This window comes from Geotrypetes seraphini, chromosome 4, assembly GCF_902459505.1.
Source record: "Geotrypetes seraphini chromosome 4, aGeoSer1.1, whole genome shotgun sequence".
Lineage (NCBI taxonomy): Eukaryota > Metazoa > Chordata > Amphibia > Gymnophiona > Dermophiidae > Geotrypetes > Geotrypetes seraphini.
The window spans coordinates 148,267,889-148,339,977 of NC_047087.1; positions in this window are offsets into that span (position 1 = coordinate 148,267,889).

Consider the following 72,089-nt stretch of genomic DNA (forward strand, 5'->3'; position numbering starts at 1 on the left):
GGTAGTACTTCTAAATTTCAGTAGCACTGGGCCCTTTCTGCTACTGGTCATATTCATACTGGACAGCTGTGGAATACTCCAGGATAGGCTTTGCAGGAGCTCTTGTGCCAGATGACTGCTACTTCCTCCACTCAACAGGAATGACAGTATAAAAGCGACTTCTGGTTGGCTATGTGCTGCAGGGCAGGCAGGAAATAGAAGACATCAGGGGAGGTAGGAAATAGAAGACAAGCCTCGCAGCTCGAGCTACTTCTCGGAGAAAGTTGCTGAAAGGAAATTTACTGGAAGATGAGGGTTGGACACGAACGTGGGAGGCAAACACAGGACAAAAGGGGGTCGAACGTGGGAGGCAAACGCAGGACACAAAAGGGGAGAGGGAGTGTGTTTTTAGACACAAGGTATGAACTTGGGAAAGATGATGGAGGAAGGAAGGGAAAGAGATGCTGAGGTGGGGGAGGGAGTGCGTTTTTGGACACAAGGCATGAACTTGGGAGAGAGGATGAAGGAAGGGAGGGAAAGAGATGCTGAGGTGGGGGAGGGGATGCATTTTTGGACACAGAAGGCATGAATTTGGGAGAAAGGAAGGTAGAGTAAGATATGGTTGTGTACACGGGGAATGGAAGATAGGAAAATTTTTGGTCATAGGGAGGGAGTGAGGTACAGATGAGAGTGAAGAGAAAGTTGAGAGGGAGAAATATTGTGATGGAAAGGGAACAGTGGGACAGATTGAAATGGATGCAAGAGGGAGGAATGTTGGACATAGTGGTGAAGGGAATGGAGGGAGAGATGTGGCATGGTGCTGGAGAGGGGTGATAAAAGGAGAAATGTTGGGCATGGGGCTGGTGGGCAGAGTCAAAAGATGAGAAAGGGATAAATGCTGGACCATGGTAGGAGGAATCAATGGACAGCAACAGAAGCATTTACAGAATATGGGAAAGCGGAAAAAAGAAACTGGGACCAACTTTATGGAAAAATAAGTCTCCAGCCAACAAAGGTAAAAAACGGAATTTATTGACTAAAATATGTTAGCTGGGGGAAATGTATATATGCATTTCTGGTTTTATTTCTACAGTGTTGAAGTATTTTCTGGCCCTTGCTGTGACTGGTGGGGATCCCTAAGCACCGCCAGCAGAGGACCTCCTCTAGAGATGGCTAGAACTCCCCTCCACCAAGCACAGCAGTTGCTGGCAGCATCCATGAGCCACTGAGGTGCCAGCATCTGTGACTCAAGGACACTATTGCTGTCTGCCAAACTTGGCAAAAGGGAACCCCAGCCAACTGCAAAGGAAGTCCTCAGCTGACAGCTTGGGGTTCTCATCAGCTGAATATTTATATTTTATATTTACAAAGTATGTATTCTTCTCAATTACAAAGTATGTATTCTTCTCAATTAATATTTCCAAATCAATAAAGTGTCTTTGCTTATTTGTAAATGGGTCTCTACCAGAGCCTTTAATTCAGTAGCATAATTAAATGAAATAACTATTTCTAAAGTTTATAGGGACAGGCGGGGACGGAGGGGATTCCTCACGGGAATGGGCGGGGACGGAGGGGATTCCTTGCGGGGACGGGTGGGGACGGAGGGGATTTGAGCGGGGAAGGGTGGGATTTCTGTCCCCTCGCAACTCTCTACTCAAGAGCGACAAATCTCCGAGACCGGATGGCATCCATCCGAGGGTAATCAAGGAACTGAAATGGTTTATAGCTGAACTGCTTCAACTAATAGCCAATCTGTCGATCAAATAGGGCAGGATTCCGGAAGACTGGAAAGTGACGAATGTTTAGCCGATCTTCAAGAAAGGTTCTAGGGGAGATCCAGGAAACTACAGGTCAGTGAGTCTGACTTCGGTACCGGGAAAGATGATAGAGGCGCTGATAAAGGATTGCATCATTGACCTCCTTGATGGACACAATCTGATGAGAAGCAGCCAACACGGCTTCAGCAAAGGAAGATCTTGCTTGACAAACTTGCTGCACTTTTTCAAGGAAGTTAACAGGCAGATAGACAAAGGTGACCTGATTAACATTGTATATCTGGATTTTCAGAAGGCGTTTGACAAAGGAATGACTACTTCAAAAAATTGCGAGCCATGGGATTAAGGGTGAAGTACACACGTGGATCAAAAACTGGTTGGCAGATAGAAAGCAAAGAATGGGGGTAAATGAACAATACTCGGACTGGAAAAGCATCACCAGTATAGTGCTGCAGGGTTCAGTGCTTGGGCCTGTGCTCTTCAACATATTTATGAACGACGAGCAAGGTGATTAAATTTGCAGATGATATGAAGTTATTCAGAGTAGTAAAGACGCAGGATTGCGAAGACCTGCAACAGGACATAAACACGCTAGAGAAATGGGCTGCGACATGGCAAATGAAATTTAATGTGGACAAGTGTAAGATGATACATGTTGGTAACAAAAATCTTGTACACGAATACAGGATGTCTGGTGCAGTACTCGGAGAGACACCCCAGGAAAGAGACTTGGGAGTACTGGTCGACAAGTCGATGAAGCAGTCCGCGCAATGCGCGGCAGCGGCGAAATGCTTGGAATGCTTAAGAAGGGGATCACGAACAGATCAGAGAAGGTTATCATGCCGCTGTACTGGGCCATGGTACGCCCTCACCTGGAATACTGCATCCAGCACTGGTCATCATACTTGAAGAAGAACATAGTACTACTCGAAAGGGTCCAGAGAAGAGTGACTAAAATGGTTAAGGGGCTGGAGGAGTTGTCATACAGTGAGAGATTAGAGGATCTGGGCCTCTTCTCCCTTGAAAAGAGGAGACTGAGAGACTTTGCGAAGGGCCTTTGAGAAGGGACAAGGCAACGGAGTAAGACAGAAGGGTAAAGAAGCGACAAGTACAGAAGGAAAGCACAGAAGGTAAGAAAGAGACAGACACAAAGGGCCAAGCCGTTCACACAAGTATAACAAGCAGGCAGAGGGAGAGAGAGGACACCAGCGGCTGGTAGAGAGAGAGAGGACCCCAGCAGCAGGTAAAGAGAGAGAGAGAGACACCAGCACAGAGCACCAACACAGAGAGAGAAGAGACAGAGAGGATACCACCAACAGGCAGTGAGCGAGAGGACACCAGAGACAGTTAGTGAAAGAAAGAGAGGGCACCAGCACAAAGAGAGAGTCAGGGAGGGCACCAACAGCAGATAGGGAGAGAGAAAGGACACAAAGCGGGCACAAGTCACAAGTAATCTCAACTGATATCTTAAAGAAGGAACAACAATGGAAGCAGAAGGAAGCCAGAAGATGAGCTTTCCAGTGTTCTGCACAGACTGTCATATGTACGACTATCTCCCCTCAGGGAGACAGTCGTATGTATGCAGTCGGTGTCAGGAACTGAAAAGCTTGAAGAAGGAGGTCAAGCGACTAGAGGACAAGATTCAGGAGCTAGAAGGATTTCACGCCACGGAGAGACACATTGAGGAGGAAGTCAGGGAACTCGAGAGATTCATTGAAGAGGCATACAGGACGAAGGTGGAAGAGAACGAACTTCAGATGAAAGAAGAAGCTACACGGATACCAACACGCAAGGGAGAGCAAGAAGAAGATTACCTCAAGGATGACACCCACAGAGGACTATCGCAAGAGGGGGAGATTTTGGCTAGTCGAGGCCCAAAAGAAGAAAGAGTGAAGTACATTGAGGACATTGACCTGAGACCGAAGCGAAAATTGAAGAGAGGAAAGTCAGCGATCCTAGTGGGAGACTCGATCCTTAGGCATGTGGACAGCCACATAGCAGGAGGGAGAGAGGACCGACTGGTGACCTGCCTTCCGGGAGCAAGAACCAAGGACATCGTGGACAAAATTGGAATGATCCTGGAAGGGGCGGAGACAGAAGAGACTGCTGTAGTGATCCACATCGGGACGAACGATGTCAGCAGGAGAGACTACAAAAGAAGCACGCTGTTAGAACAATTCAAGATTCTGGGAAGGAAGCTGAAGATGAGGGCCCAGAAGATAATGTTCTCAGAGATCCTACCAGTACCGAGGGCAGATGTGAAAAGGCAGGAGGAACTACAATCAATAAATACGTGGATGAGGAGATGGTGTGAGGAAGAAGGATTCCACTTCGTGAGGAACTGGACGGCGTTCTGGGGCAAGAGCAAGTTCTACAGGAAAGATGGACTGCACCTGAGCGCAGCAGGAACTAGACTCCTAGCAAACAACGTCAAGAGGAATAGAACAGGCTTTAAACTAAGAAGAAGGGGAAAGCCGACAGTTGACAAAGGGTCGACGATTCGGAAGACGGTATCCTGTGAAGATACCGAGGGGAAAAATGGCTGGGAAGGAACAAGGAACAAACTGCAGGAGTCGACTAACCCAGAAGAAGTGGTTACAATGTCTGCAGCAAAAGAGAAGAAAATATGGACCGAAGCACAGGGAAAAGAAAGGAGGACAGCAAAATACCAGGATCTAAAGTGCATATATGCTAATGCAAGGAGCTTAAGAAACAAAATGGGGGAACTAGAAGCCTTGGCCAACGCAGAAGACATCGACATCATTGGAATCTCTGAAACATGGTGGAATGAGGAAAGCAAATGGGATACAGCACTACCGGGATACAAGCTCTATCGCCAGGACAGAACAGGACAAAAAGGAGGTGGAATAGCCCTATACATAAAAGAAGGCATACAATCCACACAAATGGACACAGCAGAGACGGCCAGCAAGCCGGAATCTCTATGGGTTAAAATACCGGGAAGGAAAGGGCCTGAAATAAAGATGGGCCTATTTTATCGCCCACCGGGACAAACCAGAGATATCGATGAGGAAATGGAAGCCGAGATGAAGCGTGAATGCAAAAGCGGCAACACGGTTATTATGGGAGACTTCAACTACCCTGGGATAGACTGGAGGCTTGGAAGCTCGAAATGCACTAGGGAGACAAAATTCCTGGAAGCTACACAGGATTGTTTCATGGAACAGCTTGTTAGAGAACCGACGAGAGGAAATGCCACTCTGGATCTAATCCTAAATGGGTTAAGGGGACCTGCAAAGGAAGTAGAAGTAGTGGGACCGTTGGGAAACAGCGATCATAATATGATCAAGTTCAAGGTTGAGGTAGGAGTGTCAAAAGGCAAGAGATCCATTGCGACAACTTTTAACTTCAGGAAAGGAAACTACGAAGCAATGAGGGAATTGGTAAGGAAGAAACTTAGGAACACTTCCAAAACATGGCTAACGGTAAATCATGCCTGGTCCTTCTTCAGGGACATGGTGAGCGAGGCGCAAAATCTGTATATCCCCAGATTCAGGAAGGGGTGTAAAAAGAATCGAACAAAAGACCCGACGTGGATAACCAAAACAGTGAAGGAAGCGATAGGCAATAAGAAAAAATCATTCAAGAAATGGAAAAAGGACAAAACTGAGGGGAACTGGAAAGAGCACAAGAAGCATCAAAAAGAATGTCACCGTGAGGTTCGGAAAGCCAAAAGAGAGTATGAAGAGAGGCTAGCCAGGGAAGCAAGAAATTTCAAACCATTCTTCAGATATGTTAAAGGGAAGCAGCCGGCTAGAGAGGAAGTGGGACCGCTGGACGACGGAGACAGGAAGGGAGTGGTGAAGGAGGAGAAGGTAGTGGCAGAAAGGCTTAACATGTTCTTCTCGTCTGTATTTACAAACGAAAACACGTCCAACATACCGGAACCTGAGAAATTCTTCAACGGAAGTCAGGCAGAAAAATTAACATCCATAGAAGTGAGCCTTGAGGACGTTCGTAGGCAGATAGAAAAACTAAAAACTGACAAATCCCCGGGTCCGGATGGCATACATCCAAGGGTTCTGAAGGAATTAAAGGAGGAGATAGCGGAACTACTGCAGCAAATTTGCAACTTATCCCTGAAAACAGGCGAGATCCCGGAAGATTGGAAGATAGCCAACGTTACGCCCATCTTTAAAAAGGGATCAAGAGGTGACCCGGGAAACTACAGGCCGGTGAGCTTGACTTCGGTTCCGGGGAAAATGGCAGAAGCACTGATAAAAGAAAACATCGATCAACATTTTGAAAAAAATGAACTTCTGATAACCAGCCAGCATGGTTTCTGCAAGGGAAGATCGTGCCTAACGAACTTATTGCACTTCTTCGAAGGGATCAACAAACGGATGGACAAAGGAGACCCCATAGACATCATATATCTAGATTTCCAAAAAGCCTTTGACAAGGTGCCCCATGAACGTCTACTCCGGAAACTGAAGAACCATGGGGTGGAAGGAGACGTACATAGATGGATCAGAAACTGGTTGGAGGGTAGAAAACAAAGGGTAGGAGTGAAGGGTCACTACTCCGACTGGAGGAGGGTCACGAGTGGTGTCCCGCAGGGCTCGGTGCTCGGGCCGCTGCTATTTAATATCTTCATAAATGATCTAGAAACAGGAACGAAGTGCGAGATAATAAAATTTGCGGACGACACCAAACTATTTAATGGAGCTCGGACTACAGAGGACTGCGAAAAGTTGCAAAGGGACTTGAACAAATTAGAAGAATGGTCGGCGAAATGGCAGATGAAGTTCAACATTGAAAAATGTAAAGTATTACATGTGGGGAGCAGAAACTCGAGATACAACTATACAATGGGAGGGATGTTATTGAATAAGAGTACCCAGGAAAGGGACTTGGGGGTAATGGTGGACATGACAATGAAGCCGTCGGCACAGTGTGCAGCGGCCGCTAAGAGAGCGAATAGAATGCTTGGTATAATCAAAAAGGGTATTACAGCCAGAACGAAAGAAGTTATCCTGCCGTTGTATCGGGCGATGGTGCGCCCGCATTTGGAGTACTGTGTCCAATATTGGTCGCCGTATCTTAAGAAGGATATGGCATTAGTCGAGAGGGTTCAAAGGAGAGCAACACGTCTGATAATAGGTATGGAAAACCTGTCATATTCTGAGAGATTGGAGAAGCTGGGTCTCTTTTCCCTGGAGAAGAGGAGACTTAGAGGGGATATGATAGAGACTTACAAGATCATGAAGGGCATAGAGAGAGTAGAGAGGGACAGATTCTTCGAACTTTCGAAAAATAAGAGAACAAGAGGGCATTCGGAAAAGTTGAAAGGGGACAGATTCAAAACAAATGCTAGGAAGTTCTTCTTTACCCAACGTGTGGTGGACACCTGGAATGCGCTTCCAGAGGACGTTATAAGGCAGAGTACGGTACTGGGGTTCAAGAAAGGATTGGACAAATTCCTACTGGAAATGGGGATAGAGGGGTATAGATAGAAGATTACTGCACAGGTCCTGGACCTGTTGGGCCGCCGCGGGAGCGGACTGCTGGGCACGATGGACCTCGGGTCTGACCCAGCAGAGGCATTTCTTATGTTCTTATGACATGATTGAAATCTTCAAGATAATGAAGGGAATAGACTTAGTAGATAAAGACAGGTTGTTCCCTCTCTCCAAGGTAGGGAGAACGAGAGGGCACTCTCTAAACTTAAAAGGGGATAGATTCCTTACAAATGTAAGGAAGTTCTTTTTCACCCAGAGAGTGGTGGAAAACTGGAACGCTCTTCTGGAGGCTGTCGTAGGGGAAAACACCCTCCAGGGATTCAAGACAAAGTTAGATAAGTTCCTGCTGAACCAGAACATACGCAGGTAGGGCTGGTCTTGATTAAGGTGCTGATCTTGACCTCAGGTTGAAGATTAGTCTGACAGCGGTGTTTTGGATGAGTTGCATTTTGTGAATCAAGAGTGGTGTAGATTCCCATGTAGATGGGAGTTGCAGTAATCAAGTTGTAGAAGTATCATCAGCTGTACAATTAAGGCAAAGTGTTGTTGGTGAAAGTATGATCTGATTAGTCTTAGTTGTCTCAAGGTATAGAGGGATTTCTTTCGGAGACTGGAGGTTTGTGGTTCCATGGTAAGTGGATTCCAGGATGTAACCTAGGATTTTGGAGGATTCTTCTACAAGGAGGGTCTTGCCCGATCGAAGAGTAATGCTTGTTGGTGCCGTCTGTTGGGGTGTGTGGAAGTATAGAACTTTGGTTTTAATTGTGTTTAATTTTAGTTTGTTGGTAGTCGCCGATTTGGATTCTTTCAATATTATGTGAGACTTTGTTGGTGATGTCCGAGTGGTTGTTGGTTATGGGAATAACGAGAAAGATGTCATCTGCGTAGGATAATATGCTCTGGTCTTCAAACTTGATGTAACCGAGAGAGCTCATGAAGAGATTAAATAGGATGGGGGAAAGTGGGGATCCCTGTATCCAGGCTTTCCAGGGGTTGGCGATCTCTCTGTTTAGTTTGACAAAGTATTCCCTATTTTTCAGGAAATCTGAGAACCATCTTAGCACTGTGCCTGTTATGCCAATTTCTGACAGTTTTATTATTAGTAGGTGGTGGTCTACTGAATCAAAAGGCTGATGAGATGTAAAATTGGAGGAGTATTGCTTGACTTCCTGTACTGAGTAGTTGATTGTTTTTTGTGATCAAGGTGAGGAGAAGTTCTGTGCTGTGCTGTTGCTGGAATCTGAATTGGGGTGTGTGGAGACATGAGTATTCAATGTAGGTTGTGAGCTGTTTGCACATGTGGGTCTCAATGTTTTTTGTCAGGATGGGTATACCTGTGATGGGTCTATAGTTTGAGGCTGAGGAGAGATCTGCCTTTGGTGATATCGATATAGGGGTGAGTGCTATTTTACCCATTGTTTCTGGCAAGTGGCCTTGATTTAGGGTGTTATTTAGGAGGTTGGTAATCCAGCTGGTGATCTGTTCAGGAACAGTAGTGAGGAGATAAGAGGGACAGTTATCTAGTGGACTGCAGCGCATGGACAATTTAGATAGTAGTTTGTGTCTGGGATGGACAGGTTGGAGAATGAAGTTCAGATTTGATCTGCTTTGGTAGGCTCAGTGAGGAGTTGAGACGCTTCAAGGGTGTGTATCCCGGTGGTGAGAGCTTTGGTTACCTCAGACTGAACATTTTTTATCTTGTTGAGAAAGAAGTCTGCTAGTTCCTGAGCTGTGATGTTGGTGGGGTATCCAGTGGATTCTTGTTTCGGTGGGGTTGTGAGTTGTCGCACCAGGTGAAATAGCTTTTTACTGTCCAATGTTTTGGTACCTAATTTGCTGGCATAGTAGTTTTTCTTGGTCTCTGCTATGTTGGATTTGTATTTGTTTATTGCCTTACGCCATCGTGTTCTGAATTATTGTGAACCACTTTTCCGCCATTTCCTTTCTGCTAGACGTGTTTCTGAGCTGCAGGCTTTCTCTTGTAGGGCTCCCTTCCTGGAATTTTCTAGGGTTGTCTTGCGGCCTGTTCCTTTCTTTCTGCCAAAGGTAGTTTCTCCTTTAATTGCCGGACCCCTCCCAGCCACCAGCAGGAGTTGAAGTGACCCGGACCCGTTCCCGAGAAGAGGTTAGCGTGGGAGCCCTGCTCCGCCCCTCTCCCTGACCAGCGGGGGACCCAATACAAATACAGAAGCGCCAACGGCGCACAGCCATTGCCGGGCCCCCTCCCAGCCACTAGCAAGAGTCGAAGCGACCCGGACCCGTTCCCGAGGAGAGGTTAGCATGGGAGCCCTGCTCCGCCCCTCTCCCTGACCAGCGGGGGACTCAATACAAATACAGAAGCACCAACGGCGCACAGCCATTGCTGGGCCCCCTCCCAGCCACCAGCAGGAGTCAAAGCGACCCGGACCCATTCCCGAGGAGAGGTTAGCGTGGGAGCCCTGCTCCGCCCCTCTCCCTGACCAGCAAGGGACCCAATTCAAATACAGAAGCGCCAACGGCGCACAGCTGTTTGGCGCGCCTTTGTGAAGCGCCTGCAGGGAAGCCGTAGGGCAACCAGTAGCTCACAAAGTCCTGACACCAGAGACCCTTGCCGTATTTCAGCAGCCACACATACAACAAAGTGGTGAGTGAGGTAATCCTGATCCCCCCTACCAAGATAAGGATTCACCTAGAACACTAAGTTCAGTCCAAACTTCCACTCATTCATTCGGCTCAAACAGCTTACTAACACTCTGATTATATGCCGCAAAGGCCCTCCAAAAAGATAGAAAACACTATCAGAGGAAGGTATTTCTAGAACCAGCACCTTCTCAAAAAAAAAAAAAATGGCAACTCACACACTTAAACTCATCCTTGCCCTCCTACTACTCGCCACATTCATAGCAAAATGGAAAACTGCAGGTTACCAAACACACACTATCCCTATCCTAACAACAACACACAGACCTGCTCAACCTACTAGGAAACTCCATACCCATAGAACCCTAACTCCTTGTCCATCGTCCAGCCAAGCTAGCATTCCCACTATCTGGGGAAAAAGACCGCCAACAAAGCTTAACACAAGCACACAAAAACACCAGACATCACCAAGAACCCTCATCAACACAACCATTACTTCCCATTCCCACACAAAATTCACCTCAATAGCTTGCTCATATATGAACATAAGATCCATCAGCCCAAAGTCCAAATTAATCAAGGACTGGCTGATCAAAGACAATCTAGGTTGCTTCTTCCTAGCTGAAACGTGGCTCACCTCTGATTCAGATCCAAGCATTACTGAATTCTGCCCTAACGGTGTAAGGTTTGTTAGTCTGGCCCCCACAATGTATGGTTGGTGGGGTCACTTGAGAGGCGCTCTTACAAATGCCAGGTCCCAGGTTCAGTTCCCTCACAGATGATTCACCAGGAAGTAAAATCAAAGAGGCACAGCCAAAGGTGATTGCATAAAGAATATATTATAGAAATAGGCTTACAGAAAAGTAGTATTCATAGGCATTACAACAATTAAGCATTACAATTAAGTAGAGAGCAAAGCAGTTTCCCTGCCTTACATAGTTCAGAGACAGAGAGTCTGAAGTTCTAGGGAGAGCCAGAGAGAAAGAAAGAAAGAACAAGAGAGCCAAGAGATAGACAGATAGATTTAGATTGTTGTGTGTTGCAGAGAGGAGGCTTTTATAGCTTGGAATCTTATTCTGAATAAAGAAACTATTGTATGTCCCAGTATCTTTCTGTTTAGAATTTGTAAACTGTTTGAAACAATGGTTAATTTAATTGATAAGGAGGGTGTGATACTTGCAGGCATGGTAGATGGGATTAGTCTCTGGCTTCTTTGTCCCATTCAAGCAGCCTATCTTCTTGATAAACAATCCAGTCTGGCTGAATGATTAATGTATGTGAATTCTGTGCAGGAGCACAGAATTCTGCATCCAGAGTCAGATTGATATAATTTTCCATAGGCCTTCGCTGACATTAGTAATGCCAACTAAGAATGCTAGCAATAGCTATGCTGACATCTCCCATACTTTTTTTATTTTTATTTTTATTCTTTGAAATGAAGGGAAGCTTGTGGTACCCTTGCTTACCTCCAACAGCACGTCCCCTGTCCTGCAGAATCTCCAAGCTATGAAGATAGGTTGTATAGTCCGTAAACAGTTCCCATTATGAGTTCAAACCTCTGTCTTAGGTTGTATAGGCCATCATCTGGGCGGGGATCCCAGTATGCCCATATCTTACCCGTCGTTGAGCAAATGAATGGTGCATAAGGGATGCAGGAAGTTTTTTCAAGAGGTTCAGGTATAAAGGTACCAAGATTTCATGAGAGTATGCAAATATGGGATAATATTATGTCTGACCCTGGTTATACAATGCAATATATAGGCCATGTCAAATTAAAACCAAATTGGAACCAAATTAGCAAGTGTCAGAGAAGATACTGGAAATACATGTATAACTGCCTTAAAAGTTAGAAGGAACTTTGTATGATATGCGTTGTAAAGAAATGTACATGTGTCTCACTTTACAGCAAAGGAAAATCATAATAATACATAGCAAAATTTGTACAATAATGAAGATAATGATAGGGTGAATTAAAACATTAAATACGTGGTTTGCAGTGGGCGAATACTCAAAGAAAGTTTCCCAAACTGAGACATGAGCGTCTCGTAGCAAATTTTCTACAGTTTGTGCAATCTGTCCATTTTCAAAAGTGATAGTATGATTCACTTCTTTGGAGGTTTTCTTAAGTTGTTCAATGTAAGTATGGAGTTCAGTAAAGTTCAGCAGCTTTTGAAATGTCTCGTTGCCCATACCAAGAGGTAGTGGATGTACAGCATATGAAATAAAGTCTGGAATGTCCATAGAATCATTAGTTACCAGAGGTGTGGAGTAGGTTGTCCCATTAATGGTGATGGAGGACAGAGGTGAATGACTACACCAGGTATTGTTCAGTAAATAAGTTGAACTGTACAGCAAAGCGTTCTTAGGAAGGTGGCTGTCATGAATCCGGGGATCCAACGAACAGGAAACGTTTTGTGGAAAGAATAGGTGAAAACAAAAATGTCCAGCTCCAAGGTAGTACAACGTGTGTGAAGAAGTAGAGGAGTAGGAGATCTTTGCGGACAGGGAGCAGGAAGATGAATTAGTCCAGCAGGAACTGCCAGTCTCTTTAAACTGATGAGGGTCACACTTGAAATGAAATGGTGTCTGCACACAGAGTGAGGGATCCATTGGCTTAAATGAAGTCCAGGTAACATCCAGCGGTAGTACCCATGTGATGTGATCCAAAGGATATAAAAGCATATTATCAAGCTGCACACCAATATTAACTACAGGATAAATAACTGTGTGGTGTCCTGACCATGGGATCAAAGTACAGATAGAGCATCCTTGTGTACAGATTGGAACACTCACTGTCCACCAATCAAGGTGTGCTATAGCAAAATCAGGTACTTTGGTACTAGCCATCTGGACCAGAGACAGGGGCCAGTGGCCTAACTTAGCTGTGATTAGAATTTCTTTTAGGATAGTAATAAGCTCGATCTGTACTTGATCACAGGCCATAGCCCAGGAAATATTTTTTCCCAACCTATATTCCTCATGTGCTAAGGTCACAATTTTATGTTCTATAATGGGTGAAATAAGCAAATGTGTCAACAATTACATTGGATAATTTAGAGGAAGCTTCATTAATAATATGCTGAGAGGTGAACCCATCAGAAGCATGTTGAGAGGTGGATCCCATCTTATTGCGTAGTACATCTATATCAATTGTATTAAGAGCACCTAGTGCAGTTCCTGTGCCACCTAGAATAGTGTCCAATAGTTCACGTTTATTTCTACGTTGTTTGGTTTGGGCTGTAACTGACTGCATGTCAAACCAAGTATTCAACATAAGTATGTGGTTAGCAACAAATTGCGAGCAATTTGGGTATCTATGATTAACTAAAAACAATTTTGGAAATAAATGCCAAGTAAGAAAATGGTATTCTACATCATATAAAACATCATGTGGTGCATCATATTTAACCTGAACGGGCTTTCCTTCCTGAAACATATTGATATCAGAAAGATAGAGTATAGGAGGGGCTGAGGTGGGAAGAGGTGGGGTAGTAGGAAAGCAAGATACATCAAAAAAGAAAGACTTCTCAGTAATGTGTTGTTGGTTACTCTGGACCCATGTATACGAAATCTTCCAGTTACCGCTATCCTGACAGGAGATAGTATACAGAATCAAGGCAGGGGGCCCTAGAAAGTACTTCTTCCTGAGAGGAGATATTATACAGAATCAAGGCAGGGGGCCCTAGAAAGTACTTCTCTGGGGGTGCTTTTAGTTCCTGTGTTCTTTCTAAAGAAGTGGGGACAGGAGGTGCCCAGTTTACTTGGGTGATGTTTACTGAGTAGAACACTGGCTTGTCCTGTACAGAACAAAATCTTAATATGACACGGTCGGTTCCTTCAAGAAAAGGTGGGGGTATTTCTTGATAGCGATATACCCCATATGTGGATTTTGCCCAACCGATTGTGCATATTCGAATGATAGTTCCTGTAATGATACTTGGGTAAAGGAGAGCATATACAAGAGTAAAAGGGAACCGTGCCATCCTAAAACTAACTCTAAACTTAAACAAATTAACTAGTACTTACGATTGGTAAAATGCAATAAGCAAAATAATTTCTACTACGTATTTACATAACTATTGTACTCCTGTTCTATAGATAGGGCTCATAAGAACATAAGCAGTGCCTCCGCCGGGTCAGACAATAGGTCCATCCTGCCCGGCAGTCCGCTCCCGCGGCGGCCCAAACAGGTCATGACCTGTCTGAATCACCAGAAGGGGCTCCATTGCCACCTTGGTTTCTCATTGAAGTCCTATCTTCCCATCGTAGTCCTAACCCTCCGGTCTTGCACATGCACGACCTGTTGGGTTTCTATACTTATTACCTGGTTAGCTTTCTATACTTGTGTTACATCCCAGCGCCTTCCTCAGTATCCCACGATCCCTTTATCCCTCAGGAATCCGTCCAATCCCTGTTTGAATCCCTGTACCGTACTCTGCCTGATCACTTCCTCCGGTAGCACATTCCAAGTGTCCACGACCCTTTGGGTGAAAAAAAACTTCCTTGCATTTGTTTTGAACCTATCTCCCTTCAGTTTCTCCGAATGCCCCCTCGTACTTGTTGTCCCCTTCAGTCTGAAGAATCTGTCCCTATCCACCCTCTCTATGCCCCTCATGATCTTGAAGGTCTCTATCATATCTCCCCTGAGCCTCCTTTTTTCCAGAGAGAAGAGCCCCAGCCTATCCAACCTATCGGCGTATGGGCAGTGTTCCAGCCCTTTTACCAGTTTCGTTGCTCTCCTTTGGACTCTCTCAAGTACCGCCATGTCCTTCTTGAGGTGTGGCGACCAATACTGAACGCAGTAATCCAGATGTGGACGCACCATCGCTCGATACAATGGCATGATGACTTCCCGCGTCCTGGTTGTTATGCCCCTCTTTATGATGCCCAGCATCCTGTTGGCTTTTTTCGAGGCTGCTGCGCACTGTGCAGATGGCTTCAGTGATGCATCCACCAGCACACCCAAGTCTCTCTCAAGTCTGCTGTCTCCCAACAATACCCCCCCCCCCCCCAATTTGTAGTTGAACAACGGGTTCTTTTTCCCTATATGCATGACCTTGCATTTTTCCACGTTAAAGCGCATTTGCCATTTGTTTGCCCAGTCTTCCAGCTTGTCCAGGTCCCTTTGCAGGTCCTCACACTCCTCCCTGGACCTAACTCTACCGCACAGTTTGGTATCGTCTGCAAATTTTATAACCTCGCACTTTGCCTCCTTTTCCAGGTCATTGATAAATATGTTGAAGAGTAACGGCCCTAGCACCGATCCCTGTGGCACACCGCTCATGACTCCCCGCCTGTCAGAATATTGGCCCTTCACTTCGACCCTCTGCAGTCTACCCGACAACCAGTGCTTGATCCATCTGTGCACATCCCCTCCCACCCCGTGGTTCCACAGCTTCCTAAGCAGCCTTTCATGTGGCACCTTGTCGAAAGCCTTTTGAAAATCGAGGTAAATGATGTCTATGGGTTCCCCATTGTCCACCCGACTGCTTATTCCCTCAAAGAAGTACAGAAGGTTCGTTAGACACGACCTTCCCTTACAGAATCCGTGCTGGCTTGTTCTCAGTAGGCCATTCCTCTCGATGTGCTCGCAAATGCCGTCCTTGATCATAGCTTCCACCATCTTCCCTATAATTGAAGTCAGGCTCACCGGCCTGTAGTTTCCGGGGTCACCCCTCGATCCCTTCTTGAAGATAGGTGTGACATTTGCCAATTTCCAGTCATCTGGTACCTCACCAGTTTTCAAGGATAGGTTGCAAACATGCTGGATTGTGCCCGCTATTTCTTGTCTTAGTTCCTTCAGAACCCTTGGGTGGATCCCGTCCGGGCCTGGTGATTTACTGCATTTTAACCTGTCTATCTGTTTGAGGACATCCTCCTTACTTACCTCTATGTGCTCCAATTTTTCGGCCTGTTCCCCACTCATGAGCTCCTCTGAGTCCGGTATATTAGATGTGTCTTTGCTCGTGAAAACCGACGAGAAGAACGTGTTCAACCTCTCAGCTACCTCTTTATCCTCTTTAATCACTCCCTTCCTATCCCCATCGTCCAACGGCCCCACCTCCTCTCTCGCTGGTCGCTTCCCCTTTACGTAACTGAAGAATGCCTTGAAGTTTTTCGCCTCCCTGGCTAGCCCCTCTTCGTATTCCCCTTTCGCTTTTCTAACCCCTTGGTGGCATTCCTTTTGGCATTTCCTGTGCGCCTGGTGATTTTCCTCCGTTGGGTCCTTTTTCCATCTCCGGAAGGATACTTTTTTGTCATTTATTGCCCTCTTTACTTCAGTTGACATCCAAACCGGGTCCTTTGATCGCTTGTTCTTGCAGCCTTTCCTGAAACTGGGGACGTACATTCTTTGTGCTTCCTGCAGGATGTCCCTGAATAGGGTCCAGGCGCTTCCCACAGTCTCCATCCTAAAGATGTTTCTGAGCTTCCTCCCCACCATTTCCCTCATAGCAACATAGTTCCCTTTCTTGAAGTTGAGCGCAGTTGTTGCGGTCTTCCTTACTATGGGTGTCCCCCTTTCTAATGTGAATCTGATCACGTTGTGATCACTGTTGCCTAGTGGTCCTCCCACTTCTACCCCTCTTGCAGGTCCCCCTAATCCGTTTAGGATGAGGTCAAGAGTAGCACCCCCTTGTGTCGGTTCTTTGACTAGTTGCTCCATGAAGCAGTCCCTCACAGCTTCTACAAATCCTGTTTCCCTAGTGCAGTTGGAGTGACCCGTATTCCAGTCTATTCCCGGGTAGTTGAAGTCCCCCATCACTGTTACACTTCCAGTCCTGCATTCCTCTCTCAATTCCGCTTCCAAGTCGTGTCCGACTCCTTCTGGCGTACCAGGTGGGCGATAGTACAGCCCCAGTTTTATGCCTGCACCCTTGTTTCCCGGCAATTTGACCCATAGCGATTCCAGCCCCTCTGCCTTCGTTGCCATATCCATCCCGACCGAGTGGATAGAGTCCTTTATATATAGTGCTATGCCTCCCCCCTTCTTGTGGGTCCTGTCCCTCCTGTAGAGCTTGTACCCCGGCAGCACCACATCCCATTTTCTGCAATTCCAATTATATCTAGGTCCTCCCCCTTGGCCACGACTTCTAGTTCACCCATATTGGCCATGAGGCTTCTTGCATTTGCGTATAAGCACCGCAGGTCCCGTCGTTTTTCCTCCACCTCTGCATTTACCTGGGCCGCCTGCCCTTGGATTTCGGGCAGTTCTCCCGTTCCCTGTGCTTCTGCTTTGCCCTCAGCCTTTACCCTCTTAGCTTTCAGCTTCCCCACATTCCCGCCACCCCACTTCCCCGCTTTTCCTCTGGGTTTTCTAGCCCTACCGGCCCCCTCCTGGGCTATCATCCCTTGAGCCTCTGTTTGATCCCCCTCACCTTGTGGTACCTCTATATTGCCCTCAGCTTTCGCCCTCGTGCCACCCAGTCCCCCTGTGTCTCCATGCCCCTTAGTCTTCTCCCAGCAAGCTCCCTTTACCTGATGTTTCCCTCGCTGTCTGATCATAAGATCCTCCAGTCACTCTGCTTCCTCCCTGCAGTCAGCCCGTTCAGCATCTGTTCTGGATACTGTTGTCCGAAGCGTCAATATCAGATCAGCTGTCGGCTTTCCCCCTCTCCTCAGTTTAAAGCCCTCTCGATCTCCTTCCTCACATTGGCTGCCAGTAGTCTAGTTCCCGCTGTGCTCAGGTGCAGGCCGTCCCGCCGGTAGAGCTTGCTCTTTCCCCAGAAGGACGTCCAGTTCCTCACAAAGTGGAAGCCCTCCTCCTGGCACCATCTCAACCATGCATTCACAGCCTGGAGGTCTGCCTGCCTCTTTGCATCTGCTCTCGGTACAGGCAGGATCTCCGAGAATGCTATCCTCCGTGTGCTCCGCTTCAGCTTTCGTCCCAGGACCCTGAACTGGTCAGTCAGTGTGGCCATGCTGAAGTTCCTCCGGCTCACATCATTCGTTCCGACGTGGATTATTACCGCGGTCTCCTCTGTCTCTGCTCCGTCCAGGATCCTCTCGATCCTATCAGTGATGTCTCGTGTCTTGGCCCCTGGGAGACAAGTCACTAGCCGGTCCTCCCTTCCTCCAGCTACGTGACTGTCTACCTCTCTCAAGATCGAGTCTCCCACCACAATAGCAGACTTCCCTTTCCTCAGCAACCTCCTCTGCCTCAGGTCCATGTCCTTGGTGTAGTGCGGTGTCTCTCCCTCGGGGTCCCGGTGAGTCGCGGTCTCCTCCTCTTGCGTGGTTCCTCCGCTAGGTCCTTCCCCGGTGTCGCCTTGTGGATCCTGGGTCTCGTCTGCCGACATCCGTCTGTGCAGCTGCTGGTCCCGTTCCTCCACCTTCCTATAGGCCTCCTCGATGAATCTCTCGAGGTCTCTCACCTGGTCCACAATGGGGCCTGCTCCGTCTGTGTTCTGGGTTGACCAGCTCATCTCCTCTGTGGTGCGCAGTCCCTCCAGTCCCTGGACCCTGACCCTCAATCTGCCGACCTCCATCCTCAGGCTTTCCAGTTCCTGACACCGACTGCATATGTACTCCCGCCTTCCCAAGGGGAGGTAGTCATACATATTGCACTCTGTGCAGTATACCGGAAAGTACCTCTGGGATCCTGGGTCCTCCATCGCTCTCGTAAAGTGCTGGTGTGCTCCTGCTGATTGGAGCCTGTTATTTTGTTAGCTTCAGAATCCAACTGTCGTCACTGCAGGCGCTTCACAAAGGCGCGCCGAACGGCTGAGCGCCGTTGGTGCTGTGCTCTTTTAAATTTTCCCTTTCGGTCTGGGAGGGGGGCGGAGCAGGGCTCCCACGCTGCCTCTCTTCGGGAACAATCTGGATACGCTGTCTCCCACTGGAGACATCAACTATGCAGCAGGAGGGAATAATATAGTTACCAATCCCTTGTGACTTTTCCTCATCCAATGCAGCTGTCCGTGCTGCCTTCAAAGCAGCTGTCCGTGCTGTCTTCAGGTGAAATCTGGTTTCAACTGAGTGATGTGTTTCCAGCATTGCTGGTTGTCAGGCATTAGAATTTGGTAAAGGCTTGGGCCTAGGGTATCTGTTATTAAATGCGGACCATCCCATTTTGCTGTCCCAAAGGGAAGGTTAGGTCTGGGGTTCAGGATCATGACTTTGCTCCCGACCTTGAGGGGCCTTAAGTCAGAACCTTTTGCATATATTTCCTGCAAATAATCCCTAGACTTTTCTGTGTTAGCCAGTACAGTAGTCTGTATTTCTTTCAGATGTTCTTGCAGGGATTTCATCCATTCATTAGCCAGAATTACTGTCTGGTCCTCTGGAAGGAAAGGACACAACAGATTTTCCCACCATGGCATTGGCCTTCCCATTAAGGCTTCATAAGGTGCAAAACCTGTGGACTTACAAACATTAGCTCTGATATGCATAAGGACCAAAGGGAGTACCTGATCCCAGTTTTTTCCGGTCAGATTCAGCATAGGGCTGAGATGGGCCTTAATGGTCTGGTTCATTCTTTCTACCTGCCCTGCTGCCTGGTGGTGGTATGGGATGTGTAATTGCTGTTCAATGCCTAGAAACTCAAACAATTCTTTGATAAGCTGGGAAACAAAAGCAGGGCCATTGTCGGAGTCAATGGTTTTTGGGATTCCCCATCTTGCAAAAAATTGCATAGTTAGAATTTCCGCTGTGGTCCTGGCTGTCTGATCTGGTACTGGGAATGCTTCTACCCAATGTGAAAATGAATCAACCACAGTCAGTAAAAATCTGTTTTTCCTAGCAGTTAAGGGAAGAGGACCCACATGATCTATCTGCACTCTCTCAAATGGACCACGTGGCGGTGCTCTCATCAACTGTCCCCTTTTCTTTTTGGGCTGTCTCCCAAAGGAGGCATAGATCTTGTATGTCATGTTTCATTTCTGGCCACCATACCAACATATCCAAGATAGACAGCATTTCATCCTCTTTGGGGTGTCCCATGGGATCTGCACCATGAACCCAATGCATCCAGTCTTTACCTTGAGCTCTGGGGATAGCTATAACTAAGCCTGCCTCTCTTTTCACACATAGAATGTCTTTCTGTATAGTGAGTGTGATAAAGGGTGTGTGCTGGTATATGTTATCAGAGGTATCTTGTATTAACTTCCTCAGATTGGAGAGTTCAGGGTCATTTTTCTGCAGGGCTATGAAATAGTCCGGAGGTAGCACATGATCGTAATCTGTGGAACGGGTAGCAATGGCTACCATACGAGTCTGTTCATTACAGGGCCTACATGACATGCTTCTTTGGCTAGCGATTCAGCTAGTGTGTTGCCCTTTACCAAAGGACCTTTCTGTGAGCTTTCACTTTAATTAAGTGTACTCTCTGAAACTTCTCACTCAATTCCTGTGCCATAGCCCACAATGATGAATGTTTTACAGGTGAACCGTCAGTTGATTTAAAGTTATTAGCTAGCCACCACAGCAACAATGCAACAGCACTTCTAAAAACATAATCAGAGTCTAAAATGATCAGCATTTCTGTGTGGGATTCATGGTATTGCTGCAGACATGCTACAAAAGCAGCCAGTTCACAGTACTATGCCGAAGCAGAACCACATGAATACTGTCTCTGCAGAATCACTTGGTTAGCGGGGTCTAGTTGTAACATTGCAAAACCTGCTAATCGCCTGCCTCCCTCACACTGGCTACTGCCATCAATATATACGGTAGGAAGAAAAGGAGATATTTTGTCCACTACTAGTTCTTTAAAGATCATGTGATTAGGGGCACTGGGGGAGGACTGACACTCATGTGGTTGCCCCTCCAGTAGGATTCCTGCAACCTGAACATTTAGGCTGTTTCAGAAGTTCAAACTTTACATTCTGTGCTTGCAACATCAGTGTCCACTGGACTATTCTCTCTGTCTTAATCTTGCTGCATGCTAGCTTCCCCTCCACAATGAATTTAAGTGTTATGGTGGCTACATTTGTATGTAGTTTGAGCCCCAATGATGTAGGTAAATTTCTGCATGGCAGCATATGCAGCCAGTGTATGCTTTTCACAGAGACCCATTTTGAGTTCTGGAGAAGTGAGAATTCTGGAAAAGAAAGCAATTGGACGATCCATTGCTGTGTTAATGCTGCACCTACACTATTCTCCCCAACAACAGGATAAAGAAAAAATTTTTGTGTGTGATCTGGGTTGGCAAGGACAGGAGCTGAGGTTAAAATGTGCTTAAGCTTGGTGACAGCATCTGTATGCTCCTCTTCCCACACATAATCTTTACTTTTCAGCAGGGAGTAGAGTGGGGCTGCTACCTCAGCATAATTATGCATGAATTCACGGCAGAACCCTGTGAGCCCTAGAAATGACTGGAGTAATTTCTGATCTGTAGGAAGTGGTAAGTTCTGTATCAGTTCTACCCTCTGAGAATCTATAGACTTATCCTGGCCAATGGATACTCCCAGAAAGGAGACTTGTGATTTACATAGCTGAGCCTTGGTAGGATTAACTTTAAGGCCAGCTTCTAAGAGAGCTGTTAGAACCTCCCTTACATGTACCCAGTGTGCAGACTCATTCTCAGACTGAATCAAAATGTCATCAACATATTGTATCACATTTTCTCGGCATGATATGCGTGCCAGGACATTGTACATATATTTATGAAAAATTGCTGGTGAATTTTTATATCCCTGGGGTAGAACTGTCCATGCATATTGTTTATTCAGCCATTAAAATGCTGTTTTGTACTGGCATTCAGTGGCCAAGAGCAGACTCCAAAAAACATTAGAAATGTCCAAGACAGAGAAAAATTTGCATTTGGGGTTCAATTTAGAAATCATTTCAGGGTAAGAGGCAACCACCGGTGCTACGGATTTGGAGACCTGATTTAGGGCCCGGAAGTCTATAGTAAGCCTGAATGAGCCCCCTGTTTTGACCACTGGCCATGCTGGAGAATTGCAGGTGGAAGAGATAGGTCTGATCAGACCCCTCTCCTCTAGTACCTGTACAATCTGAGTTACTTGTTCTATGGCTTGATGAGGTACTGGATATTGCTTTTGTTTGCATTCTCCCACAATCTAGTTTGTCTTGTGCCCAAACTGGAATATCTGCCACCTCTGAGGGAATTCCACTAAGGTCATGTAGCTAAGCTGCCTTAGTGCACTGAGTAGCTAATTGCATGGGAATGACCTCATGAACTAAAGTTTTAGAAGCATTTGGGCTTCCTGAACCTTGCCACAATGTAAGGTTAGCCATATCGACAACCAGGTCTAACTGGTTGAGGACATCAATTCCCAGTATTTCTTTGTCTGTACTCACTATAGTGGGGGCAGTAATTTCTAAAATGTCCTGGCTCTGTTCATTTTGAACCGGGATGCCCCATTTCACAGGGATAGCAACACATTTTGAAGCTGTGTCATTTATACCCTGAATCTCATACATTTCTACATTTTTTTGATCTCCAGTAGGAGGCGCTCTATCTGTAAAACTGATTCTGGCCCCTGTATCAATTAAAGTTAATTTATCCTGACCATCTATGGTAGTATTAACATTGGGGCGGCCGCAAGTGTCCAAAATCAAAGGTGCCACATACCTCAAGCTGAATTCTGAGTCTGACTTCTTTCCCTTATCCTGCGTCTCCAAAAGTGAGTCCACAGGTAAAGGCCTGAGTCACCTTGGCATTCGGACACAGAAAGTCAGGACATCCCTATGGACTAGCACTGTTGTTCCTAGCTGTCAAATCACTTTTTACTCTGTCCAATTCTATCTGCATTGTGTGACGATCCTGTTCCCATTTCCTTTTCTCTTTTTCTAATTTTTCCTTTTGGTCTCTGAGTTCATGGAAGGGAATGTAAGTGGAGGAATTTCTGTAACTACCTTTGACATGCCCTCTATTTCCTGTGTGTGGTGTTTTATTGTATTGGGGTGCTCCCTCAGCACGCCAGCTTCTAGCTTCTGATACTGAAATAATATAAGCTGGCTGGGTCTTCCACACAGACCCAATCCTGAGCAGTAAAGTGTCAAAAGGCGTAGTTTTAGGGTCCTCCGAGAACAACAGAAGGTGTTTAGTAATCTCGGGAGATAATAATTCTAATAGGAATTCTTTATGTTCTCTCTGACCATAATCTGAGGAAATGGGCCAATGTTCATGTTCGTTAAGTACCACGTTGATTACCCACACTCTATATGCAAACTGCTCTGGTGTATCGGTTGGCAGGGGTGAAAGAGTTCTAAGTACTTGCAAAGAGGTGCAGCAAAATAGTTGTTCGATGCCCATCTTTACAAATTGGTATGGATGAACAAGAGATCCAAATTTATAATAATGTGGACCCAGGGCTAGGTGCATAAGCTTATCAAAATCTGCATTGTTCCTTTTGTATTTCCCTAGACACCAGTGAATCAGTATGTCAGTAGCCCATTTGCTCCATTCATTTATGTTAAAAGGCATAGGGCCCACTTTTTTTTACTATTCTTTCAATGTCACTGTCCTTCCTATGTCCCTGCAGCACTACAGTTACTGGAGCTATGTCACTTATAGGGGTACTATTGGTATTGCTCTGGCCTGGTAATGAATTTTCCTCACTTTCGTTTGTCAGTTCTTCTTCCTGTTCTACATCTGTAGCTAGTTTACCTTTTCGCTGGCCTGTTACAAAAACGGTTTTCTGACTATATGGATTATATGGTGCAGACGGCAGAATCTGTGAGGAGACAGCATTAACCTGTCCCTGTGAGGCACATTTTGACTTTAAATACTTTAATTCTGCCTTGGCCTCTTCTAATTGTTCATTTACAGCTAAAAAGGAATTTGTAGCTTGAACAATTTGGGTTCGTAGCATGGATATATTAATTTGTGCCTCATCTAAGTCTTTGGACAGCTGATGGCACTGAGTGTTCAAGTCAATATTTTTTTGTCGTATGCTAATAAGTCCTCTACATAAGCCCTGAACGAAAAGGCATTTTCGTTTATTTCTTTTCTTTCTAAACTCCTGAGAATGAGAAACCATTTGTTTCTGAATATCGTGCCATGTGTGTTCTGGAAAATTACCCTCATATACCCTTTCATGTCAAAATATTTGTGTACAATATCTGTGAGTTCTTGAAAATCAAAAGGGTTCATATTTGAGGCTGCAGAAGTCTGCCTTGGTTTGTGAGCCTTGCTCATATATTTATATGGCCTTCTAAATGTCCTAGCCTTTGAGATTGAAATGCTCCCACTGATGAAGGGGGGAGACTTTAGTTAATAGGTAGAAAATCAAGGTAAAGCGTGTTAGGCAAGAGTCATTGGCATAAATAATACACTTATGCCCACACTTGCCCACACTGGTTACTACCTGAAATTTACAGGCAGAAGTTTAGCAGGAAAAAATATAAGAAGTCTGTTAGAAGAGAAGAGGTGTCAGCTGCCAGTTCCAGTCCAATGTGCACTGGGCCTTTCACCAGGGCAGAGACTGACAAGAAATAGAATTAAAAGCACAAGGTAAAAAAGTAAAAGTTATTAGTACAGACGTGGCATGTCTTAATTGAGTGACTGTTTTAATTTTGGTAACACTACAAAGCCTTTTGATAGTAAAATCTCACCAATATTACTGAAACTTTTCACAAGTGTGTCATCCAGTCTAAAACAATTTAAGGGTTCCAGAAGGTCTTTTGATTTCTATCTCACTCTGTCTATCAATCAAAAATACAAAGTCTATTGATAAATAAAATCTCACCAAGTATAAAACCCCACAATATTACTGGAACTTTTCACCAGTGTGTCATCCAGTCCAAAGTACAATCAATCTAAGGGTTTTCCAAGGTCTTTTGATTTCTATCTTACTCTGTCTATACATTTAAAAAAATTGAATTCTACTTACCCAAATGAAATCATCAGGAAGGACCGAAAGAAGCCCCCAAAATGTAAGGTTTGTTAGTCTGGCCCACACAATGTATGGTTGGTGGGGTCACTTGAGAGGCGCCCTTACAAACGCCAGGTCCCAGGTTCAGTTCCCTCACAGATGATTCACCAGGAAATAAAATCAAAGAGGCACAGCCAGAGGTGATTGCATAAAGAATATATTATAGAAATAGGCTTACAGAAAAGTAGTATTCATAGGCATTACAATTAAGCATTACAATTAAGTAGAGAGCAAAGCAGTTTCCCTGCCTTACATAGTTCAGAGACAGAGAGTCTGAAGTTCTAGGGAGAGCCAGAGAGAGAAAGAGAGAAAGAACAAGAGAGCCAAGAGATAGATAGATAGATTTAGATTGTTGTGTGTTGCAGAGAGGAGGCTTTTATAGCTTGGAATCTTATTCTGAATATATAAACTATTGTATGTCCCAGTATCTTTCTGTTTAGAATTTGTAAACTGTTTGAAACAATGGTTAATTTAATTGATAAGGAGGGTGTGATACTTGCAGGCATGGTAGATGGGATTAGTCTCTGGCTTCTTTGTCCCATTCAAGCAGCCTATCTTCTTGATAAACAATCCAGTCTGGCTGAATGATTAATGTATGTGAATTCTGTGCAGGAGCACAGAATTCTGCATCCAGAGTCAGATTGATATAATTTCCCATAGGCCTTCGCTGACATTAGTAATGCCAACTAAGAATGCTAGCAATAGCTATGCTGACAAACGGATACAAACTAGAGCTAGTATGTCGAGAAAACAGAAGAGGAGGAGGTCTAGCAATCATAGTAAAACTCAACCTCAACATCAAAGTCCTAACCAAGCACTCCACCCCCTCACCTAGACCTACTAGCTTGCCAACTTTCTGACAACACACTCACAGGAAATCTGAACTGCCTTCTCTGCTACATTACACCAGGAAAATGGAATACCTCAAAACAAGAACTCGAAGAATTCATCTTCCAGAACTCTCTCTCCACCACACATAACTTGATCCTTGGAGACATAAATCTCCACTTAGAAGACCACTCCTCCAAACAAGTAGCGGATATACTCTCATACCTCAACTCCCTATCCTACCAGATCCTCAACCCAGAACCCACACACGAAAAAGGGCTTCAACTTGATATAGCAGCATACACGTCTCCAAACCATAACACACAAAATATACACATCTCAAACGGTTCCTGGCATCCTACCCTCTGTTCAGACCATTACAAATATACATTCACTATCAACTGGGCTCAAAACAACAACAAACCCACCCCACATAAAACACACATGAAGACCAGACAGAAAATCGAACCTACCACATTCTGGGACACAGTTGACCCCAAAATAGACTCCAACAACCCTAAAGACTTCATAAATAACTGGCGTACCCTCAGTGAATCTACACTAAACAAACTAGCTCCAATAAAAAATAAAATATGTAGACCATCTAACAAATGGTTTGACGACGAACTCTTACACCTAAAAAGGCAATGCAGACAATTAGAAAGGATATGGAAAAAACAGAAACAAGACCACACCAAAACTGAATGGAAAATCCAAATCAAACAATACAAAACCAAACTGAAGGAAAAACGAAAAAACTACTACTCCAAACTCATCGGCACCGAAAAACCAGACACAAAAAGACTTTTTAACCTTGTAAGAAATCTCACTCATACCAAACCATTCCTCGCCACCCAAGGAAACCAGACTCCAACAGCTACCCAATTAGCGGACTACTTCAAACACAAAATCATCACAATCAGAACCACATTCAACAACTCACGAAACAATATAGAAGAGATACTAATTAAACCCACAATAGATGAAGCCATCTCAGCAGATAGGATCTGGACCAACTTCCCAACGATACAATGGTCAGATCTGGACAGGCTTTACAAAAAATACAGCAAATCCTCATGTGACTTGAACAACTGTCCTCCACTGTCCTACTAGCTACAGCATCCACTAAATTTAAAGCTAGCCTCACGCTATGGCTGCAAACTACACTAAGGGAAGGTCACTTCCCACTGGAACTAGGCGAAATCATAATTACTCCTATTCTGAAAGATCTCAAAGGTCCAATGGACAACCCAACAAACTATAGACCAATCGCCTCTATCCCACTATACGTCAACTAATAGAACTATACGTCAACTAATAGAAGGACTTGTCGCACATCATCTCTCCAACTACCTAGAAGACCACCACATTCTGCATCCATCACAATCTGGATTCAGAACTAATCACAGCACAGAAACTCTACTGGTATCGCTATTAGACATAGCCCGACAATACCTCAGCAAAGGAAACAAGCTGCTTCTCATCCAACTCGACCTTTCAGCAGCATTCGACCTAGTAGACACTACTCCAGATACTAGACGCCATAGGAATCTCAGGTAAAGTTCACAACTGGTTCCAAGGTTTTCTTAAAACACGAACATACAAGGATCACCACTATCACCCATACTATTCAACCTCTTCATAGCTTCCCTAGGCACAACTCTAGACGCCCTAAACATAGTATCATTCAGCTATGCAGACGATATAACCATCCTCCTCCCCTTCGACATTCAAGACCCCATATCCACAGAAAGCCTGAAAATAACTATGGAAACTGTAGAAAAATGGATGTCCAACCATAAGTTGAAGCTGAACTCGGATAAAACTAAATTCCTATTACTAGAGAAAGACAAAAAACCATCCTTAACAGAACTGGAATTAAACACAATCAAGTACCCAATACAGAGCACACTCAAGATTCTGGGAATACAACTAGACAGAAACTGCACAATGCAGACACAAATCCACAAAATCATCCAAAAAGCATTCTTCACCATGCGAAACTTAAGAAAAATAAAAAAATTCTTTAAAAAAGATCAATACAAGATCATAGTACAATCCCTTGTACTAAGTATTGTAGACTACTGCAACAGCCTCTACCTACCATGCCCAAACTACATAATAAAACAACTACAGACCGTTCAGAACACAACCCTCAGACTCATCTACTCCCAGTTAGAGGCAAGGGAAGAGCCAGAGATGAATGTATCCAGAGGACGAATGAGTGGCTACAGGGATGGTGCCGGGATATGAACTTCGGATTCCTAAACCATGGGGAAGCGCTACAAGGACTTCAGGGACCAGACGGACTCCATCTGACCAGTAGGGGTAAGAACGTCTTCGGACACCGACTAGCCCGCCTGCTTCACAGGGCTTTAAACTAGGTAAGTCGGGGGAGGGTACCCATTCACATATTAGTGCAGAAAGGAATTAGATCCACATTCAACAACTCTCAAAACCTCATAGAGGAGATACTAATAAATCCCACAATAGACGAAGCCATCTCAGCAGATAGGATCTGGAACAACTTCCCAACGACACAATGGTCAAACCTTGACCGGCTGTACAAAAAATACAGCAAATCTTCTTGTGATCTGAATAACTGTCCTTATCTACTAGCTACAGCGTCCACTAAATTCAAAGCTTGTCTCACGCTATGGCTGCAAACCACCCTCAGGAAAGGTCAATTCCCCCCGGATCTTGGCGAAATCATAATCACTCCCATACTAAAAGACCCCAAAGGCCCAATAGACAACCCAACAAATTATAGACCAATCGCTTCTATCCCACTTTGTCAAACTCATAGAGGGTATAGTAGCACAATATCTCACCAAATACCTAGAAGACCACCTCATTCTGCATCCAACTCAATCTGGTTTCAGAGCTAATCACAGCACAGAAACACTACTGGTATCTTTACTAGATATAGCCCGACAGCACCTCAGCAAAGGAAACAAGTTACTAATCATCCAACTCGATCTTTCAGCAGCATTCGACCTAGTTGACCATCCAATACTACTCCAGATACTAGATACCATAGGAATATCAGGTAAAGTTCGCAACTGGTTCCAAGGATTCCTTAAAACAAGATCATACAAAGTTAAAAGATCTTCTATCCGACCCATGGACAAACCCATGCGGAGTACACAAGGATCCCCTCTTTCGCCTATACTTTTCAACCTCTTCATAGCTTCCTTAGGCACTGCCCTAGACGCCCTAAATATAACATCCTTCAGCTACGCGGATGACATAACCATCCTCCTCCCCTTCGACATCCAAGACCCCATCTCCAATGGACGCCTGAAAACAACACTGGAAACTGTAAAAAAATGGATGAAGAACCATAAGCTGAAACTGAATGCAGAGAAAACCAAATTCCTAGTACTAGAGAAGGAACAAAAACCATCCCTAACAGAACTGGAAGTAAATCAAATATCCATTACAGAGCAATCTCAAAATTCTGGGAGTACAATTAGACAGATGCTGCACAATGCAGACACAAATCCACAAAATCATACAAAAAGCATTCTTCACCATGCGAAACCTAAGAAAAATAAGAAAATTCTTTACCAAAGAACACTACAAGATCATTATACAATCCCTCACACTTAGTACCTTAGATTACTGCAACAGCCTCTACCTACCATGCCCAAACAACATGATAAAACAACTACAAACCGTTCAAAACACATCCATCAGACTCATCTACTCTCTTAGCAAATTTGACCACATCACTCCCGCCTATGTAGACTCTCACTGGCATCCGATAAAAGCAAGATCTCAATTCAAATTCTATTGTCTACTATTCAAAGTAACCCATGGTACTGCCCCCAGCTACCTAAATAACCGCCTATACCGCTACCGCTCACCCAGATCAAGGAGAACTCAGAACCTATTCACCTTCCCTCCTCATAATGGTACCCGATGGAAGAAACTTTACGACAGCCTACTAGCGACACAGGCAGCGAAAATTGACCCCACCATCACCAAACTGATGAGCAAAACAACAGACATCAAAGTGTTTCGAAAAGAAATCAAAACAGTTCTATTCAAAAAACACGTCCTTACTTACTAATCTCCTCCCACTCATACATGCCTTCTCCCCCGTGAACAACATATAAGTCAATCCCTCGAACCATAACTACCAAAAAATATCCAGATACCTAAATAAGCTTCTACCACATGTATCCAATAAACTTCTTCCTTCAATGTTAGGTAATCTTCTTCTGTTACCCGAAAATACTGCTAATCTTCACTGTACCCTGTAAGTACTCGAATCTTTACTATGTAATTCCATGGGATCAACTGTATCTTGGAATGTACATGAATCACTGTTATATAATTCTCTGGGTAATGTCCAGATATCTTCTTATTTGTAATCTGCTTAGAACCGCAAGGCACAGGCGAAATAGAAATCACTAATGTAATGTAATGTAATTATCCTGATGAGGTGAGTCGAAACTCCGCTTCCATGTCCAAGGTAAGTACCCACATTGCAAACAGTTCTTTAGGAGTCACACCGACTCGGGTAGGATACGCCTCACAGGGACTTAGCAAACACAAGATATGGAGGGCCATGTATGTCAATGCACACAGTTTAGGTAACAAAATTCTAGAATTGGAGGCTGAAATAAGGAATGCCGACCTAGATGTGGTGACAATATTTTAAACTTGGTTCATGGACTCACATGGGTGGGATATGGCTATACCAGGCTACAATCTACTTCGTCAGGACAGAGAGGGCAGGTTAGGAGGGGGGTAGCTCTATACATTAAAGAGGACATCAAAACCACCAGGATCACAGATGTCAAGTACACCGGGGAGTCCCTCTGGGTAAACTTGGCAAGAGGCAGAGAAAAATGCCTGTATCTAGGTGTGGTATACAGACCCCCAAGACAACTGGAAGACATGGACGCAGAATTAATTGAAGACATAGAGAATATCACTCTACGAGGAGAAGCTGTACTGCTAGGGGACTTCAATATGCCTGATGCAGACTGGAACTCATTTTCAGCGACAACCAGCGGTAGCAGGAGGCTCTTAACCTCCATAAAGGGAGCACATCTCAAACAAATGGTAACGGAGCCCACTAGGGCCCAGGCGATCCTCGACCTGGTACTCTGGTACTCACCAACGGGGAAAGCGTCTCAGAGGTCTCAGTAGGAGATACACTAGCCTCCAGCGACCACAACATAGTATGGTTCAACCTTAGGAAAGGCTTCCCTAGATCAAACACGAAAACAAAGGTACTCAATTTCCGGGGCACAGACTTCGCACGCATGGGAGATTTCGTCCATCAGACGCTGCAGGACCAAGCGGAGACCAATGATGTAGAAGCTAAGTGGTTAACACTGAAATCAACCATACATGAAGCAACTAGCCGCTTCATAAAATCAGTAAATAAACGACAAAGAAACAATAAACCCCAATGGTTCACCGCGGAGATCTCGTACCTCATTAAGGAGAAGAAAAAAGCGTTTCTCTCCTACAAGCGTACGGAGAAAAGAGAGGCAAAAGTAGAATATAGGACCAGGTCTACAGCGGTCAAAATGGCAATTAGGGAGGCAAAACTTCGAGTGGAAGAAATTCTGGCAAAAAACATTAAAAAGGGGGACAAATCCTTCTTCAGGTATATTAGTGACAGAAAAAGGAACACAGGCGGGATAGTACGCCTTAGAAGACCGGACGGAAGTTAAGTGGAAGCAGATTCCGATAAAGCCGAACTACTGAATGAATACTTCTGCTCAGTCTTCACCTGTGAGGCACCGGGACATGGTCCGCAGTTGAAGGCAATACAAAGCACAGAAGACCCGTATCAGAATTTTGCGTTCACACCAGGTGAAGTTTACAGTGAACTGGCAAGACTCAAGGTGAACAAAGCCATGGGACCAGACAATTTGCACCCAAGAGTGCTCAGAGAATTGAGCGATGTCCTGGCGAAACCGTTGGCTGAGCTATTCAATCTCTCCCTAAGTAAGGGGAAAGTTCCCCTGGACTGGAAATTAGCTAATGTCGTTCCTCTGCATAAAAAGGGTTGCAGGGCAGAGGCTGCGAATTATAGACCGGTGAGTCTCACATCAATAGTGTGCAAACTCATGGAAACACTAATTAAAAGCAAATTGGACACGATCTTGAATGAAGGGAATCTTCGGGATCCCAGTCAGCATGGATTCACCAAGGGTAGGTCCTGTCAATCCAATCTCATCAGCTTCTTTGACTGGGTAACAAGAAAGTTGGACTTGGGAGAGTCTTTGGACGTCGTGTACCTGGACTTCAGTAAAGCTTTTGACAGTGTCCCACACCGCAGGCTGCTAAGCAAGATGGAATCGATGGGGTTAGGAGAGACACTAACTGCATGGGTCAATGATTGGCTGAGTGGCAGACTTCAGAGGGTGGTGGTTAATGGTACCCTCTCTAAAACATCAGATGTGACCAGTGGAGTGCCGCAGGGCTCGGTCCTGGGTCCACTCCTTTTCAACATATTCATAGGGGATCTGACTCAAGGGCTTCAAGGTAAAATAACACTATTCGCCGATGACGCCAAACTATGTAATATAGTAAGTGAATGCAGTTTACAGAATTATATGGCGCAGGACCTGCTTACATTGGAAAGTTGGTCCTCAACCTGGCAGCTAGGCTTCAATGCTAAGAAATGTAAGGTCATGCACCTCGGAAGCGGAAATCCATGCAGGACATACTTCTTGAACGGAGAAACTTTAACTAGGACTTCAGCAGAACAAGATTTAGGAGTAATCATCAGTGCAGACATGAAAACTGCCAATCAAGTGGAGAAGGCTTCATCTAAGGCAAGGCAGATATTGGGTTGTATCAATAGAAGTTTCGTCAGCCGAAAGCCTGAAGTCATAATGCCGTTGTACAGGGCCATGGTGAGACCTCATCTGGAGTACTGTGTGCAATTCTGGAGGCCACATTACAGTAAAGATGTGCGCAGAATTGAATCGGTTCAGCGGACGGCCACCAGGATGATCTCGGGGCTCAAGTGTCTCTCGTACGAAGAGAGACTGAACAAATTGCAGCTCTACACTCTTGAGGAACGTAGGGAGAGGGGAGACATGATCGAAACATTTAAGTACCTCACGGGACGTGTCGAAGTGGAAGATGATATTTTCTTTCTCAAGGGACCCTCGGCCATAAGAGGGCACCCGCTCAAACTCAGGGGCGGAAAATTTCATGGCGACACCAGAAAGTATTTCTTCACAGAGAGAGTGGTTGATCATTGGAACAAGTTTCCAGTGCAGGTGATCGAGGCAGACAGCGTGCCAGACTTTAAGAATAAATGGGATACCCATGTGGGATCCCTACGAGGGTCAAGATAAGGAAATTGGGTCATTAGAGCATAGACAGGGGGTGGGTAAGCAGAGTGGGCAGACTTGATGGGCTGTAGCCCTTTTCTGCCGTCATCTTCTATGTTTCTATGTTTACTCCCTTGGCAAATATGACCACATCACCAATGCATACCTAGACTCCCACTGGCTACCGATAAAAGCAAGAACCCAATTCAAATTCTACTGTCTACTATATAAAGTAACCCATGGTACTGCACCCAGTTACCTAAACAACTGCCTATACCGTAACCTCTCACCCAGAATAAGGAGAACTCAGAGCCTATTCGTCTACCCTCCTCTCAATGGTATCCGATGCAAGAAACTATACGACAACCTTCTAGCAACACAGGCAGCGAAAATTGACCCTACCATCTCCAAGCTGCTGATCAAAACAACAGACATTAAATTATTCCGAAAAGAAATCAAAACTCATCTTTTCAAAAAACACTTCCCATCATTCTAACCTCACTCCTATAGCACTAGCATATTCTCTCGTGAATACAACCACCACAGTAACACCTAGTCAATTCTTCAAACCATTTCCCCAATACATAGTCAGAAACCTAAACAAGAAATCACTGTCTGTAACCAGAAAACTGCTTCCTTCAACGTTGTGTAACTCTCTACTGTATCCCGAATGTATTGTTATTCATCATCGTAACCTGTTATATACTTGATTCTTTGTTTTGTAATTCTCCTGGAAATGTCCAGACTACTAATTTGTAATCCGCTTAGAACCGCAAGGCACAGGCGGAATAGAAATCACAAATGTAATGTAATGTAATGTCGATTAGGCAGTGGTCCTCCCGGTGTAGGGAGGGTTCTTCCGAGCAGAGACAGTTGCACAAGTTGGATGTCAGTCGGGTCCTTCGCTCTTATGTGCAGAGGACCCAGGTGTTCAGGAAGACAGATCATCTCTTTGTCCTTCTAGTAGGTCCTTGTAAAGGGGATGGCGCTTCCAAGGCCACTATTGCGCACTGGATCAAGGAGACTATTGCTTCCGCTTACCTTCTGAAGAAAAAGCCTGTTCCAGAATTTCTTAAGGCTCATTCCACTCGGGGTCAGGTAGTTTCTTGGGCTGAGTCTTCTCTACTGCCTCCATTGGATATTTGCAAGGCTGCAGTTTGGTCTTCTCTGCATTCCTTTGTCAGACATTATCGTGTGGATGTTCAGGCATGTCGGGACACTGTATTCGGTGAGCGCGTTCTGGTGTCGGCCCTTTGGGGGTCCCACCCTTGATGGGTACTTCTTTGGTACATCCCATTTGTAAGGACTATACTGGTCTAACAGGCGATACAGAAGGAGAAATTAGGTTCTTACCTGCTAATTTTCTTTCTGTTAACCTATAGACTGGTATAGTCACCTACTCTATCTGTTTTTGTGCGGTGATTGCGGGTTTTTGTTTTTCTCAAGTGCAGATTTTGTTTTTTCTGTGGGTTCTAGTATTTTTCTAGGGCCGGGGAGAATTAAGAACAGTGGCTATGGCTCAGCTGGCTTAGCTGGTGAGCTGTCGGGATATTTTCTATGCCAGTGTTTAGTTCTACACATGTTCCAACAGTTGTTTACAAGTGTTTGTTGTTTTTACACTCCTGTTTGGAATATGTTTTACTGTTTTCAGTTGAGGTCTTTCCTAGGTTCTGCTTGGCTATTTGGCAGACTGGATTGCTAGGGGTGAGTCTATCCTAATATACAAGTTAGTCTCAGTCTCTCCCTGCTGGTCGCAGTGAGGTATATTACCCATTCGTAAGGATTATGCCGGTCTACAGGCTAACAGAAAGAAAATTAGCAGGTAAGAACCTAATTTCTCTTAACGAGGGGGTTACCTGCTTGTCAGTAAACCCCCTAGGCAGCCTAAACATCAGATTGGGGCTCAGGAACCATTCCCTTGGGAACTTGCTCACCCCAGGTTCATCTACTAGGGGGTCGATTGCAGCCTGCGTGGTTTCATGGAGGTGTACCCGGGATCAGTGCCAGACTGTGTTACTCCGCCAGGCGCTTGGGTGGCAGAGGTACCCGACCATGGAGGTCCAGCTGGTTGGGGCAGTCAGAGGGCTCAAAGTCCAGCTTTCCAGTTATTTGAGGCAGAGGATCTCCCTGTGAGCTGTTTCAGCTCTGTCTGCAGTTTTTTCCAGTTAGCACATGGCTATCAGCATGAATCTGCGATTTTGGGAGGTCTTAAAAAAGGGGGGTTTGGGGTGGTTTCCCTGCATGTCCTACCTCCTCCCCCTTAAAATTGCCATTTTTAAAGGTTGTCTGTGTTTTGCCTGGGCTATTTTTTATTCAAAATTGACTCCTTCTGTGGCCATCTTGGATTTTCACGATTTGATTTTAAAGCTATTTATATACTTGCCAACTTTTGTTTTTGAAAGAAAACCACATAGATGACCTCACCAGGGCAGGATATCATGGATTCATGCCTCATTTGTTTTCCATGTGCGCTGCAGCCTGCAAATGGTGCGACGGTTGCCCGAATTCGCCGTCTTCGAATTCCAGAGGGTCTTCTAGCGCCTTCAGTCCCAACTCATGCGAAAATTGCATTGGGGAGCCCTAGGGAGCATCCAGGTGATGCTACGGTGAAACACAAGTACGTTTCGAAAGATAAACCTCGTAAATCTTCCAAACAATCCAAAACTGGTACACAGGGATCAGTTCCCTCAGTGGGAGGATGGGTTTTCCCCAGATTTTGTTAATATGCTTTATCAAGCATACTTGGTTAAAAAGTCTTTGCCTGTTTCCCTTCCACCGGTTTCCATGCCAATCGCAGGGACCCCCTGCCCCTGTGGACCAGGGTCTTTTCTCTTGATTCACCTTGGGGGTGCCAGCAGGTAAGCCAGTAGTGACCGCGGTTGCATCAGATACACCTGAGGAGATGCGTGCCCTTTGTCAGGTAGGAAGGCACTCACACATGCGCGGTGTGGCAGTCGAGAACTTTCTAAAAGTTGTTCAAGTCTGCTTGTGCGGCTGTCTGCATCGGGGCTCCATGGATGACGTCACCCATATGTTGAAAATATCTGCCTGCTGTCCCTGGATAACACCTGTTATGGTAAGTAACTGTGCTCTCTACCCAGTACTGTTCTCAGGATCCAACTACTGAAGTCTCCGTCAAAGCTCACTCCAGCCTATCTACACCCTCCCTACCTGTCTTCATCCAAAATGCCATATACAGATACAGATTGTGCAAGTCTGCCCTGTACTGGCATTGGTTCTTCTATATTTACTATTATTTTCTGATTCTAGATCCTCGGTGTTCATCCCACGCTTTTGTGAACTTTGTCACAGTTTTCATCTCCACCACCTCTCTCGGGAGCACATTCCAGGCATCCACCACCCTCTCCGTAAAATAGAATTTCCTTACATTGCTCTTGAGTCTACCATCCCTCAACCTCAAATTATGTCCTTTGGTTTTACCATTTTCCTTTCTTTGGAAAAGATTTTGTTCTACGTCAATACCTTTCATATTTCCCCTGTCCCTCTTTTCCTCTAGGGTAGGAGTGCCCAAAAGGTCAATCGCAAAGGCAATGCCTTTGCGTTCTGTTCTCCCTGCTTCCCCGACATCAGGCCAGGCACGTACAAGCACCGGGCCCACAGCCTCCCCCCCCCCATGTCAATTCTGACGGAGAGGAAGTTCCGGGCCAGCCAATCGCTGCCTGGCTGGCTCGGATCTTCCTTTCCGATGTCAGAATTGATGTTGGGGGGAGGGGGAAAGGCTTGTGGACGCGGCGCTTGTACGCTCCTGGACTAGTGTCTGGGAAGCATGGAGAAGGTAGTGACTTGGGGGTGGGGCATGGAGAGAGAAAGACAGAATGAAAGAAAGTTAGGCAGGGAAAAAAAGAAAGGGAGGGAGGGGTAAATTCAATAAAACTTGTTAAAACAAAAAGAAAAAAAAGGGGAGGGGCAGAGAGTGAAAGAAAGACAGGGGGTATGAAGAGAGAAAGAAATACAGAAAGAAAGGGGTGGGGGCAGGGAGAGAGAAAGAAATACAGAAAGAAAGGGGAGGGGCACAGGGGGAGAGAGAAAGAGGGGAGGGGGAAGGGAGAGAGGAAGAAAAAGTTGGACTCATGGAGGGACAGAGAGAGATATTGGTTGGGGAATTGAATGAGGTCTGGAGGATAGGAAGCATGCAGAAAGAAAGAAATATTGGATTTACACTCAGAAGAAGGAAGTGCAAGCAGAGACTCATGAAATCGCCAGACAGCAAAGGTAGGAAAAATTATTTTATTTTAAATTTAGTGATCAAAATGTGTCCGAATTTATATCTGCTGTCTATATTTTGTACTATGGCCTCCTTTTACTAAACCGCGATAGCAGTTTTTAAGCACAGGGAGTCTGAGCATCGGGAGCACTGCGGGGCATTCAGCGCAGCTCCCTGTGCTAAAAAACGCTATCACAGTTTAGTAAAAGGGAAGGGGGGTATATTTGTCTATTTTTGTATAGTTACTAAGGTGAAACTGCATATTTTAAAGTTATCTGCCTTGACCTCTTTGGCACCCCCCCCCCCCCCGAATATAAATGATGATTAACATTTTCTCTGCATACAGTGTGCTTTGTGTTTTTTAAAATTTTATTGTTGGTAGATCATTTTGATTTGGTCATTGTAAAAGTAGCTCACAAGCCAAGAAAGTGTGGGCATCTCTGCTCTAGGGTATACATATTCAGGGCTTCCAGTCTCTCCTCGTATGTCTCCCCTGTCCCTCCTTTCCTTTAGAGCAGGGGTGTCAAACTCAATCGCTCAAACATGCACCTTAATAAAAAGACGTCTTAGTAGAAGTATAAGGTTACAACCTCTCTAACCCCACGCTTGCTCTGTGATGTAAATAAATAAACACTTTTCCTCTCTCTTTTAGGTCCTACTTCATGCTTGCTGTCTAACACCAGCTCTGGTAGGATACACATTTAAAATCTGACATATTGTAATCACAAAATAGAAAATAAAATTATTTTTCTACCTTTTGTTGTCTGGTCATTATTTAAACCATGTTGGTCCCAGGCTCTGGTTGTCTTCTGATAACTCACTTGCCAGGGTCTCCTGCCCATTTGTCATTTCCTTCTTTCTCTGTGTTAACCATCCATCATCCATCCCTGTCCTCCCGTCCCCTCATCCCCTAAAGGACTGCTATCTTTCCTTTTTTTCGTCTCCATCCCTGCAGCTTCAGCGATGGATCGCACCGTCCCCAGATCTACCATATCTCCTTTTCTCAACTATCCTTTCATCCAACATCTCTCCTTCCATCCCCACCACCCCAGGGTCCACCATCTCTCCCTTTCTCTTCCCAACTACCCTCTTATTCAGTATCTCTATCTCCCCTCCACACTGCAGTCCGCAGGAGAGGGAACATGCTGCAGAGGCTAGGCAGCCTGCTAGGATTGCTATCCTCTGCAGGCTGCTTTGAAAGTGAGACTGGGAAGCCGGGAGAGAGACAATGGACAATGAGATGGAGAGAGGGAAGGAACAGGGTATTTTCTTACAGGCCAAATTTAATTACCCTGTGGGCCAAATTTGGCCCATGGGCCTAAGTTTGACACTCCTGCTCTAGGGTATACATATTCAGGGCTTCCAGTCTCTCCTCATACGTCTTTTGGTACAAACCTCCTACCATCTTCATCTCTTTTGGACCTCTTCAATTCTTATATCCTTTGCCAGATACAGTCTCCAAAACTGAACACAATACTCCAAGTGAGGCCTCACCAATGACCTGTACAGGGACATCAACACATTCGGTTTTTTTGCTGGTTACACCTCTCTCTATACAGCCTGGTATCCTTCAGGCAACAGACAACGCCTGGTTACATTGTTTCTTTGCCTTTAGATCTTCAAACACTATCACCCCAAGGTCCCTCTCCCTATACATGCATATCAGCCTCTCACCTCCCCAGCATATAAGGCTCCTTCCGATTTCTAATCCCCAAATCCATTACTCTGCACTTTGCATTGAATTTTAGTTGGCAGATATTACACCACAAGAACATAAGAATAGCCCTACTGGGTCAGAGCAATGGTCCATCAAGTCCAGTAGCCAGTTCTCACGGTGGCCAATCCAGGTCACTAGTACCTGGCCAAAATCCAGAGAATAGCAATATTATACAAGGACAAGGAGGCAGCATATTTTCTACATGTGGGTGACGTCATCCACGGAGCCCCGTAGCGGACAGCCTTGCAAGCAAACTTGCTTGAAGATATTCAAAGTTTGCGAGTGCTGCACCGCGCATGTGCGAGTACCTTCCCGCCCGAGTCAGGATGCACGTCTCCTCAGCGTGGCCTCAGTTCTTAGTTTTCCGCAGAGCCAGAAAGCCCTGTCTCTCAGTTCTGCGTGTAATCTAAGTCAGTGTTTTTCAACCTTTTTACACCCGTGGACCAGCAGAAATAAAAGAATTATTTTGTGGACCAGCAAACTACTAGGACTAAAATTTAAAAAACCCGTTTACGCCCCATCTCTGTGAGCTCAGTCCCCACAAACCATCTATTCCCATCTGCACAAGCCGCAATTATGATTTTATATTGAATGTATTTTACTAAAGTATAAAAAGAAACAATATTCTGAACAATTGTGATTTTATAAATACAAATATACAGAGCACGGACCAACAAAACCCCTGTCTCCCCTCCCCTTCACATATATCCCCTCTACTATCAAGAAAACTGAACAAGCCAAGTTATTATAGAATGCTACATAGAAATATCATGCTAACAGAATACTGCAGTCCCCAGTTATGTCTCTAGTAGGATATATACCCTTGAGAAGAGAAGACTGAGAGGGGATTTGATAGTGACTTTTAAAATATTAAAAGGATTTGATAAAATAGACCAAAAAGAAGCATTACTGAAATATTCTGATGTGACGAGGACAAGAGGACATAGACTGAAACTGAGTAGCAGCAGGTTTAGGACAAATGTCAGGAAATTCTGTTTCACACAGCGTGTGGTGGGTGCTTGGAATGCACTCCCGGAGGAGGTTGTGGAGGAGACTACTTTTCTGGGATTCAAACGCAAGTTGGATGCACACCTTCTTGCATATCATATTGAGGGATACGGTAAATCCGGGTCTCCAAAAAGGAGTACCTAAATGGGCTGCCGCGTGTGCGGATCGCCGGACTAGATGGACCTCGGTCTGATCCAGTGAGGGCGTTTCTTATGTTCTTATATTTCAAATCTGATATTCTAATGACAAAATAGAAATAAAATTATTTTTTTCTACCTTTTGTTGTCTCTGGTTTCTGCTTTCATCTTCTTTTCACTCTTTTCCTTCCAGCGTCTGCCCTGTCTCTTCAATCCAGCATCTGCACGTTCCATCCAATGTCTGCCCTCTCCCCCTTCCATATGTATCTGACTTCCTTCTGTGCCCCTCTCCCCTGTCCATCCAGCCTGTGCCTCCTCTCTCCTTTTTACCTCATTCATTCCAGCTTCACTGCCTTCTTCATTTTTATATCTCCTACACCAAATCTAGCATCTTTATCCCTCTCTCATTTCTCTGCTGACCCCCTTTCCAACATCAGTCTACTTTCTCATTCCTCTCTCTCCCTTTTCCCTCATCTGATCTCTCCATTCCACCCTGACCCCCTTCCCCTCCTGTAATCAACCTGCCAGCTGTTTCCTTCCTTTTTTCTTTCTCCCTTCCCTCCTCCCTCTATCCAACATTAACTTTCTTCCCATCCCTTTCCCTCCTCCCCTTCCAGCAGCATCTCTCCTTCTCCCTTCCCTCCTCCCTCTATCCAACATTAACTCTCTTCCCATCCCTTTCCCTCCTCCCCTCCCAGCAGCAACTCTACTTCTAACTCCCTCCAAGTCCAGTAACAGCTCTCCCTTTACCAAGCAGTTTCCCAGCCTCCTACAGTGGCTTTCTCCCCTTCCAGCAGCTCTCAGTACTTGCCTGCAGGAAGTTGCCTGTAAATCATTGCCCTGGCAAGTATGAGAGCTGGTGGGACGGGAGACAGCCACTGTGAAGGCTCCCCAGAATCTTGCTCGCACAGGCTGACCATCTCCCTCCCTCCACCTGCACCTGTATCTGCAGCTCTCTCCGTTCCAGTTGCAACTTCCCCGCGGCCCTCTTCAGTAACTCGGCAGGGGCGGCGATCAAGACAGGCTGCCGACATCGGGACCTTCACTCTGAGTCCCGCCTATTTTGTTTCAACTTCCTGTTTCCTAATAGAGAATGACACGGTGACAAAATTCATCACCGTTCCCGTCCCCGCGGATAACCGCGGGAAACGATCTTCATGTCATTCTTTAAGGAGAGAGGGAAGAATCAGAGTATAATTGGGCACAACCACTGACCCGCAAGCTTTGCTTTGAAGAATGCTGGTGTAGAAGGACTGAGGTTGAAATAGACACTAGAAAATGACATGGGATTATTGACATGGGGTTATCCACGGGGACGGGAACGGTGATGAATTTTGTCACCGTGTCATTCTCTATTTCTTAACAGGCGAGACTCACAGAGGGAAGGCCCCAACGTCGGCAGCCTGTCTTGATCGCCTGAGGCTGGGAGAAACCGCAGTCGGGAGGAACCACAGTCGGCAGGAAATTTAACTGCCGACTTGATCTCGCCGGGCCTGTGCGGATCGGCAGAAATTTTCTGCGGACCGCCACCGGTCCACGGACCAGCGGTTGAAGAACAGTGATCTAAGTGCCTTCTTGCACCACGTATTACTTTGTTGTTTTTCTTCGGGTTAGTGCGGCGCATCTTTTTTTTTTTTTTTTAAGTTTTTTCTTCATTCGTTCGGCCCGGGGGACTCCGGGTTTCGACCAGGTCGCCTGGCCTTTTTCCCTATGTCCCGGCCTGTCGCCGTGTTTAAGAAATGCACGCAGTGTGATCGGGTGATTTCTATTACCGACCCTCATCGTTGGTGCATTCAGTGCCTGGGCTCCGACCATCAGACTGAGTCTTGCCCATGCTGTGCCACTCTCCAACCGCAGGCCCTTCGTAGGTGGCGGCATGCCCAGATCCTCAAGTTCTTTGGTGCTATGGAGCAGCCGAAGGACAAGACCTCAACTTCAGTCTCGGCCCCGGTAGCGGCCGAGACTGAAGTTGCCCCCGGCCTCTAAGGCCCCGTTCTAGGGTAAGTCTCCTCTTCCTCTTTCAGGTTCCCTACCGAAGAAGCCTTTCACGGATCTCCAGCAACCCAGGCAGTGAGTGCAATTCTGCCAGCCTCTACGAGACCTCCCTCCAAGTGTGCCTCCAAACGGAATATTCTTCCTCGAGGTCGCCCTCATTGGTCTCCAGTGCCTCAGGTCTTGAGGTCCGTTGAGGCCTCCAGGCATGAGCATGGGTCTTGACCTCGGCAGTTTGCCACACCTCCTGGGTCTCTGAGTTGAGGCAAGTCAAGTTTGAGGACTCCCTCGAGGCCGTTCCAGAGGGTTCCTTCCTCTCCTAGGCTTGGCCCGTGGTTTTCCGTTCCTCAAACTCCGGGGTCTTCGAGGCAGCTGAAGCGTAAGTACTCTTTGACTCCTCCACTGTCTTATAGCAGGGCCTTCTCGGTGTCCCTGTTACTGGACACTGATATGCCTGCTCAATATTCTAGGGAGGCTTCCCCTTCCTTCTCTGCTGCTCCGAGGTCCAGATCCTCGTCACCTCCAGAGGGGCCTTCCTCTTCCATGGCTTCCTCCTTAACCAAGTTTGTCTTTGACATGGGTAAGGCTCTTCACCTGGATCTCTAGTCTGAATCCACAAATACCCCGGAATATTTGGCAGAGATGGAGCTTCCTCATCCACCCAGGGAATTTTTGTATCTCCCGCTGAATCTGGTCTTAAAACAGACTTTCTTCAGGAATCTGGAGACTCCTTATGCCATTCCTGCTATCCCGTCCAAAATGGAGACTTACTAGCGGACGATCCCTTTCAAGGGGTTCGAAAAGGAGCAGCTGTCCCATCAGTCTTTGGTTGTGGAATCTTCTTTAAAGAAGTCTCACCCATCCAAGGTCTACGCTGGTGTCCCCCCAAGCAAGGAGGGACGTACAGTGGACAAGTTTGGCCGTCGTCTGTACCAGAACTCGATGGCAAATAGGGTCCTCAACTATAACTTCAACTTTACATCCTATTTCAAACACTACATTAAGACCATGCCGTCTTTCCATGCTGATTTGGCTGCTCACTGCCTGCCAGAGTTCCGCCAGCTTCAGGAGACTCTTTCTCAGATTTGTCTCTTTATGCTCCAGGCCACGTATGATGCTTTTGAATTACCCCTAGGGTTATGGCCTTTGCAGTGGCTATGCGTCGCTAGGTCTGGCTGCGCATAGTGGACACGGACCTCAACTTGCAAGATTGTCTGGCAAATCCTTGCTTGGGAAATGAGCTGTTCGATGACTCCATCAAGGCGGCTACCAAACACTTCTTGGAGCATGAGAGGTCCTTTGCATCCCTGGTGCGGCCTAAGGCGAAGGCTCTTCCTGCTAAGCCGTACAAGCTACCTTCTCGGCGCTATCCCTAGAAGTCTATGCAAGCGTTTTCCCACCCTCCGCCCAGACGTCAGCAGCAGCAGAGGGGCCCTCAAAAACCTCAGACCCCTGCTGCGACTAAACCGGCGCCGTCCTTTTGACAATCCTGTTCAGAGCATAACGCCTCCTTTTGTCCAGCAGCCTTCTCTCCTGCCCTTAGGAGGTCATCTCAGTCTTTTTTGTCATCAGTGGGAGCCGATTACATAGGACCTCTGGGTTCTCACCATCATTTAGGAGGGGTACTCGCTTCAAATCCTGCAAGTACCACCAGAACAGCCTCCAAGAGAGTGTCTTTTCAATAGGTTGCAACTTCCCCTTCTCCTTCATCTCCGGGCTGTCAAGGAGGTTCCCTTGTGCCAATGGGACACAGGATTTTATTCCCATTATTTTCTAGTCCCCAAGAAGACCGGGGACTTGCGTCCTATCCTGAATCTAAGAGCACTCAACAAATTTCTTGTCAAAGAAAAGTTTCACATGCACTCTCTTCACACATTGTACCCCCTGATGGACGAGGGGGCTTGGTTATACTCACTGGATCTCAAAGAGGCTTACACTCACATCCCGATTCATCCAGCCTCTCGCAGATTTTTGAGATTTCAGGCGGGAAATCTCCACTTACAGTACCGTGTTCTCCCCTTCGGACTCGCTTCTTCCCCAAGGGACTTCACAAAGTGCCTTGTGATGGCTGTAGTCCTGCGGACGCAGGGTCTGCAGGTGTTTCCTTACCTCGACGACTGGCTCATCAAAGCATTGTCTCGGCAGGAGGTTATTACAGCGACCCAACGGACTATTACATATCTTCAAAGTCTGGGCTTTGAGGTAAACTTCCCCAAGTCCCAATTGTGTCCTTCTCAATCTCTCAATCTCTCCAACTCCGCTCGTTATTGCCTCGACCTCGTCAGGATGCCCTCATTCGCTTATGCCAGAGGGTGTGTCTTCTGTCGACAGTTTCAGCCATGCACATGATGGTCCTGCTGGGACACATGGCCTCCACAGTTCATGTGACTTCTTTTGCCAGACTTCACCTCCGAGTTCCTCAGTGGACCCTGGCATCGCACTGGTGGCAGAATCAACATCCCATCTTGCAGTGACTCCTTTGTTGAGACAGTCTCTCTGCTGGTGGATGCTCTCTTCCAATCTTTCCAGGGGTTTTCTGTTTCACGTGCCCCCTCCGCAGAAGGTCCTCACGACAAGACTCTTCCACGTGGGGGGGCTCACCTCGACAGTCTCTGAACCCAAAGCCATTGGTCCAGCATGGATCGTCGCTGTCGCATCAATCTGTTGGAGCTCCAAGCCATTTTCAACGCTCTAAAAGCCTTTCATCATCTGCTTCGCGACCACTTGGTCCTAGTTTGGAGGACAACCAAGTGGCCACGTATTATGTCAACAAACAGGAAGGTACGGGATCCCTGTCTCTTTGCCAGGAAGCTCTGAAGATTTGGGATTAAACTAAACCTTAAGTTTGTATACCGCATCATCTCCACAGAAGTAGAGCTCGACACGGTTTACAGGAATTACTAAAGAAAGGAACTCCAATGGGAAGAAGAAGGGTTTGGTAAAAAGGAAAGAAAAAGGAGATTAAGTAAAGAGGAGAGGGAGGGAGTGGTTACATTTTAGAGAAAAGCCAAGTTTTCAAATGTTTTCTGAAGCGTTGGAGGGAGGTTGCATTCCGAAGAGGGGCAGATAAGCTGTTCCACAGCTCGGTGATCTTGAAGAAGAAGGATGTTCCAAGTTTTCCTGTATGGGATATGCCTTTTAAAGAGGGGAATGATAGTATGAATTTTTGAGTGGATCTGGTGGAGTTAGGATTCGCGGAGAGCCAAGATAGTGGAAACAGGGGAGGAAGGGTGCCATGTAGAGACTTGAAGGTTAGGCAGGCGCATTTGTAGTGAACCCTGAGGAGAACTGGGAGCCAGTGAAGCTTAGATAGAAGCGGGGAGACGTGGTCGAATTTGCTTTTTGCGAAAATTAATTTAGCCGCGGTATTCTGAATCCGCTGGAGTCTGAGAAGACTTTTCTTTGTTAGGCTTAAGTAGATGGAGTTGCAGTAATCCAGTCTAGATAGAATAATGGATTGAACGAGGACAGCGAAGTGTTGTTGGTGGAAACAGGATCTGACTTTCCTTAGCATGTGAAGGTTGAAGAAGCATTTTTTTACTAAGGAGTTGAGGTGATCGTTGAAGGACAGTGTAGAGTCGATGATGATTCCCAGAACTTTGCTTGAGTGCTCAAGCTGCAGTTTGGTGCCAGAGGATAGTGGGATGAGGGTGGGCAGCTGCTCTAATTTTGGGCCTAGCCAAAGTAGTTTTGTTTTGGTCTCATTAAGTTTCATTTGAACGGTGAGAGCCCAGGATTGGAGATTCGTTATACAAGAAGAGATGTTATCAGAGAGATTGGGATTGGGATTGGGCGTTACGTCACAACATCTTAGAGCGGTCTACATTCAGAGCCAGCAGAACTGTCTGGCAGACAAATTGAGCCGCCTTCTGGAACCTCACGAATGGACACTGAATTCCTCGACTCTGCGCCAGGTGTTTGCTTGGTGGGGGACTTCACAGATAGATCTGTTTGCGTCCCCCTTCAACCACAAGTTGCCTCGTTTCTGCTCCAGGATTTACTTTCCTCACCGACTCGAGGTGGATGCTTTCCTTCTGGATTGGACGAACCTGTTTCTATATGCATTCCCTTCATTCCCTCTGATTCTGAAGACTCTCGTCATGCTCAAGTCAGCCCACGCCATTCTGATAGCTCCTTGGTAGCCCAGACAACTGTGGTTCTTCCTTCTACTTCAACTCAGTGCCAGGGAGCCTCTGCTTCTACCTGTTTTTCCTTGTCTGCTTACTCAGAGTCAAGGTTCTCTGCTTCATCCCAACCTGCAGTCTCTACAATTAACAGCTTGGTTCCTCTTGAAATGATTGCCTTGTTACAGTTTTTACAGTCTGTACAGGATGTTCTTGAAGCTTCTCGGAAAAGGTCCATTAGGCAGTATTACTCTCAGAAGTGGACTAGATTTTCTTCTTAGTGTGCTACGCATCTCAAGGAGCCGCAATCTGCCTCCTTGTCTTCAGTGCTGGATTATTTGCTGTACTTGTCTAGGGCTGGTCTCAAATCAACATGTATTCGAGTCCACCTCAGTGCCATTGCTGCTTTTCATCAGCCAATTGACAGCAAACCTCTCTCTGTTCATCCTGTGGTTTCCCGGTTTATGAAGGGTCTTTTCAATGTCCATCCTCCACTCAAACCTCCTCTGGTGATTTGGGATCTCAATGTTGTCCTTGCTCAATTAATGAAACCTCCATTTGAGCCGATTGATGGGGCTCATTTGAAGTATCTCACTTGGAAAGTAGTGTTCCTTATTGTCCTTACGTCTGCTCGCAGGGTCAGTGAGCTGCAAGCTTTGGTTGCAGATCCACCTTTCACCATTTTCCATCATGATAATAATATTAATAACTTTATTTTTGTATACCGCAGTACCATAACAGTTCAGAGCAGTTAACAGAATAAGAGACTGTACATTTACAGTGATGTTACAAATAAGTGAGTCAGCATAGCTTAGCGAGTAAGGAGTGGTCAGGGAATCCGGAGATACAAGGCAGGGTTACAAGGTGGGGGGGGGGAGTCAGAGGAATTTGTCAAAGAGATAGGATTTGATTGATTTCCTGAAAGTTTGGTAGGAGGGTGAGCTAGAGATGAAAGTGGTAAGAACATAAGAAGTTGCCTCCGCTGAGGCAGACCAGAGGTCCGCCTCAGCGGTCCGCTCCCGCGGCGGCCCATCGGGCCTATTGCCTGAGCAGTGGTCCCTGACTATTTCTATAACCTACCTCTACTCCTATCTGTACCCCTCAATCCCTTTGTCCTCTAGGAACCTATCCAAACCTTTGAAGCCCTGTAATGTGAAAGGAATCTGGGAAGCTGCTGGGCAAGGAAAAAAAAGGGACAGCTGCTACTGGAGAGGGAAAAGGAGAAGGAGAGATGTTTCTGGGAGGGGAGGAGGGAAAGGAATCTGGGAAGCTGCTGGGCAAGGAAAAAAAGGGACAGCTGCTACTGGAGAGGGAGAAGGAGATATGCTGCTGGGAGAGGAGGAAGGGAAGAGAGTTACTGCTGGACAGGAGGAGGAGGGAAGAGAGAATGAAAAAAGGAAGGAAACAGCTGGCAGAGAGATTAGAGGAGGGGAAGGGGAGACACAGGCATGAGAAAGTAGAGAGATTGATGATAGGAAGGGGTCAGCAGAAAAATAAGCAGAGAGGGACAACGATGATAGATCTGGTGTAGGAGAGATAAAAATGAAAAGAGCAGTGAAGCTGGAATGAATCATGTAAAAAGGAGAGAGGGGGCACAAGCTGGATGGAAAGGGGAGGGGGGCATAGAAAGAAGACAGATACCATATGGAAGGGGGAGAGGACAGACAGTGGATGGAAGGGGCAGATGCTGGATTGAAGAGACAGAGAGGGCAGACGCTGGAAGGAAGAGAGTGAAAAGAAGATTGAAAGCAGAAACCAGAGATGACAAAAGGTAGAAAAAAATAATTTTATTTCTATTTTGTGATTAGAATATATCAGATTTGAAATATATATCCTGCTAGAGCTGGTGTTAGACATAAGTGGGGACTGCAAAACCCAGGCAGTGCTTCTTTAGCTTCCAGCTGGCTTAGGGCGCTCTCTGACCAGGGGGCAGTTGCCCTAGTTGCACTCCCCTAAAACTATTCCTGTCATGTGTGACTGCAGTATTCTATTAGCATGATATTTCTGTGTAGCATTCTGTAATAATTTGGCTTGTTCAGTTTTCTTGATAGTAGAGGGGATATATGTGAAGGGGAGGGGAGACAGGGATTTTGTTGATCCTTGCTCTGAATTATTTGTATTTATAAAATGACAATTGTACAGAATATTGTTTCTTTTTATACTTTAATAAAATACATTCAATATAAAATCGTAACTGAGGCTTGTGTGAATGGGATCAGATGATTTGTGGGGACCGAGTTCGCGGAGATGGGGCGAAAATGGGGTTTTTAAATTTTAGTCCTAGTAGTTTGCCGGTCCACAAAATAATTCTTTTTTTCTGCCGGTCCACGGGTATAAAAAGGTTGAAGAACACTGCTCTAGAAAACCTCCCTCCCTCATTTCTATCTCTACTCTACTCCCTCTACTTCTCTGCCTTTAATTTGAACTGTACATCGCCTTGAACCTATTTATACAGAGCGACTCACAAATTGTAGATTAGATTTGATCCTGGAGAAGGACTAAGATTGTCTGGAAAAATTACACACAAGAATGGAATAGATACCGTGCCATTCAGGGAAGAAATGATAAAGTGGTCCTCCTTACCCATCCTAAATTCTTGCCTAAAATGGTTTCAGATTTCCACCTCAACCAATCTATCGTTCTTCCTGTGTTTTTTTCCAAAGCCTCATTCTCATCCTGGAGAAGTGGTGCTTCATACTCTGGACTGTAAGCGTGCGTTGGCTTTCTACTTGCAACTCACTCAAGCTCATCGGACTGCTCCTCAACTTTTCATATCTTTTGATCCGAATAGGTTGGGGCGTCCTGTTTCTAAGCGAACCATCTCCAACTGGTTGGCTGCTTGTATCTCTTTCTGCTATGCTCAGGCTGGTCTCCCTCTGCAGGGTTGAGTAACGGGGCATAATGTTAGAGCAATGGCGGCGTCTGTAGCTTTCCTCAGATCAACTCCTATTGAGGAAATCTGCAAGCTGCCACTTGGTCCTCTGTTCATACATTCACCTCTCACTACTGTCTGGATACTTTTTCCAGACGAGATGGCCATTTTGGTAGGTCTTCTAGAGCAGTGTTTTTCAACCTTTTTTGGGCAAAGGCACACTTGTTTCATGAAAAAAATCACGAGGCACACCACCATTAGAAAATGTTAAAAAATTTAACTCTGTGCCTATATTGACTATATATAAAGTAATTCTCTTGAATAGGAATCAAATAAACACAAAGAAAGTATTTTATAATTACTTTATTATGAAATATTAAGTAAACAGAATAGTGAAAAATTATAAAATACTTTATTCAGTGCGAAACCTGGGCCTGTTTGGCTGAACACAAAGCTGATATTCTGGCTGGAATCGAAGAAAGACACACACGTAGCTCTTCGTCAACAGCTCTCAGTCTCTCTCTGTATTTGGTTTTTATAGCATACAAAAATAGACAAATATACCCTCCATCCTTTTTATTAAACCACAATAGCAGTTTTTAGCGCAGGGAGCTGCGCTGAATGCCCAGCGCTGCTCTTGACGCTCATAGGCTCCCTGCGCTAAAAAACACTATTGCGGTTTAGTAAAAGGTGACCATATTGTAAAATATAGACAGCAGATATAAATTCAGAACTGTGCATAGTAAGTGAAGGGAAGTTTTCATCTCTGGGAATTTACCCAGTTAACTATTAAGTTATTTGGGCAAATTCCTTTGAAAACTTGGTAATACTGCCTCCACTTTGCTAAATTTAAAATAAAATCATTTTTCCTACCTTGTCTGGTGATTTCTGGTTGCACTTTCTTCTTCTGACTGTGCATCCAATCTTTCTTCCCTTCTATCAGCCTGTATGCTTTCTCTCCTCCACACCTCATTCCCTCCCCCAACTTTTTCTTCCTCTCTCCCTGACCTTTCTTTCTTTTTTTCTGTTTCTCTTCTTTCCTTCTGTTTCCCTGCCTGCCCCCTTTCTTTCTTTCTCCCTGCCGTTCCCCAAGCCACTGCCACTGCCGCTGCCATCGGGGAACAGGACCCACCAATGGATAACAGGCCCCAAAGCCAACGCCGACGCATGCTCTCCCTAACGTCAATTCTGCAATCGGAGAGGAAGTTCCGCCCAGCCAGGCAGCGATTGGCTGGCCCGAACTTCTTCTCCGACTGCAGAATTGACGTCGGGGAGAAGAAGACTTATCGGCTCGATAGATTAGATCGCCAAGACAAAGTGAGTCCTGGGTGATCGACTCACTTTGCCTTGGCGAGCTACTGGCGCCCCTGCCTCGGGCCCCCTGTCAGCTCCGGGCCCCTGAATGCAGGACTGGTAGTACTGCCCTGATGGCGGCCCTGCGGCACACCAGGCAACATCTCATGGCACACTAGTGTGCTGCGGAACAGCGGTTGAAAAACACTGTTCTAGAGGGAGGTGGAGTGTAAAATTAGCAGTTTATTTTTTCACCAAAGATATTGAGATCTCAGTTTGACTGGCTACTGATTGTCAATGGAATGTATTGCCCCAAAGAGAAGAGTCTTCGGGGGTTTTTTTATATTTGAGATAACTGGGTTGGCTTTAATAGTTGTGGTGGTTTTAGATTTTTGCATCTAGGTAGGTGATAAGTGTGCTGAATACGCATTTGTAATTTATTCCTTTAGGGATGGAAGGATAAGAAGGAGTTTCTTGATATTTCTGGTTAAATTGGATAGAGAGTTAGAGAAGAGGTTTATGAGAGGGGTGGCTGAGCTCGCATATAAGATGTGGTACATTATGCTTGATATTTTGAATCTAATGCGAGCATTGATTGTTAACCAGTGGAGTTAGTTAAAGTATGGTGAGCTAGAGTCATATTTCTTGAGCTTGAAGATTAGACATATTGCCATGTTATGAATCAGTTGAATTTTCCAAGTGAGGGTGGTGTTTATGCCTGCATAAAGTGAATTATAATAGTCTAGTTGGGTCAGTATCAGCATCTGTGTCAGTATCGCGAAGTAGTGACTATGGAAGAAGGGTTGGAGTTCTCTCATACTTTAGAAGGTTTTTTTCCGTATGTTTGAGATCTGTGGTTCATAGGAGAGCGTTGAGTCTAGTATGATCCCAAGTATTTTGGAGGTTTTGTTGTCGAATTGGTTTCTGTGGGCAAGGTAATGGCAGTCGGGGCAGTCTGAGTGTTTTTGTTGCATTCAGTTTGATTTTTTTTTTTTTAGTGTAGCCCTCATTTGTATCTTATTTAGCCCATATTTTTATCTTATCTATGTTTGCGATTCTCTGAGGGATGTCTATGGTGTCGCGCTCTATTGTAATGAGGAGAATGTCATCAGCATATGATAGTAGACTTTCGTTGTTGTTGAAGGTAATGCCTAGTGAGCTCACGAATAGATTGTAAAGAATGGGGGAGAAGGGGAATCCATGGGGAACACCACAGAAATCTGGCCAGCTTTTTGAGAGTTCACTGTCTTTCCAGACTAGGTAATTTCTATTCTGGAGGAAGTCCCAGAGCCAGTTGTAGACTGTGTCCTATATCGCTGAGTGTGTTTGAGTACAATGAAACTCTGGTAATCCAGATAAAGTGAAATCCAGATGATTGGTCATACCTTTTTGAACAGAGCACCACACATTTTGAGCATTACATTTTGAACATTTTCTTTTTTCCAACAATACCAAACTACAGTGCTGTGCTGTATTGTAGTACCTATACTACTGATTGAACATACAGTACCATTTTGAACAGATCACATTCTGAGTGTTACACGTTGAACATTATTTTTCATTTTCAACAAGAAAGGGGGAAAAATGTCAAACTACAGTATTTGTAAGAAAGGAAGTAGGGGGTCATGTGATGATGCGAGCCTGAATGGACGTTCAGTGGCTGAGCTCTGCTCCCCAAACTGCTTATTATACTTTAACTGCTGCAAATTTTGAGCTCCTTTGCCTCTCCTTGACTGCGAGGGAATCCAGAGCTTATGAGAGAGCTTTTTCGTTTGGCTCCCAGCAGTGAATCTTGCATGTCATGCCGATTAAATCAGTGCGCTTCAGCAAAGATAAGTGTGCGGCTCCAGCTCCCAAAATGGCGGCATCAGCATCGGATCCTCCTTGGGACCTGTTCAAAATGGACCTGGTGCAGGTTTCCATATAGAACCTCTCGCAAATCCTCGACGACAAGCTAGCCAAACTTCATAAAGGAGGGGATGGCTGGACACATGACCCGGTTGTAGCATGTTAAGGAGCACATTGCAGCCCAGGAGGAGCGCGTGACTACGGTGGAGGGCAAGAATGAACAACTCAAAGCACATGTACAATCTTTGTTGGACAAGGTGGATGATAAAGAAAATCGGAGTTGGAGAAATAATGTCCGGCTCATTGGGGTGCATGATCTGGTAGTCCAGTGGCTTCCCCAAGGCCTTGGGACTATCAGCAGGGGGGTCCGCCCTTGCTCATGGAATGAGTACATCAAGTGGGAGAGCCACGAGCTGCACAGGAGCAGCCAAGACCGGCAATTGTCCATTATTTGAACTATGCAGTCAAAGCTTTGCTTTTGGACAAGTATCAAAAAAATAGATCTCTGGCTTACAATGGAACCCTCCCTGCTTTTTCAATATTTTTAGGCCCAAATTTCTGAGCAGAGACAGCGGCTGGTGCCATATTGCTCCCAGCTTTTCAACAAGGGCATCAAATTCAACTTGCAATACCCTTCTAAAGTTTGGATCCTCCACAATAATACTAATTTGGTGCTCTCTACGGCAGAGGAGCTTCAAACCAATAGATCTTTACTGCCTACTACTTGATCAGGTATACTGGCTTAAGTGCTAACTTTTTGAAATCCTGCTTGACTTTTAGGTATTTACTCGCTACCTTAGTCATTGGAACATTGGATCTGCTTCTACTTCATGTTTGGGACATGGAGGCTATACTTTGGCTGTATGGGCTCAGGTTCTGTGGCTGGCAGCAGTGGGCCCCGGGTTGGCTATCTATAATGGGGCTGCTCTGGACCCTTCTTGGAATCTTTCAGTCTGTCAGGCCCTTTAGCCCATGAAACCTTTTTTAACAAAACAGATGGCCAGTTTGCACTGTGAGTAGGAAATTGGGAGGGGATTTGGGAGTTCATTTTCAATGCATGGTTCCTGCTCATCTAATATAAAAAAAACCTTATCTATGCATGGGCAGTTGAAACGGCGTGATCCCTACCGCCATGATTTGTGCCTCCATGGCCGTGTTCCATTTGCAGCGTGTGCGGCAGTTTCAGAGACGGTGAGAGCAACGGAAGGAGGGTTCACCGCAAAGAGCAACAGCAGGAGTGCGTCCTTTGGCCTGGACGAGGCCAACAGAGTGCGGGTGCTGCAAGGCATCCGGCTGCTATTGCTGCACAGGGAAGTGGAGGGGGAGAGGGAAAAGGGGCTGCTCTGGGAGAGGGGTGTGCTGGAAGGCAGGCAGCAATCTTGGTTTGCTCTGGTGGGGAGACAGAAGGGGGCCATGGAGAGACAGGCAGGCATGGCACAACAGAGAGAGACAGAAAGAAAGACAGACAGACAAGGGGCCAGAGAGAGACACAGACAGGAAGAATGACAAACAGACAGGGGGCTAGAGAGACAGACAGACAGTGGCCAGAGAGACAAAGAAAAAAACAGACAGTGGCCAAGGAGAGAGAAAGAGAAAGAAAAAAAGATAGATAGACTGGGAGCTAGAGAGAGACACAGAAAGAAAGAAAGACAGACAGCGGCCAAGGAGAGAGAAAGACAGATAGAAAGCGGCCAAGGAGAGAGAGAGACAGAAAGAAAGACAGACACATCTATCTAGCACCCGTTAATGTAACGGGCATAAAGACTAGTTATGAGAATATTTGGAGTACTTCTTTTTTTATTGCAGCTTTATTTCAAAAAATTGCGAGCCATGGAATCAAGGGTGAAATACTCAAATGGATTAAAAACTGGCTGGCAGATAGAAAACAGAGAATGGGGGTAAATGGAAAATACTCGGAAAAGCGTCACCAGTGGAGTGCCACAGGGTTCAGTGCTTGGACCCGTGCTCTTCAACATATTCATAAACGATCTGGAAATTGGTACGACAAGTGAGGTGATTAAATTTGCAGACAATATTGTTATTCAGAGTAGTGAAGACGCAGGAGGATTGCGATCTGCAATGTGACATAAACATGCTTGAGAAATGGGCTGCGACATTGCAAATGAGATTCAACATGGATAAGTGTAAGGTGATGCATGTCAGTAACAAAAATCTTTTACACGAATACAGGATGTCTGGGGCGGTACTTGGAGAAGACCCCCTAGGAAAGAGACTTGGAGTGCTAGTCAACAAGTCGATGAAGCCATCCGCGCAATGTGCGGTGGTGGCGAAAAGGGCGAACAGAATGCTTGGAATGATTAAGAATGGGATCATGAACAGATTGAAGAAGGTTATCATGCCGCTGTACTGGGCCATGGTGCGCCGTCACCTGGAATACTGCCCCCACGGTACTACTCAAAAGGGTCCAGAGATTAAAGAAACTGGGCCTCTTCTCCCTTGAAAGAGGAGACTGAGAGGGGGCATGATTGAAACATTCAAGATAATGAAGGGAACAGACTTAGTAGATAAAGACAGGTTGTTCACCCTCTCCAAGATAGAGAACGAAAGGGCACTCTCTAAAGCTATAAGGGGATAAATTCTGTACAAACATAAGGAAGTTCTTCTTCACCCAGAGAGTGGTAGAAAACTGAAACGCTCTTCCTAGGATTCAAGACAAAGTTAGACAAGTTCCTGCTGAACCAGAACATACACAGGTAAGGCTAATCTCAATTAGGGTACTGGTCTTTGACCTAAGGGCTGCCGCATGAGCGGACTGCTGGGCACGATGGACCACTGGTCTGACCCAGCAGCGGTAATTCTTATGTTCTTATGGCTCTTCTTTGGGGGGGTGTTGGCGGGAAGCTGGCCTTATCCTTTCCAGTGTGGGAGGGTGGGATGAGGGGTGATATGGGCTAGTGGGTCAAGAATATTTGGCTGGGATATATTTGTGTCCTGTTATGTATGGGGTGTATGCTTCGGGAAGTTATGAGTAGATGTGTGAGTAGAGATGGCTGGAGATTTTCCGTGGGGAGGGGGAGACAATTGGGCTACATGGAAGGGTACTAGAGGGTGGGGTTGGGATAGAGAGTGGTTGGGGGTGGCTGGGATGGTCTGTGGAGGAGTTGGATTATTTGGGGATATGGTTCGGCTGGGAGGTCGTTCCTTGAGAGCTTGCTATCCAGGTGTTGCGGTTTTACTTGGATACAGGTTCAGGAGAAGTTCCACAGGATGAAAATTCCTCTCTTAAGCAGCAAGAGAAGAGCTTCCCATCCTGATATGTAAAAATTGGACACAAAACACTGAAGACCTTAAAACAAATTCCCTAGCAACAGCAGCAGATGAATCCAGAGACCAATGGGATAGCCCACATCTACCAGCAGGCAGAGATAGAGAAACTGATTAACAGGTGGTCCTATTGGCTGGCACTCCTCCTGTTTATCCAGTATTCTCTATCTCCCAGCAAGAAAAGGTCGCTATTCAACTAGCTCCTGAATTCTGGTTGTGGCTGGAACTTTATTTTCTCCTGTTGAGGTTTCTCTTCAGTGAGACTGCCATTCTGTTTCTCCTGCTGAGGTTTCTCTTCAGTGAGCTGGCAGCGCTATTTCTCCTGTTGAGATTTTCTCTTCAGTGAGGCAGGGTGTCCAGCTGAACGGTGCCGGCTTTAGGGGTTACACCTGGGCCCCCCCCAGGACCCTGCCTCACCCTCCCTCCAGTGATAGAGGGTCTGACTGGGTCTCAATATTTTTCTTCTTTCCCTTCTCTGTAAAAAAAAAAAAAAAGAGACCACAGTTCCTCCATTCTGCCTGGTTACTGCTGATCAACCAGATTTAACTGGCTTCAACCGACCCTAACAACAAGTTTGTGAGTATGTCTGGCTTTTACGGTTGTTTGAACTTCAGGTTCTGTTTGGGAGTCTTAGTAATGTGGGTTCAGTCAACGTATGTTTAAGGCATGGATATTTTATTGAGGCTAAGTTTTATGACTAGAAATCCGTGGAGGGAGCCAGGACTTCCCACCCTTTGCATGCACGCGCTTGGTTTCCTTGTTGGTTACAGCGCGGCAGTAGAAGTGCAATTTTATGCTCGCACTTGTTCTCATTGTTGGGTTTCAGTGCAGCAATAGTAGTCCTGTTTATTCTGAGGCTCTCTTTCATCGGTGTTTGTCACGGCCATGTGCAGCTGATTGTGCAGCTGATTGTGCCAGTTTATAGCAGCATGAGATGGGACATGTTTTTTCTGGCGCTGTGGGCCGTTCTTCTGGTTATTCCCTGAGTCTGATTTTATTTCTATGCAAGCCGCAGCAGGGTAAATTTTGCGGGGCTTGAATCTGACTATGTTTCTAGGAGCGTTGATGCAGCGGCCACGTGTCAGTGAGAATCAGGCGTGCGCTTGGGTCTCTGGCGATGGCGGGAGAGCTGCAGCGTTCCAGTAGTTTATTTCCAGCTGACTTTGGTCAGGGTATGCCGGGGCTTCTCTCTTTTCCGGTTCAGACAAGTTGTATGTGTTTCACCAGCTTTGGGACAAGCTTGGGCAGCTTTATATGTCTATGTCTGTGTTCCTGCTGTACTCCCTTGAAGGAAGCTGCTTGTTTAATCGGACTCTGGGGTTAACACTCAAGGGGTTTACCAGAGAGACTCTGACCTATGCTAGGTCACCTAGTCTCGGTTTGTCTCCGGACTGGGGCGACATACGGCAACTCACGGCACGGTGAGATCAGCAGTAAGATAGTGCCCTGTATTTCACACAGGTATCTCATTGTCTCTCTTGGGGTCCCTGCAGATTGAGCCTTTGTCTGTTGGTAACTGTCCTTATTTGGGCCTCTGTGCTGAGCTGCATGTGTCTAGTAGTGGCACAGGATATATATGCCTAAAGGTAGTACAAACAGTTTCCAAGTTCGGGCTGTCTCTATGGGCATAATAACACTGCGCATCTTCCTGAGGCCAGGACTCTCTTTCTCTATTTCTGAGGGGCCCTGGACTTCAGATTTCCATGCTTATCACGCTGGTTTCTCCTGTCACCATTTTCTCATGGCACATGCTAGACGGGCCCCCCGACCAGACAGGAAGGGCTGTACAGCTCCTTTTAACCAGGAGCCAGTTACCTATTCTATCAAACCCGTGGAGGATCAAGCGCTATGTGGCTGTTAGCCTCATCCCTGAAGCTCTCATTAGCGATGTGAGCTTTGTCTGATACTTTAAGGATGCTGTTGTTTTCCACAGGGCGGTAGATTGATTGAGTCTAGTACGTATTCACTTTAAAGGACATACGTATTTCGCTCATGTTGTATGGGGTTAGTACTGTTTTCATGGTCCCAGTATATTCCTCTTTACATTGTGAAACTTGATTTTTCCAAGGAGAATCTTCTTGCAGATCCTACAGTCTCATCCTGCCATTCCCTGACCTTCTGCACTTCATTCTGAGGGGATCTTGACTTCTTCCAATGACTCGTCAGGCTTTCTCATGAGGGAGAAGACGCTATAATGTCAGGTCAAGGGGCTGTGAAGATTTTTCAGGATGCTTGCATCTTTGCATCCTCCTCAGGTTTCCAGTTCGTTCTTGGAGTCTCTGTTTTGTGTTTCCCTTTTTAGTGTTACTGGTCCTCAGGACAGTTCTTGTAGTTCTTCGGGAACTAAGGGACGTTGTTCCACTTACTGCATGGTGCCCGAGACGGGGGCATTGGGCAGGCTGGATCCCATTCTGCTGAATTAGTTTCTCGGGGTTACACATTTCTGCAGACAACCTGGGAGTATATTTACATTTTCTCTATGGACTCTGAATCGGCACTTGGTTTGCCTGTCTCTCTTGGAGCGGTGCTTTCGGTTTTGGCACATGCCATTTCGCCTACCCAAGGCTTTACGAACGTTTTAGGTGATGTGGACGGTGGTACCGTTTTGGCGCTACCAGGCGATTCATCTAATTTCTTCTTGACTGCCTGCTTGATTCGGACGACTTCCAGTCGCGCCGTTTGACTGACACGAAAAGGGTAATATCTTTTCCTCAGTTCTGTGGACGTGAATCATCGAATTTGCACAGCGCTCTTTTCTCCTGTACAATTTATAGGTATATCAGGGTGATGTTTTTATTCATATAGGAGAGACGTGTTTCTTTCTGGAGACTTGGGCGTGGGGTCTCGGTCTCAGATTGGTATTCTTCTTCGCTTACCATGACCAAGAATATGGGATTCTGTACAGTTTCTGGGATCCATATTGCTGACTCCACTGGGGACTTCGGCTTGCTTTCCCCTTCTTACGCTACAGCAGTCGCTTTTGTTCCAGTGGTTCCCGGTTTCTCAGGGCTCCAATTATTTGGTATGCTCCTCCTGCATCGCTCTGTATGATTTGGTGGCTCCGCGCAATTTCTCTTTTCAAGGCATGCCTCGGTCTTTGCTGGACTATCTCATGACCACCGACCATCCCGGGCTGTCGGGTTGGGGGGCTCGGTGGCTTCCATCCTCAGCTCCAGGAGTCTGGTCTTCAGAGGCGACTCAGTACTTGTTCATTCTTCTACTCTTGAGCAGGGTCAGGCTACCTTTCTGGAGCTTCAGATCATTCTTCCGGATTGCCGCTGAGTGTCCTTTTGGTCAGTATTAGGATGGGGGTATTTCTCTACAGCTTGGGCAGTAGATGTTGTACTCATTTGCAGGTGAAGTTGTTCTGCTTCAATGGGTGGACTCTCATCTTCGTCTTCTGTTGGCAGATCCTTTTATGGATCAGGATAAGAGTTTGGATAGACTTTCTCTCCACAGAATCTGAGCATGGCCCATTTCTTGTATGTTACAGTGTACAGTGCTGTGTACACTCTGGAAAGTGTGCATGTTAGTAATAGTGTAATCTTCTGCATCCTGGATATTGAGATTTGTGGCTCAGGCGTTCTAGCTCTTTTTATGAACGTGAGATCTCTTTGACCTAGACCTCATGGCCTCGTCTCTCAATTCTAAGCTTCCTAGCTTCTTCGGCGGGCCCAGGGAGTGGGAGTTAGAGGGGGTAGCTGAATGGCTCCTTTCTTGCTTCTGCCTTCTCTTTTTCAGTGTTTTCTGCTGGCTGATGATGGCTTGGATTTGCCATCTCGAGCTCGCTTTCCGGGCACAGTATTTGTAGAATCTCTGGATTGGCGGCGCCATCCTTACTTTGCGGATTTGATGAGTCTTTCGACAGCCGGACTAAGAAGTTTCCTGGTATCTCCGGCTTTGCTCGCCTAGGGTCCGATCAACATGGATATTTGTACTACTTTAGTATAACGACCTAGTTTTTTGAAAAATCTTGGCTGACGTGTAAGGGTTATGCGAAACAGGTTGTTTCTTCTCTTATCCAGGTGCTACGGACGTCTTCTCCTGTGGCTTCTGCTTCCTTTTGGAGGTTTTTCCTTTCTTGGGTGCTTCTTAACGTTTGAACCACTCCAGAGTTCCTTTTTGGCACAGGTGTATTGCCGAGGGCTTAGCGTTCAATTCCCTTCAGCTTCTAGTGCCATTCTTGGCTTGTTACAAGGGCTAGGTATATTGCTCTTCGCTTACTTCTCAGCTTCATGTATTTCAGTTCCTAAACAGAGTGCGGTTTATTCATGCGCCTCTTAGAAAGCCCGGTTTGGAGTACAATCTTCACGTACTTCTCAGTTTACCGAAGGCTTCATTTCATCCTTGTCTTTTGGGACTCTAAAGGGCTGTGCCGTTGAACATGGGGTTTCTTGTGGCCATGGCTTCAGCTCTGCAGTTTTCTATGTTGCAGGCCTTGTTCAACGGGGATTCCTATTTCTGATTTCCGAATTATGGGGTATCAGTTCGGATGGAATCACTATTTCTTTCTAGGGGGGTGTCATCCTTTCTTTTATGTCATGCTCGCTTTTCCTTCCTTCTTCCTGGGAGGAGAAATTGGGAGCAGTGCTTTTATTCACTGCATTTTTTGATACATACGTAGCGTACTCTGTGAGCTCGGTTTCTAACGACTTTTAGTTGTTTATATCTCCTTTTTGTATTCTTCAAGGGATGCCTCAAACGTATGGCGGCGTCCGAAGCCTCCATCGCTCGATGGGTCCAGGAGGACATTCTTTATGCTTGCTTGCTGGCAGGGAAGCGGTTGGCGAAAGAACTTCATGACCATTCCGCTGGAGCGATGGCTACTTCTTGGGCTCGGCCCAGTGGTTTTTTCCTTGGAGGAGATTTGTCTCACGGCTAATTGGTCTTCCGAGAGTGCTTTCTCTCCGCATTTCTGCTTGGATGTGGGGGTGCATGCAGTAGGGGCGTTTGCTTCCCACTCAGATTGAGGATTGCTTTGCTACATCCCATTGGTCTCTGGATTCATCTGCTGCTGTTGCTAGGGAAGGAAAAATTATGTTCTTACCTGTTTTCTTTCCCTTAGACGCAGCAGATGAATCCAGAGCCCCACCCTTTCTGGATATTGTCTCTCGGTTTTTTCTTTTGCAACTTTCGCAGTTTGTTATTATGGCTGGTTGTTTTCTGTATTATTGCATTTTGAGATTTGTTATGGGAAAGAAGTTTTTTATATGCTATGCCTATTGATGGTTACAGATGCTTGGGCAAGGAGCTATACTGGATAAACAGGAGGAGTGCCAACCAATAGGACCACCTGTTAATCAGTTTCTCTATCTCCGCCTGCTGGTAGATGTGGGCTATCCCATTGGTCTCTGGATTCATCTGCTGCGTCTAAGGGAAAGAAAATTAACAGGTAAGAACATAATTTTTCCATCTTTGAGATTTATTATAATAAATGCAACGTAAATTTCAAATTATAAAGTAGTTATTTGTTCAATTAGAAGGAAGAAGAAACTCGCATTACATTCTCCTGTTCAAATCCCTTCAATGAAATGTAGTCAAAGCTATACATTTTATCCTTTCTTTGACATTAACATACAATAGTCTGATGTGTAAGCTTCCTAAACACGTATATCCGGTTCATAGACAATTGCGCGCGGACAAAGAGGCACGGACAACTTAGCGCAAGACAAGTGAGCGCTAGTCAAAAGAGCGCAAAGACAACCTAGCGCAAGACATTTGAGCGCAAGACAATTCAGCGCAAATTATTTTCTGTAATATGCACGAGCATATAAACAAATAAAAATGGAATAAAAAAAGGAAATTACAGAAGAGAAGAGTTTATAACTATATAAAAAAGTTGATATGGTTTATAAGGGATATATTTTCATGATTGACAGTAAGGGAATTTTTCAAGTACCTTTCTTATTTCTAATCTTAATGTATATTTTCTGTAAACCGCTTAGAACCTAACGGATGTAGCGGTATATAAGAAATAAATTACATTACATTACATTACATTGATCCTTTGATACACTACATTTATCTATATTTTACAAGCTAAAAGAAATTTATTAGCTTACTTGTCAATTTCTGCTTTGATTTTTCTATAAGGATTACTAATTTATCTTATACTCTTTATATTTTATTGGAAGTAATCCCATTTCTTTTCTTACACAAATATTTACTATTTGATATATACACAATTTTAGCAATTTTTTTTATTCTGTTACTACTATGTTTTTCTTGCTTCGTAGTTATCCTAATATATTATCACATTGAAAGGAGAGATGTGTTTAGCCTTGTTACTCTGAGTTTAATGGCACCATTCTTCTATTTTCATACGATTGGCTGGACCAAGTTGGTCCTCTATGCCTATTTTGCTATATTGCATGTTTTAGTTCAGTTTTTGTTTTACATATATGTATTTTCTTTTGGCACTTGGCAGTACGTCTCTGTTACTAAGATAGTATCCTGTGTTTCCCAGTTTCATACTCTGGAATAAGTTCTTATGACCTCAGATAAGCAATTACCTGTCTCTGTTGTCTCATGGAATGTTAATGGGCTTAATAACCCTATAAAAAGGAAAAAGGTTCTCATTCACCTAAAACAGAAATCACCAGACATAATAATGTTACAAGAAACACATCTTTCCTCCACATCCTCTCTGATTAAAGCCTGTAACTGGATTAGTTCTGGGATTGATTCCCCTTCGTTGGGTAGAAGGGGAGGAGTATCTATACTATTTTCTAAGTCTATACAACCCAGGATATTGAGCCAAGTTATTGACACTAATGGTAGATGGATAATATTACAGATTACCATACACACTGTTCCATTTCTTTTGATAAATGTTTATGCACCTAATAGTGATTCTCCAGGATTTTTCCTTAATTTATTTTTTTTTCAATTGAAAAACTTTTATTGAGAAAACACTCCAAACAATACATAGCAATTGCACATGAGATACAAGCACAAAAATACAAAGAGCAAAATGTCACAGTCCAAGATAACGCACAGCAATACAATCAGCTATATAGACATGTGCAAATCCTACCAACTAAGAATAACACTCTATTATCCCCACCCATACACAATCAATACCCCCCTACCCACCCCCCAGGGACAAACCACAATACCCACAACTTTCAATAAGGTTGAGAACAGTCTATACTAAGCAAAAACCCACCAATTGGGACTAAATAGATATATGAGATCCCCCCCAGCTTCACCCCCCCAGTACAACCCCAGGACCAACTCATAGCCCTCGACCACCCCTACCACAAACCCCCACAGAAGCCCGAAATTGACGCCACACGTGGGCATAGCCATGCAGTTTGCCATGCCTCAAAGCCGTTAAGTGATACAGATTCTGCCAAGAGAGCAAACGTTGTTCCACCAGGGCCCACGTGGGAGGAGGCACCTGATTCCACCGAGAGGCAATGGCCAATCGAGCAGCAGTGAATGCTAGTTTACAAAACAGAGAATCCCCCCGAGCCAGGTCCAATTGATGCCAAAACAACAAGGCGTGTTGCCAATCGGCCGGAATCTGGACATCCAGGATCCGGGACACCCGAGCAAAGACCTCAGTCCAGAATCCACACACCCGCCCACACTGCCACCACATATGCAAATAGGTACCAACCTCCCCGCAGCCCCTCCAGCAAAGCGCGCTCATACCCCCCTGCCAGCGAGCCACAACTTGAGGGGTATAATACCAACGAAAGAGAATCTTATATCCGTTTTCAATCAACAGAGCGGCTATACCCGCCGAGGAGATCTCCGACCATATGTCGCTCCAAGTGTCCCAGGAAATAGCAGAGCCACAATCATCCAGGCCGTCATATACGGAAGGGAAGCCCCCCGACCATTAAGGCACCTATATATAGCGGAGAGCGCCCCTTCCGAAGCACTGGGCCCAATAATAGCTCAAAGGGTGTCTTACCACCCCTCAAGTCTCCCAAAAGACCCGAAGACCTAATATAATGAAGGACCTGCAGGTAGGGGAACAAATCCCTTATCCCTAGCCCATACTTGCCCCTCAGTTCCGCAAAGGGCCTAACCCCCCCCCAAAACCGGGTCCCACAGTTGCCCCACACATACTAAGCCCCGTGACTCCCAGTCAGCAAACACTCCCCCATCCCCTCCCGGTGGAAAGCCAGGATTATATCTCAACGGAGTATACCAGGAATGTCTCTTACTCCTCAGCAAACAGGCCCTGGTCTGATTCCATACCCTCAAGGAAGTCACCACCGAGGACACCCCCTCCGTCAGGCTCGCCCTGCCAGGCACCCACGGCCGATGCAACAAAGGTACCCCCTCACTCAACCGTTGCTCAATTCCCACCCACAGTTTCGGTGTCTGCATCTGCCATTCCAGAAGGGCGCGCAGCTGAGCAGCCTGATAATATTTCACCACATCCGGGACCCCCAACCCCCCATCCCCTCTCCCCATGCACAAGACTTTCCTACTCACCCGGGGCCGTCTGCCTGCCCAGATGAAATGGAAGATATGTCTCTGCACCCCCTCCAAGATTTTCCTATCAATCCAAAGAGGCAATACCTGGAATAGGAACAACAATCGTGGCAGAATCATCATCTTCACGATGGCCACCCGGCCCAACCAAGAGAAATACAGATCTTTCCAATTAAGTAAATCCTGGCGAATGCGACGAAAGAGCGGTGGAAAGTTAAGGTCATATAACCCCACTCCCGGTGGTCCAAAATAGACCCCTAGATAGCGCAATGAACTGGTAACCCACCGAAACGGATAGCGATCTCGAAGGAAGGAAACCCGGTCAGCCGGCAAGTTAATGTTGAGGAGCTCCGATTTACCAACATTAACCCGAAATCCTGACACATCCCCATAAATCTCCAACTCCCGCAATATAGCCGGCAAGGAGGCTGCCGGGTCTTCCACCGTGAACAGAATATCATCCGCAAACAGAGCCAACTTAAAATCCCCTCCCGGTACCGTAACTCCCTTAATATCCGGATTCATTCGCACCCGCTGCGCTAGGGGTTCCACTGTCAAAGCAAAAAGAAGCGGAGAAAGGGGACACCCCTGACGAGTTCCCCTTGCTAGAGAAAAAGTCTCCGAATAACTACCATTCACCTTGATACAACTCAGAGGACCACTATAGAGGACCCGAATCCAATCCCGCATTCTCGGGCCCAGTCCCACAGATTCCAAAACCTTAAACAAGAAGGGCCAAGAAACTCTATCAAACGCCTTCTCAGCATCGATAGACAAAAACACCGTTTCTCTCACCCCCCCTGGCCCGGTCATACAGATTATAGACCCTACGCGTATTATCCCCCACCTGTCTGCCAACCACAAATCCCGACTGATCCGGATGGATCAGCCGATGGGTTTCCAACTCATCAAGCGGTCCGCCAGAATGCGCGTGAAGATCTTAGTATCAACCCCCAATAGGGATATCGGCCTATAGGATGCACATTGGAGAGGGTCCTTCCCCTCCTTAGCCAACACCGTCACCCCTGCCAAGCGCATGAAGAAGGGGAGGGCACTATTCCCCTGCAAAGAATTAAGAAAACGCAGCAAAGGAGGCAGCAGCAGATCTTGAAAACGTTTATAGTACCGAACAGTAAAACCGTCCAGTCCAGGAGATTTGCCAAGTTTCCTAGAACGCAGCGCCTCTATCAAACTACGAGCCTCTATAGAACTACGAGCCTCAATCAAAGTGAGAGGGCGGTCCAACCGGGCCGCATCCCCCTGAGTGATCTGGGGCAACTCCGCTGAATTCAAATAAGCAACCTGGTCCTGTAAAGGCCCTGAAGCTTCCAGGGTATAGAGTTGTGAATAATATTCCACAAAGCGTGCACGAATTGCTTCCTCAGTCTGCAGCACCTCCCCAGAGGCTGCCCGCAGGGAAAGGATCTGATTTCGCGTCTGTCTCACCTTAAGACGATGTGCAACCAGGCGACTAGCTTTATTGGAAAATTCAAAATATCTCTGCTGGAGGAGCTGTAAATTATAGTGTATTCTATCCAAGTCCAAGGCCTGAAGATCCCTACGGGCCTGGAGCAAGCGCTCCCGCAACACTCTATTCCAGGGGGAACGTTTATGTAAACTTTCCAACCTACCAATAACAACCAAAAGACCAGCTGCCTCCTCCCGCCGCTTACGTTGCCGAGCCGACGACAGGGCTATCAGCCTGCCCCGAAGGGTAGCCTTTAACCCCTCCCAGACCGCCTCCAATGAGGCTCCACACTCCACATTCACATCCAGATATTCTTGTATCCACCCTTCAATCTGCAGTCCCACCTCCGGGTCATCTAGGAGGCTATCATTAAAGCGCCAAAATTTCCGTCCTACCCCTCCTGGAATCGCAACCACACCGGGGCATGGTCCGACCATGTAAGGGACTCAATCCCTGCAGACTCCACCCTCCGGAGAAGTCCCCTCTCCACAAAAACATAATCAATTCTGGAATAGGAGGAGTGCATACCCGAAAAGTAGGTAAAGTCCTTCACCGAAGGATGGAGCCACCTCCAGCAATCCACCACATTCAAACCGGCCAATGCCTCCCGCAACAGTTTACGATCCCTCCTCCCATAATGATCCGCCCTCCCCGAATTATCCAAGTGAGGGGTCACAGTAAGATTGAAATCCCCCCCGAGGACCAGGGCCCCCCCCCTTAAACTTGAGGACCCGAGGGATCAACTCACGGAAGAAGATCCCCTGGTCCTCATTAGGGGCATAAACATTTACCAGGGAGTACAGGACCCCCTCAATCATAGCCTCCAACATGATGTACCTGCCCTGAGGATCCCTCACCACCCTATGTACCTCACAGCGAATCCCCCTACGGATAAGAATGCCCACCCCACACCTCTTAGAAGTGCCCACCCGGGAAGCCCAAAAGGCGTGCGGGAACCTGTGATCCCCAACCAATGATTCATGGGACTGCAGTAAATGAGTCTCTTGGACAAAACAAACATCCGCCTTCAACCGGAGCAATTCCCTATAAAAGGCCCTTCTCTTGTTAGGGGAATTGAGACCCCTAATGTTATAAGAAACTAATTTAAACACCCCCATAACTCAAGGAAGTATAGAGAAAATGCAAACCCAACCCCAGCCAATAGGTCCCCTGCTCCCCCCCCCATCCCTCCCCCCACCTCCACAAGAAAAAACACCCCCATAGTACACAGGATACCAGAGAAAAGAGAAAAGACAAGTGAAATCCTACCCAACTCCCATCTCCCCAGCAACCCCCTCCCCCCCACTCCCCCACCCCTCCACCCCCCACTCCCCCACGTGAGTCCACAGATCTCCCACCAGCATACAAGGAATGTAACAATCCCCGAAGCCCCATTCACACCACCCCACAACCAGACAAAATTGTCAAATAACAAACACCATCCACCCCCAATCAAATACAGCTTTCCATCAACCCCCCTTAATCTACTCCCCACCTCCAGCTCGCCATCCCTCCCCATTCTCCCTCAACACCCCACCTCCCCACCCCTTCACAGCATGTCCAGTACAACAGTGTCCCTCCAGGTGCTCCTCCCCATATCAAGAACAGTGGAGTACAATCGCCGAGGACAAACTGCCCCCCCATAGGAGGAACAGCCCCCAGGCAGCTCAAGGGGGTAGGAACAGCCAAGCAAAATAAATGGTCCTCTCGCAATAGAGAATACATCAGGCGGGAGCAACATTCTGAGATGAGGAGCCACCGCCTCGGCCCCCCCTCCCACCTCGGGACCCACGATCCACACGCTGCCATCTCAAGGCCGCCGGGAGCCCCCCGCTACTGGGCCCAGCACCCGCTGAAGAGGCAGGTTCCTCCGGAATCTCGATGCCAGCCTTTTGCAGCAGGGCTCGGGCTTCACGCACTGTAGTAACTCTGGAATGCACTCCATTTATAGTAATGACCACTCCAAAGGGATAAGTCCAGCGGTAGCGCAGATTGCCACGTTGCAGGGCCTTGGTCACCTCTCGGAATGCCCTGCGCTTCTGAAGTGTGCTCGCTGCCAGATCTTGATAGAATTCCAGCCTATGACCCTCCCAGGTCACCGTGCCCATCTCTCGAGCTCTGCGGAAAATCTGTTCTTTAAGCACAAAGCTCCTCAGGCACAGCACAATGTCTTTAGGCTGATCAGATGTGCGGGGCCCCAGTGCCCTATGGGCACGCTCCAGACCTGGATCCAACGTGTCGTTCTGCAACAGCCAGCGAATCAAAGTAGTAGTGGTAGCGCTGACATCTTTGTATTCCGGCAGTTCAGGCAGGCCCCGCACCCGCAGGTTATTACGCCGGGTCCGGTTCTCCAGATCTTCCACCTTATCCAACAGAAGCTGATGTTCCGCGGCGGCATTCTCCAAGGAGCACTGCATCCCGGTCACTGAGTCCTCGCAGCTTGTCCATGCGCATTTCCACCACCTCTACGCGGTTGCCCACCTCCACGAGGTCCGTGCGGAGCTCCTGCACCACCTCCCGGACCTGTACCACCACCGCCGAAATTTCAGCTTTCACTTCAGATATCCAGCGCTGCATGTCTAACTTGGTAAGGGGGTCCGCGGGGGAGCACTCAGGGGCCAGCGCGGCGACCGTTGCATGCACCTCCGCTACAGCCCCACTCGAATGCGCTGCCTCACCTCCGCCGGTCTCTAGGCCCGTGCTGCCACGTGTTGTCCGGCTCAGCGCTTGTTCCAGTGTGCGCTGGCCGGTTTTCTCCGTCGGGAGTTTTTTGCGCGTTGCCATGGGGTCTCTGCTCCTTGCGCTCTCCTCTCCACCGCCAAGAAATAATTTAAATGCTTTTTCCGCAGCGTTTTCGACAATTTAGCACCGGGCCCGAACAGAGCTCTGAAATCAGGCACCCGTTCGCATCGGTGACGTCACTTCCTCTTCCTTGATTTATTAACTACTATACAAACATTTGAACCACTCCCAATTCTTATGGCGGGGGACTTCAATCTCCCTCTAGACCCTCACTTAGACAAACAATCGAAATCCAAAATGTCTCTGTAAAAATCTCATATCTCCTTTAAATCACTCATCGCACAACTTCAGTTAATAGATATCTGGAGACTACAACACCCCTCTGATAGAGACTATACATTTCACTCTATTCCACATAATAGTTTCTCCCGATTGGATTACATCTTTGTTTCCCCTCCTTTCCTTAATTCCATACTCAATACATATATCTCTCCAATTCTCATCTCTGATCATTCGCTAGTATCTGGTACTTTCTTATGGAATACAACACCTACACCTAGATCTCCCTCATGGAGACTGCAACTCTCTCTACTGGAAGATGATGTAATAATAGATCGTATTAAGAATTTTATTCAAGATTTCTTTACTACTAATGTCACATCTGATACAGATCCTTTAATCACGTGGGAATCCTTTAAGGCTGCGCTGAGAGGAGAATTTATCTCTATTGCCTCCCATAAATCGAAAACAGATAAAATTACTGTAACAGAATTAGAAGCTCAAATCTCGAATCTGGAGCATATGTATAGCAATACAAAAGATCCCAAGCAATATAACGACCTATGTCAACTTAAATATCAATATAATCGTCTCATTTCCAAACAAGCAGGGATGCAAATATTTCTTAGTGAAACCAAATATTATGCAGAAAGAAACAAAAGTGGTAAAATGTTGGCCTCATACCTGAAGAGGAAACAATGTAAAATTCAGATCCCTGTGATACATAACGAAAATGACTCTCCTATTACTTCATATTCTGGTATTTTAAAGGTCTTCCAGGAATATTATCAAAAACTATACCGCTCTGAGGCTACACCTGACTTATCCTCTCTAAATTCCTTTCTCTCAAGATTGCGCAGACCAGTTTGGACTGATTCTGATAACATACTCTTAAATCATTCCATAACTACGGAGGAAATCCTTTCTGCACTGAAACAACTCAATTCCAACAAATCACCAGGTGCAGATGGGCTCCCTGTAGAATTTTATAAAATTTTCCAAAAAGATCTTTTGTATCATCTCCTTGAGTTGTTTCGAAATCCCTCCCCAGATTTAGTTCAACGTAGTCGCTTTAGTGAGGCAATTATTACAGTCATTCCAAAACCTAACAAAGATCACTTGAGAGTACAGAATTATAGGCCTATTTCGCTACTGAATGTAGACTATAAGATATATGCTAAAATATTGGCAAATAGAATAAAAAAGGTTATTCATAAAGTAATTCATTCTAACCAAATCGGATTCATGCCCAATCGACTTATTGCGGATAATTCCAGACTCTTTTTTCATCTCTCCCACATAGCCAGCAAATTACCAAATCCTGTTATAGCCTTATCTCTTGATGCCGAGAAGGCTTTCGATAGAATTGAATGGAACTATTTATTTCATATATTAGATTGGTTTGGAGCACAATCTCCTTTCATTCAAATGATCAGAGTTCTCTATACCTCTCCGTCAGCTCGAATAATAGCGAACAACTCTCTCTCCTCCTTTTTTCAACTTTATAGAGGAACCAGGCAAGGTTGTCCTCTCTCCCCATATTTGTTTAATCTCGCTCTGGAACCATTACTTATTCAAATTAGGCAAAACCCGAATATATCAGGTGTAATATGTAATTCTACTGAAGTTAAACTTTCTGCATACGCAGATGATGTTCTTCTATATATTTCTAATCCGGAAATTTCGATTCCAGAACTTCTTCATACTATAGATGACTACTCCTCCTTCTCAGGCTACAAACTTAATCAAGATAAAACAGAATCTCTCCCTCTAAATCATTTTGCAACCTCAGCTATGGTTCAACCTTACAATTTGATTTGGACTTCTAACAAACTGAAATATTTAGGCATCGACCTTACGCCAACCCTTTCAGATACTATTGAGGTTAACACACAGAGAATATTTCAACTTGTTAGAACCTTAATCCAATCGTGGCACCCTCTATCCCTCTCATGGTGGGGTAGGTTGGAAACGATAAAAATGATGTTTATGCCCAAAATAAATTATATTCTGCTTATGATACCTTGTCTCTTTCCTCCAGCTTTTTACAAAAAGATTGATTCCCTTCTAAATGCTTTTCTTTGGAAAAATAAGCAACCCAGAATCGCACTTAAAAAACTTAAATTGAAAAAGGAAGCAGGTGGAGTTCAATTCCCTGACTTCTGCTCCTATCACAAAGCTTTTATCACTCATCAAGGTTTATATTGGTTCTCCGATCAAGAAATTAATTCACCTATCTGGCTTGAGGTGGAAAAACAAATATTATCCCCTCTACCTCTTGATGCCTGCCTAACAGCAACACGTAATCCATCTATATACCCTATATTGAAATCGACAATACAATGTCTCTTAAACTTTGATTCCATTTTAGAAAACTCATATGCCACCTCGCCGCATATATCTCCATGGTATAACCCAAATATTCTTATAGACAAAAAACCTTTTCTCTGGAAAGAATAGATAGATAAAGGAATCTTCTACTTGAAAGACATTGTAGATGTTAATTTTAAATTACTTCCTTTCTTGACCCTTCAAGCTACATTTGATCTACCGCCCTCTGCGTATTTCCACTGGATGCAGCTTCATCATTGTATTTCACATAATGTTTCTCTTCAAAACATCACTGCTACTCAACCGTCCATTTCTACTCTTGCCTCAGCCCTTTTGACAACAGGACACACTGCTTCTAAATTATATAAATTAGTCCTTTTCCGGGACAACTTACCTAATAATACACTAATGGGTATCTGGGAAAAAGATTGTGAACATCATTTAGGTAATAAAGCATGGGAAATGCTTTGGTCAAAATCTCTGAGGTCATTATCGTCAGCTAGTACTATACAGTCTATGTATTTCTTATATCATAAAGCTCTTTGGACCCCTCATAAACTGTGTCTTGCAGGTCTCCTACCTTCTAATGTTTGTTGGAACTGTCAAACAGATCAAGGTTCATTAATTCATATGATATATGAATGTTCTTATGTAAACTCTTTTTGGCAAGAAGTATGGTCCACAATGAAATCAATGTTTCATCTAGAATGTCAATTATCTTTATCTATTGTAATGTTTAAATCACATTCCATACACATTGATTTATTAGACTCTCAAAGAAAGTTGTTTGATATATTACTCATTCTTGCTCAGAAATTGATTCTAACTCACTGGAAATCTGCAAACTTACTTCACATCCAACATTGGTGGAACTTAGTTTTACAATATCATAAATATGAAATAGCATTTTACAAATGTAAAGGACAAACACGGTCTGCTAATTTTTGTTGGTCCCCCTTGCTGAAATATCTGCAAACACCTAATGTATGAATGTACTTATCTTATATTTTTGTGTAAAATTATCAATATTTGTACTGCTTTGTGCCTCTGTTACATTGGTTTTATATAAAATCAATAAAATTTTCATGGAAAAAAAAACAACTGAGCGCAAGACAACTGAGCTAGAGTCATGTGAGCGCCGGCAAGTGAGCATAAGACAACTGAGCGTGAGACAGCTGAACGCCGGCAGGTGAGCGCAAGGCAATTGAGCAAGAGACAACTGAGCGCCGGCAGGTGAGCGCAAGACAATTGAGCGAAAGACAACTGAGTGCCGGCAGGTGAGCGCAAGACAATTGAGCGAAAGACAACTGAGTGCCGGCAGGTGAGCGCAAGACAACTGGTTCATAGTCAAAGCGCGCGCTGAAAAAGGCACGCCGAGACAACTGAGCGCAAAGCGGAAGCGACGGTGCTCCGACAGGGTTGTTAGTGTGGAACCCCCCCACTTTACGGAATACAGATCGTGCTGGCGTTGTGGGGG